General features: G+C 48.3%; 9 protein-coding genes across 9 annotated transcripts; 3 read left to right on the top strand and 6 right to left on the bottom strand.

Annotated features, from left to right (window-relative positions):
- Nucleotides 1-15,020: 15,020 nt before the first annotated feature.
- Nucleotides 15,021-16,546, bottom strand: UCRPA7_4301 (putative fad binding domain-containing protein; the record flags this gene model as incomplete). The annotated part of the gene is made up of 3 exons (XM_007916835.1): nt 15,021-15,027; nt 15,081-16,406; nt 16,479-16,546. The coding sequence occupies 3 exons, from the start codon at nt 16,544-16,546 to the stop codon at nt 15,021-15,023; spliced, it is 1,401 nt and encodes a 466-aa protein (XP_007915026.1).
- A 2,963-nt stretch (nt 16,547-19,509) lies between these two features.
- UCRPA7_4300 (putative polysaccharide deacetylase family protein) lies at nt 19,510-20,635 on the bottom strand (the record flags this gene model as incomplete). Its single annotated transcript, XM_007916836.1, has 4 exons — nt 19,510-19,672; nt 19,729-19,854; nt 19,908-20,543; nt 20,610-20,635. 4 exons carry the CDS (start codon nt 20,633-20,635, stop codon nt 19,510-19,512), a joined length of 951 nt encoding a protein of 316 aa, XP_007915027.1.
- Nucleotides 20,636-21,446: 811 nt separating this feature from the next.
- On the top strand, nt 21,447-22,598 carry UCRPA7_4299 (putative short-chain dehydrogenase reductase sdr protein; the record flags this gene model as incomplete). Its single annotated transcript, XM_007916859.1, has 2 exons — nt 21,447-21,494; nt 21,846-22,598. 2 exons carry the CDS (start codon nt 21,447-21,449, stop codon nt 22,596-22,598), a joined length of 801 nt encoding a protein of 266 aa, XP_007915050.1.
- A 2,459-nt stretch (nt 22,599-25,057) lies between these two features.
- Nucleotides 25,058-26,220, bottom strand: UCRPA7_4298 (putative 2og-fe oxygenase protein; the record flags this gene model as incomplete). The annotated part of the gene is made up of 3 exons (XM_007916852.1): nt 25,058-25,396; nt 25,446-26,113; nt 26,184-26,220. 3 exons carry the CDS (start codon nt 26,218-26,220, stop codon nt 25,058-25,060), a joined length of 1,044 nt encoding a protein of 347 aa, XP_007915043.1.
- A 10,133-nt stretch (nt 26,221-36,353) lies between these two features.
- Nucleotides 36,354-36,719, bottom strand: UCRPA7_4297 (putative thioredoxin-like protein; the record flags this gene model as incomplete). The annotated part of the gene is made up of 2 exons (XM_007916812.1): nt 36,354-36,660; nt 36,709-36,719. 2 exons carry the CDS (start codon nt 36,717-36,719, stop codon nt 36,354-36,356), a joined length of 318 nt encoding a protein of 105 aa, XP_007915003.1.
- Nucleotides 36,720-40,479: 3,760 nt separating this feature from the next.
- On the bottom strand, nt 40,480-41,136 carry UCRPA7_4296 (putative 4-hydroxythreonine-4-phosphate dehydrogenase protein; the record flags this gene model as incomplete). Its single annotated transcript, XM_007916822.1, has 1 exon — nt 40,480-41,136. The coding sequence occupies one exon, from the start codon at nt 41,134-41,136 to the stop codon at nt 40,480-40,482; it is 657 nt and encodes a 218-aa protein (XP_007915013.1).
- Nucleotides 41,137-41,965: 829 nt separating this feature from the next.
- On the top strand, nt 41,966-43,767 carry UCRPA7_4295 (putative nicotinamide mononucleotide permease protein; the record flags this gene model as incomplete). The annotated part of the gene is made up of 5 exons (XM_007916810.1): nt 41,966-42,231; nt 42,300-42,549; nt 42,609-42,794; nt 42,865-43,186; nt 43,247-43,767. 5 exons carry the CDS (start codon nt 41,966-41,968, stop codon nt 43,765-43,767), a joined length of 1,545 nt encoding a protein of 514 aa, XP_007915001.1.
- A 12,619-nt stretch (nt 43,768-56,386) lies between these two features.
- Nucleotides 56,387-56,993, bottom strand: UCRPA7_4294 (putative argininosuccinate lyase protein; the record flags this gene model as incomplete). Its single annotated transcript, XM_007916871.1, has 3 exons — nt 56,387-56,584; nt 56,653-56,870; nt 56,960-56,993. The coding sequence occupies 3 exons, from the start codon at nt 56,991-56,993 to the stop codon at nt 56,387-56,389; spliced, it is 450 nt and encodes a 149-aa protein (XP_007915062.1).
- Nucleotides 56,994-58,524: 1,531 nt separating this feature from the next.
- Nucleotides 58,525-60,075, top strand: UCRPA7_4293 (putative dienelactone hydrolase protein; the record flags this gene model as incomplete). Its single annotated transcript, XM_007916875.1, has 3 exons — nt 58,525-58,849; nt 58,974-59,414; nt 59,474-60,075. 3 exons carry the CDS (start codon nt 58,525-58,527, stop codon nt 60,073-60,075), a joined length of 1,368 nt encoding a protein of 455 aa, XP_007915066.1.
- Between the last annotated feature and the right edge of the window lie 7,816 nt (nt 60,076-67,891).

Genomic DNA, 67,891 nt, shown 5'->3' with positions numbered 1-67,891 from the left:
TGAAGCTCGCTACGACACATGTTGGAAATCCAGTAGAGATGCTAATACGGAGTCCAAAGACGTGTCCGCGATGTTTGCCCTCGACAATGTAGAGGCGGTTCGGACATTCTTTGGTCGGTTCTTGATACGGGCTCACGATCGGGCTCGGTAGAAGGTTTGACACAGACGTTATCATACCTGGGTAGTACACTAGATCATCTGCTCCATAGAAGTGTCTGTAGATATTGAAGAAGCGCTGTTGGTAGTTATGTCCTTGGAAGCAAAGTAAGGTAGAGTGAAAATGTAGCTAGACGTAATGCTTGAATTACCCCTGGACAGCCCCTGGCCTGCGTGCTGGTGGGTTGGCTGCGTAGGAGGTAGGCTGCTGTGGTGGATTTGGATGTTCAGGGGAACCCAATTGGAGGCGTCGGGTGTTAGCTTAGCGAGGCGAGCTCGGACCCCAGCCAGTTTAGTGATGCCGCGCCTGTTGCAGAAGCGCAAGGAGGCAGCAGCAGAAACCGGGAAACGCTTGGCCGATCCCCTCCAATCCGTAAACCACCAAGAATCCCATTGTTTCAACTACTCGACAGCCCGTCATACGCCCAATTCCACGACATTTGCGTGCTGTCTGCGGTGTCGCTCAACTCTAGCAAAGGTCTCAAGAACCTCATCTCTCCCAGACGGCCTCAATCTCGTGTTAGCGACTGTCCTCGACATCGGCATCTCGGCGCGGCTTCACGACGACGCGCGTGACGTGACTCGCTGCGCACGCATCCCATCCACCCCCCTGAGCGGCAGCATCGGAAGAGCTGTCCGTGCGACATGCGCTTCTTGTGCATGCTGCCACGTTTATGATCCGGCGCAGACCAAGGACACAAAGCCTCAACATGATCATTAGGAGGTAGAACTGTCAAGAATGGACGATCCTTGGGGCTCGCCATGGGCCACAACGGACGGCGACCATGACCACGACCCGAAAACACCCTCACCGAGCAAGCCACAGCTTGAGCTTCCACGACCGACCTTTGCCAAGCTGCCCTCCTTCTCGACCCACTCGCCCTGGGGAGACGAAGACGACGGCTTTGGCGACTGGGCTTCGGCCGACCAAGGTGCAACATCGGGTAACGGCTGGGGCGGATGGACTGGGGAGAACGGATCGAGTTCCAGCCAGCAGCTGACTCCCATGCCTAGAGACGATGCATTGGACAAGGCTAGTCCCATCGCATGGCCCGGATCAATCGCGACATCTCCCAACTTCAACCTCAAGCCAGTCTCTCGGAAAACATCCTCGGTGTTTCGGCACCCGTCGCCAGATCCTTGGGCTAGCGAATTCTCGTTGACTAACGCGGAGCCGACGATACAGAATGGATTCACAGATACCACGCATTCCGTGGAGAAAACTGTGCCGGTAGTAGATACAGAAGCCAATCCGGAGAACCCAATAAACGAGGAGAAGATTGGAAACAGCAATCGGGCTACGAGCACCATTCTAAAGAGTGTAGAGGCAGAGGAGGACGAGGGCGAGAAGGAGAACGAAGAGCTTAAAAAACATCGACAAAGCGTGGATGCTAGCGGCGATGCCGGTATTGGAGATACAGGTAATGGCGCAGGTGCTTTACCGAGAATATCAACTAGACATAGGCCCGAAACAAATCTTGCGGAGAGCTCAACCGTCCAGAGCATAACCTCACGACCGTCTTCTCCCGAAACGGACGATAGCCACCATGGTGAGGACCGGCAGGACTCGCCTATCACCTCTATCGACGAGGACTCTCGGTCCCGCCTTCAAATCCCACGAAAGTCGTCCTACAAAGTCCAAGAGCTTGTCGAGAGATTTGATGCCCTGGCTAAATCATCAGAAGACGTTGTCATTGTCAGACAAGAACGGTCTCGGTCAAGAACCCCAGGTCCCGATATCAAAGTTCAAGACACGGACTCAGTAAACAGTGATGAAGAGAATGATGCAGACTTCGGCGATTTTGAAGATGCAGTCACACGTCAATCCAGGCGACCTTCCGTGCAAGAAGTCGTCGTCGTGCCGCTACAGGAAACAGTCACCTCTCAACCGAAGACCGACAAGCCTCCGGCACAGCATGTACCATTACCTGACTCTCGGCCCGCAACAGCATCTGAGGAACGCCCTCAGAGTGGTGGGCTCGATATGCACCATCTTATTGACAAGTTTGGACCAATCAAATTCGAGACAAGTCTTCAGGATGTTAATAGATTGTTCGATGACGCAAAGCTAGCTGCTCTGCCGGTCTTGGAATCGGACAGTTTCGTGCCTGATTATGTCCTAAACGACAGCTTCACGAACATCTCTGAGCGCAAAACGTGGTACAGGGTGTCACGGCAGGGCACCATGCGGAAGCACAACCTGGGCAATGACGAAAATTATAAACGTGTGGGTTGGTCGAACTCGACCGCACGTATCGACACCATCAAGATTGTGCGCCGGTGGATGGAAGAGGACTCGATCTCAGGACGGCCGACGCTGGGCGGCTCATCAAGTAAAGGTCATGGCTTCGGTTGGGATTCCGGTGCTGAGCCAGTCACCCTTGATCAAGTTTTTGGCAAGAAGCGAAAAGCAGTACACGCAAAATCAGCATCTGCTCATCAATTGCGACCACCTGTTCCGCTTACAATTCCTTCGACTATGCAGCCCCTTCCGCCCAAAGGCCTGCAAGGGGCGCATCATTCAAGCGCCCACCAGGCATTGGAGACTGATTCTTCCATGGGGCAGTTTGGCTGGAGTGCCGCATCCATTGAAGAGGTTGGTTCCTCAAAATCACCTCCTACGTCAACCATAGCGCAACCACAAAAGCGCCTCGGTACACAGCCAGCAACTTCTTTTAATGGACCGCGTATTCCATCAAGTGAGCAGGTAGTTCGTCCCATCTCAATGCCACCACCGATAGGGGCACCGCTCTCGATTCCTAGTACAAAACCAGAACTCCAGGATGATGACGATGATGAATGGGGTGACATGGTCATGTCCCCTGCAGAGGACAAAGGCAGACCAACTGCTTCTTTTGAAGTCACTAGCCACGTAACTGACGTTCATAACTCAGCGAATGTGTGGCACTTGGAAAAGGCCTTCAGTCCTCAAGACCCTCAGGCCTCGCAACAAGTCGATGCTATCGCCACCGGCCCTACACAGTCGGCAGCTGTTCAGAATAATGGCTTGGTCGAACCTTCGTTTTCGTCAGATATAAGCAACGTTAATGGCAACAGCATCGGGGCTTCCACTGCTCGACCAATCAACCAAGTGCAGGATCCCTGGGGCTTCGCGGTTTTCTCGACATTCGACTCCACCATACCTTCAATAACAGAGCAAAATCCGGCCCCTACAAAGGCAGACGATTCATTGTCATCACATACCTCCCAAGACCCGAAGCAGACACTTTCGTGGGGCCAAACGTCTGTTACGCCTACTATCGCCGGGCTTCCAAGCCACACCATCGAGAATGAGAGTGAAGAGATACTGATCCGGGACATACTTGAGGCTCTCCCTAACCTTTCTTACATGTTGCGGTGATTATCAACACCCCGCAATGAACATGATACAAAAATGTACAGTTGGTTTGTACATAATGAGAGCTCAGGCGTCTGCAGCTCATGACGACACTTGGATATAACTTTCTGACGTTTATGTTTGGACGTCCTCTAAAATTCAAACACTGCAAGGTTGCATTGCTCTAGGCGTCCGGGGATTTTATCTGGTAGCATTCCAAATTTTGTATAGTATTACTTTTTGATAGTTTATAGGCAAACGAGACTTGCTGACCCGGGCAGTCCGTCTGGATAAATAATGATTCTAAACATAACACGATTGAAGACCTTTTTATAGTAAGACTGTATACGGCCATGTGATCTTTCGGGCCTTTAAATTCTTGTCTTTAATTTCGACGATGCTACCTGAACGACTTATTATAGAAACGTCAAGACAGTAAGCTTCGGAAGAACTGATGTCCGCACAACTCAGGCTCGACATCTTGTCCTCCTTTAAGCCGCTTACAGCCGGTACGTTACTAGGGTAGCATTACTTAAAATGGCCTAGAAATTCAAGCACGCAACATAATCGTTCACACAAGCCTCGGTGCTATGAAGCAAATAGAGACACAGCTACTCTAAGATCGTTCTAAAAACCTTTGGAAGAAATGCGTACGTAGAAAACAAACAATCATTACCTCAAAACTAGCCGCAGGCACGAGTCTCCTGGAGCCAAGTGTAAGCAGAGAACCTGCGCTTCGTGTATCCCTTACTGAACAAGTCTTACGTTACATCGAACAATCAACAAGTAGGGTAGCAAGCTGAAGCAGAATGCCAGGCGATCCCGCCTATCAGGGCTGCAGAGCGAACCCTAATCTAATTCAGCCTCCATTTAGGACACTGAGACTACTAGCTACTAATTGTGCAGTCATCGATAGTTTATCTCTAAGAATTTGTATATAAAGGCCTTCCAACTTCGTGTTGATGAGTCAAAGAGGCAAATATGTAGCGACTGGAAGTCTCTGATATAAATAGGATGGTTTCGAAATATCTCTTTAGCATCTTACTACATGGTAGTACGTTTCTGGTGTTTGCTACTTCGCCGTGCTCAACCAACAGCGGGCAGAATGGAATTTGCATTACCACATCGGAGTGTCGAGATGGTGACGGCATTCCTGAGGCAGGCCATTGCCCAGGCAGCGCGGATATCCAGGTATCACTCATCATGCCTTTCCTCGTGCCATGTCCTAATGACGCGCAGTGTTGTACTTACGGAACATGTTATTCGAATGGAGTGACAGGTCTTTGTCAACCCACCAGTACGTGTGAAGGAACAAAGACACCAGGGTTGTGCCTTGGTGATTCCAGTATTCAATGCTGCACGTACGGTAAATGCACAGCCAATGGTAACTCCGGAACATGTAAATTGAACAGTACTTGTTCCGGTGTCTCGACCCCGGGACTCTGCCCTGGGCCTGCGAATATCCAGTGTTGCACTAACAATCCAGGCGATGGAGGAGGTAGTGATTGTGGTCCGCCTCAGGTGAACCAAGCAACTCTAGATTTGATTGAAGATTTTGAAGGATGGTTTCCTCATGCTTGTGAGTTAATCGCAAAATCATTTCTAATTTGCTGCTCATCATATCACAGATGAGGATCCTGATGGTCATCCTACAATCGGTTTCGGACATCTTTGTTCAACACCTACATGCGAAGAGATTCCATATTCTATCCCGCTGTCAGAGTCAGATGGCGCGAAGCTTCTTCAAGACGATTTATCAGTACGTCAATGCGCACGGTATGAAGAGCTGCAGTAGTCACTAACGGATTTTAGATTGCCCGTGACTGCGTCACAGACGACATTGTCGACTCTGTGATATTAAATCCGAATCAGTATGGGGCTTTGATAAGCTGGGCATTCAATGTCGGATGTGGAAACGAAGCTTCGTCCACACTTGTAAGGCGCTTGAACAATGGTGAAGATCCAAACGTGGTAGCTAGTGAAGAGCTTCCGCGCTGGAACAGGGGTGACAATGGAGAGCTTCCGGGACTTACGAGGCGGAGGGCAGCTGAAGTGGAGTTGTTTACGACTGTTGTAGATGGCATTGCTCACCCACCGCCTTGCTAATAAAAAAAACAATAAAATAAAAACCCCCCTTATGTTTTACTGCTGGCATTTATTGGCAAGCCGTTGGGAAATTCACAGGTGGCTTGCAATAGGGCGAAGTTCGGTTTTCGGGATACAACACTTTTAAATCAAAGCCGATGCTCACTTGTTATTTGCGCCCATTCAGCATCGCCTCAAAATGTTGGCTGCGAGTTTGCGGCACGATTTTGATGTTTCCCGCACAAATGAGCTTCTATTGGTTCCCAAATGATAGGGTAATTGGTTGTACTTTGAATCCTTACCACCTCCGCCACATAAGGCACAATTTACTCCCTTTTGTTTTAGGCAGTCGTCATTAGTATAAGACTCCGGAGGCATCCGCCGGATGTATCCAAGGTAAAACAAGAAAAGCAAAAAGATTGTCCTTTCCTTCAATTCTATTTGATTTGCTTCATACGACGTGATTATGATGGCTGATCTTTTTTTCAAGGCCATATTATCGCTATACAGCTTCCTTGCTGTGACCGTCCTAAGCTTATGGAGTATTTTGATTTTGTCCTTGCTGGGCGCCAATGCTCTTCAAAATCCGACCGTTGACAAATACGTCGTCGTCACGTTGATTGCACTACCGTCGCTGTTGACTTTTCTCGTTTGCAAGACCGTCATGGTCGTGTACCCGGATCCACCTCGTGATGACCAGTCGACAGAGACGAAGAACAAGAAATTGCGCCGATTCCAGAAGCGCAACGCAGGAAGCCTAATAAGATGGACTGCAACAGCTGGCGATGATTCTCCCCAAGGATCTGTGGTGCTCCTGCTCCTATCCGGCACATGGTTATTTCACATGTTACGTGCCTTAACAACATTACTCCTGATTACGGCAGGTCTTGTAGGATGGGCTGTAGCCTCGTCTGTGGACGAGGCTGCAGAGGTTCTTGACTCTCAAACGCAAAATTCGACGGAAGTAAACCCGGAGCTCCTGGCAGCTAAGCAGAACTTAACCATGGCCCTCCACGATCTCAAGAATGACATCGGAATCGATTTTGAACACCTCTTGAAGAGAGTTTCCCCAGAAATAATAGCCATGTTAATGGTTTTCGTTTGGCTTCTGGCTTTTGGGCTTACAGGCTACATCATTGCACAAGCTGTTAGCGCCTTTAAGAAGATCTCAACATCGCCTAGGGAGGCATGGACGGGCGTAAAAGAAGAAGACGCTTTGATGAGAGATAGAAAACGAATTGAAGTAGCACCTGAGGTAATATAAAGTCTGAAGTCTGGGTTGGGCAATGCCCATACAGCACTGGTGTTGGTTGACTATGGCATGGGCATCTCTCCAATGCATTCTATCTCGTGGCTCATGGAGATCTAGTAGCAGTCAATCTAATTTCTATATTGGGAGTCGTGAGCGTAGAAGAAACGTATTGCTTAGGTCCGAAATGATCTCATTAATTCGAGACCTGTGAAAGTTTACAGGCTGGTCTCATTACTATAATATTGACTCTAGCAGTCCATGGAACCTAGCACATAGAGGGCAAGGACAGAAATGCGACTTTCCTCGGGAAACTCATCCTGGAGACTGTAGAGAGGTTTGAGTACCAGGCGCCATGGAGATCGAGTCTGACTTCAGAGTTTGATGGAGCTGTGCCAAAGCGATTATCGGCTCTGTGTCTGCCTAAACAAACTAATCTGACATTACCAAAACAACCAGAACGGCCAGGGATGATTTAGCATGCATACCCTTGATGGATGGCGGCAAGCTACATCAAGGGTCGCATATTCAGACCCCCACTTATGCCCAGGGGTGCCATTTTCACCACCACTCCCACTCTCCTATCCCCACCAGGGTGAAGCGGATGCTCGTCGATCGTCAGCACTCAGTTTTTCGGAAGGATGAACGTACCTGCATACAAATGAGATCGAATCTCACTTGGTAGATTACCATTGTATCGCAAAAACTATACGCTCGCCTCGCTCATAATTCCGTCTCATCATGCCGAAAGCCCTCACACCACCACCGGCATTTGTGCCTTTGAAAGACACCAAGCTCTTTACACCCTTGAAAATTGGACGTTGTTCGTTAGAGCATCGAATCATTCAGGTTGGATCTCCTAGTGAGAGAACGTCAAGCATTATGACTGGCTAACAGACTTGCAGGCACCCAATACACGTATGAGATGCGAGAAAGAATCTCGGGGTGTATTTGTTCCTGGTGACCGCACTATTGAATACTATCGACAGAGAGCGACAAGTGGTGGCCTTCAAATTACCGAGGCTACTGACATCTGTCTTGATGCGTCCGCGTACCCTGGAGTACCCGGAATCTTCACGCAGTCTCAAATTGCTGGATGGAAGCGTGTCACTGATGCCGTGCATGGTAAAGGTGGCTTCATGTTCTGCCAGCTATGGCAGACAGGTCGAGCTTCTGGCCCAAATATGCTAGGTGGTAAGCCGGCGATGAGCTCGACGAACACTCCTATGAGCGGGAAGTATCTGGATGGTCAAGATTGCGCAGAAAATCCACCACGCGCAATGACGGTGCAAGATATTCGCGAAGTGACGGCGGAATTTGCTGCAGCAGCCACGCGGGCAATGGAAGCTGGCTTTGATGGAGTTGAAATTCATAGTGCCAACGGATATCTTCTAGAACAATTCCTCCACGACAATATTAACAATCGGACGGACGAGTATGGTGGCTCTGTTGAGAATAGGTGTAGATTTACACTGGAGGTCATACAAGCGGTTGCCGGAGCCATTGGCGCAGATCGTACTGCTGTTCGTCTCTCTCCATTCAACTATTTCCAGGACACCAAAGATAGCAACCCGAATGCTCACTGGTCGTACTTGTGCCAACAAATTGCAAACATGCCGGAAAATCTAAGACCATGCTATGTACACATGTGAGAAACAGGACGAAAAAGTTTTGAATGAATGACTGCTGATTAGTTTAGGGTCGAGCCTCGATTTGACGAGGTTCTGGATGAACAGGAGAAGATGGCATCTCTTGCTCAATATACGCAATCAGAAAATGGTGTCGTAGAGAAAACCGCAAAGAAAGCTGCAAACTCTTTAACACCTTTCCGTCAGATTTTGCAGCCTTCTGGAATCAAATTTCTTACTTGTGGTATGTTCAACAGAGAAAATGCTGTCCCGAAATTGGATGCAGACCTTTCAGATGCCATTGTCTTTGGTCGCTGGTTCATTGCGAACCCCGATCTCGTTGAAAGATTCAAGAATGGCTGGCCCCTCAATGCATATGATCGGAGTACATTCTACGGCGCTACACCTCCTGAGAAAGGATATATCGACTATCCATACTACGATGAAATTCCGGAGACTTCTGTGGTAGCAAACGGAGAAACTTAAATTTTGAGATTGAGTTACAAAATTTCTCTAGATAGACCTTGTAAAGTCTCAAAACACATCTTTTTTTTTTTAATGACAGCAATATAGTAGTTGCCAAAATAAGTTTGATTATTTATGAGAACGGAAGTGACGCGTTGTATACCTGGCAGGGACATTTCTAGAGTCTACAGTTCTCAAGCCCCTGCTAGTACTTATGCTGAATGCAGAAGTAAGACATTAATATACCATGAACTCTTGGAGAATCCATTGCGGAAGTAACTGATGAATCACCTTAAGAGACACATCGTTGTGAAGATCTACATGCACTTTCTATCAAGTTTTCCGTGTAAGATATTTATCAAGTGTAAATATGTTATGTTAATAATACAAAGTAACCTCTATAAATTTGCCCTGATCTCGCTAGAACTTGTGTGTGCCTTGGACCACCTCGTTTCAATGTCCTTCTCCATCTCATATGTCAGTAGCCATCTGCCGACGCCGAACTCTCGCCATGGCAATGGATCGTCACCGGTCTCTGGACATGCGGCCAAACAAAAACCTGGGCGACTCAAGCGTTCGCGATCAAGTAATTCAAAATCCTTCAGCCGCTTGTCTCTCTGCTGCTGCTCGTCTCCGTCATGTAAATGATAGATCCATTGGTTGTATGACCCTCTTTGCACTACTCTTTCAGTCCTCTCCCGTCGACATTGCTCATACACGTCTAATGCCAATTTTTTCGATGCCGGTGATTTATCTTGTATCTTTGCTAGACACAATCCTAACACCCCGGCGTCCTCAAGAGCCATACCGGCGCCACTTGCGAGATACGGCAAAGTAGCGTGAACACAGTCTCCAAGCAGAGTCACGGCTCCAGAAGGGTGAGACCATGTTGGCTCAAGTCCTGGTCTTATGCACAGTCTCCATTTCTGGACCGACTCGCACAGCGTGAGGAGTTTTGGAATTCTGGGATCCCAATCTTTGTAAAGCGCTCGCATCTCTTCTACATTGCCGTCGAGGGTACGAGCATCCGCGGGCATATCGTCTGGAACCAAGAGAACCATGTTGAAGAGCTCACCACCACGCAATACATAGTTGACCGCATGAGCATCGGGCCCAAGCCAGTAGTTAACCTGGGGGTCCTCAACCATGGGGGCTAATTCGGGATCCTTTAGCATCTCCTTAGTATTTAAAAGCAGTCGGTAGGCAAGATCTCCGGTCAGTGTGGGCGGGTCGGGGCGGCCAACAAAAATTTCTCTCATCTTAGAGAAGATTCCATCAGCGCCCACAACGAGGTCTGCTGTCATGCTCCTCCCATCTAACAGGTAGACAGTGGCAGTTGCTTGATCCCCGGAAACCACAAAATTCTCAACCCTTGCCTTTGTCAGCAGCTTACCACCTAATTCAATGGTCCTATCTAGCAGACATTGATGAAGATTCGACCGGTGAAAATCCATAAAGGGCGCTCCTGTCGCCTTGGCGTACTGATGGTAGTTCATGTCGGAGAGTTTGTTGCCCTTCCACCCTATGAAATTACATTGTCTCGGGAACGTGGCATATCTTTCCAGCTGCTCCTTCAAACCCCAAGAAAAAAGAACCCTAGCTGAGTTTGGCAAGACCTGGATGCCAGCCCCTATCTCACCAATCTCAGAAGCTGATTCTAAAACCGTCACATTATGCCCAGCAAGAAGAATGGATATCGCTGCACCCAGGCCACCTAAACCAGCCCCAACAATGATGACCTTGATTGGTCTCTTAGATTAGAAGGTTTCGCATTGCAAGTTCGAGGCCAGGACTCACATCAAGCTTGCTTGAAGCATCTCTCTGAATCTGCTCCTGGATTTTGTAATCTACATCCATGGTGATGCTGATACACAGTGCGATGTGGAGAGAAACAAGGGACCGTCAAAGGCCGGAGGGAGCACAGCCACTTGAGAATCCCCTGGACGATACAGCAATGGGTTGGAAAAGTTCGGTATAAGATAAATAGACTTAGGTTGTAACCTTGAAGGGAAGCTATAGTTGATTCTTACGAGTCCCTTCAGTCCCAGCAAGCCAGTCAACTCTTGGTTCTACATCACTCGGCTCGCGAGAACGGTATGACTGGAGTGGGACAAGCTTCGAATGCAGCATGGTGATGCAAGTGGTGTTCCGAGAGGGGTTGGCTATCTGTCGGCTGCGTCCGAATGACACACTAGATTGGTAAGGTAAGACTTGGCTAAAGAAATAAATGCCCAAGCCAACAAGTGCCGCATGCAACTTGCGCCAGTCAGCGCCGGCCAATTTGTCCTCCCACTTTTGATAAGAAGCAATCACGATCCTGTATCAAAAGTGGAGTAACGATCGTCTCTTCGGCGTACGGCTATCATCGCAAGTTGCTAACCCCCTCCCACCTTTCACATGAGCCCATTTTTACGCATCAGTGAGCCTCATAATTGTCGTAAGTGGAGTTACGAAATACCCGTCCTGTCCCTCTTTCCTGAAGACAGCTTGTCAGAAGTGGATTGATCTTGTCCTCTGAGAATAACGATTCCGTTGATGAACGGTGGGGGACGGCGTTCGAAAGCTAAGGGAATTGCAAGATATTGATGAGCTGTAAAGATGGAGAAGCGTCAACGAAAGACGGGCAACAATGCCAGCTCAACGGCTCCGAAGAATTTTGTCTGCACGCACGAAGGCTGCAGTAAACGATTCACACGGGCCGAGCATTTGCAACGGCACGCACTGAATCACACCGCCGGAGACGCCACATGCCCCCGGTGTCGAGCACACTTCAAGCGTCCAGACCTACTTGGTACGATATTCGATCCTGGGCCTCTGGTCCATATGTGTCACATATAGTAGCGCTTACCATCTTTGCAGAAAGACACCTCAATAGACACCGCCAAAAGGATGCTGAAGCAGGCGCTGAAGGTAGTGGCGTATTAAACACCCGCAAACGCTCATGGAAGGCTTCTGATGGAAGTGTTGTTACAAAACGACCTTCTCCAGGCCCGGCACGTCACTTATCTCCACAGGATCAACCACAACAAGTCGGTCTATCACAACAATGCAGCCACCCAACCCAGGAAATTTCCCCTATCCAAGCCGACACTATCTATGCAGAAGTGCCCATCTCGCCGCCCACATCTACAGATCATTCTGACTTTAGTAACCACGAGATCGATGAGCAACCGCATGATGCTGTCTCTGGATCATTCGAAGGAAATTTCGGCCAAATACAAGGCCTCCAAAGCCTTGAAGATCAATACATGCCTCAGGGTCAAGACACCTTTTGGATAGCATCCAATTCCGTACCCAATAGCGGGCCTTCGGCAGCACCTCAATCCTCGGAGTTCTTGTATGATGAGGTGTTTCAGCCCGACACAGCAAGTTCATTCAACATGCCATATACGACTGCGGTCAATTACAACTGGCTTTTCAATATGAACGATATCCTTGACCCGAATCTGAACAGCCCTCCAATGTCATTTCCTGACTTGAATTATCCAGCAGCATCCCAAGGTCAACAGATAGCCAGCCATTCCTCACAATACCCACAAAGTCCTGGGTCTGTAACTGCGGTATCGAGTGGAAACGTGTCGATTATACACGATTATCAAGTGAGCTCTAATGCTAGCCCTGTTAATGACAAACATTCGTCGATGATGTCAATTCCCATCCAGTCACACGTCACACAACCGCCAATCCAGGTTGCTAGTCTCGATGTATCCCAATTCTCGGCTAGGAACAAAGCTCAAGAAATGACCAGCAATATTGACACTGAAAGACCAATGTCAATGTTGCAATCACCTAGCAACCTTCCTGTTCTTGATGACGAGACACGGGAACAGTTGCTCGAACTTATCGAATCATCTCAGCCGGCCACTCCAGATGGTAATTTTGATGCATGGGACCACCCCTTATTATCCCTTACTGCTCTTCAGGACTACTGCGATCTCTATTTTACAAGGTTTAATACTGCATATCCCCTGATACATCATGCAACCTTCGACCCGAGTCAGACACAGACGCTGCTCTTACTGTCTGTCCTATTACTTGGCGCTACGTACTCAAGCAAAGACGCCCACCAACTCGCCGTGTGCATTCACGACGTTATTCGACCAAGGATATTCGCTCATGCCGGCTTTAGTGCGAAGCCAGACCTGTGGGTTTTACAGACCATCCTTCTGGTCGAATGCTTTGGAAAATCAAGAGCTGGTCAGAAGCAGCATGATATGAGCCATCTCTTTCACGGTCTCTTGATTAATCTCATCCGTCGCTCTGACTGCCAATCGGTCAAGACTGTTAGACCTTACGACATTGATGACAATCCTTCTAATCTTGATTCACATTGGCGTCGATGGGCCGAGGCTGAGGAGAAGAAACGCCTCGCTCTGTTGTGTTTCATGTGGGATACCCAACATGCCGTGCTCTTTTGCCAGAGCCTTTGCATGTCAGCATTTGAGTTGCGTCTTACAATGCCCTGCAGCCAAGCCCTCTGGGAAGCCCCTGACGCGAGTGAGTGGAAGCGTATTGGGCAAACCCAGCAACATCAACGTGAGCCGTTATTCCTTACGGCGCTCAAGTCTTACCTGACGCCAACCGGTCCACGCACAACACCGTTGAATGCCCTCTCGCGTATTCTCTTGCTTCATGGCCTCATGTCCATCTCATGGGACATGGAACGACGGGATCAAACTTCTTTGGGTGTCGTCAATTTTGTCGGCGGCAGTAATTGGCGCAACCGACTCTGTGATGCTTATGATCTATGGAAAGCCGACTTCGACACATATTGCATGGAGGTTGCTGTGAAGCAGCGGGCCGAATTGAACAATGCAATTGGAACAGGGCTAGAGGCCCAAGATGCCGCACACCGCGAGTTCACCACATTCGCCACGGCGTACAACGCAGTCTATCATGCGGCGCACGTTCTACTGAATGCTGAGTTCCTTGACATACAAATCTACGCTGGAGCGCGGCATATACTAGGTCGACCAGTACAACGTGCGGACTATCTACGGTCTGAACGTGTTGTTAAACGTTGGGCGGTGGTTGATAACTCCGAGTCGCCCGGCTTCATGGATGACACTGGCGGACCGAAGGCAGCAGGATCCGCAAGAGGGAATATGGCGGCGGCAAAGGCTGCCTGGCATGCTGCTTGTTTGCTTCATGATGCCTCGACGAATCTAGACGACTTCGATGCAATGGGACTGTTTCATGTGCCGTGGTGTTTATATCTCGCTACACTGACATCATGGGCTTTTCATCATGCACGTCCTGGGAGGTGGAATCGGGATAGCGAGGATGGGGGTAGTGAGATGGTGTGGGATGCGAGGAAAGAAATGGACGATCTCATATCGAGCATGGCAGGAACGAAACCTTGGAACTTAGTGCTGATGCAAGGAAGACGGCGTACTGGTGGCTTAGTATGGATCATGGCAAATGCTCTGAGCAAAGTGCGCTGGGGAATTGTGCATTCTGGCGTGATGGTATTGAGAGGCTTGGTGCCAGGACGATTGATCAACCAATATGAGACATCATAGAGCGAAAATGGATCTCTATTGTAGCATGGTGGTGCTTGAAAATCTCTGTCAATATGAGATCTAAAGCAGGGCAAAGCTGGCAAGCTCTCCTTGTATCGTACAAATATGGATGATTTAGTCTAACCTTTTGATCCTAAGACGACCCTGGAACCTGCAAAAATCCTCCATAGTACTCATCTAACCATGCCGCAGCCTCTTGCCCTGCTGTCGCCGCTGTCGAATCCCACCGTCTAACAGAGCCAACATACCCCTCAGGGCGGACATTCACGATTGCTACTTCGCCTGGCTTGAGACCGCCTAGCCACTTGCCTGTGCAGGTACTACCCCGCGTATCTAGTTCTGGGCAGTCGTCTAGATATATGGTCCAGGGACTCCTTGCTAGCAGAGGCGGTAGCGCAGAGATTTCGAATTCGGACTTGTCCGTCACAGCTAGGAAACGTGAATATGATATCAAGTGACAGGTTAAGGGAGACTTACTAATCAACGAGAAAGTAAACAACTGGCTTACGGCTGTGTACCGCTCTGGTCTCCTGAAAAGGTCTTCGGGAGCGGGAAGTCTCGGTTTCCGGACATATGATTCATATGCTGCCCCAGACAAGCGGCTGATTAGGGATGTCTGAGACGCTACGGCTTCACACAGGGACAGGAGGAACTGAGATTCGGTGGCGCCCATGATGTCCTGAATGAAGATGTATATCCGGAACTGGCCAAGCACGGGTATGTCAAGCTGGAGGTCTACGGGGTTTGCGTCGATATATCTCGACACCTTTGCAGGCGGCGGGTTGCATCCTGGCTTTGCGGCTCCTAATGCAAACTCTTCACCCTGATTGATGACATTTGCTGAGTATTCGACACCAACGCCGGAGATAAATCGCACATTTTTCTTAAAGTTATCTGCAAGTGCTGCGGCGTCACCGGCGGAAAATTGATTTGCATGCTCGTAGTCGAAGTCAATCAAGTCCTTGGCAATCTTGCGCCTCTCCTGTTCGTAGGTATCAAGTAGCGCGGGCCTCGCTAGACCTCGTACAGCAAGGTTAAGCTTCCACGCCAAGTTCCAGCTGTCGTGAATGCTGGTGTTCATGCCCTGAGCGGCTTTGGGAGAGTGAGTGTGACTGGCATCGCCAGCGATGAAGACGCGGAGCTTTGGGTCTGTGAATTTGGCAGCGACACGCTGTGCCACTTGATACCGCCCAAACCATTCGACGGTGCGCCATGCTATCCGATACGGATACAGGATCTGTGCGGCTCGCTGCATCACAAATGATTGCCCGAGGTTTTTAGATGATACTGTGGACTTCATCTCGATGTAAAAACGTGTCATGTTGCGCTCCCGTGGGATGATCAAAACGCTGCCGAACTCCTCTGAAAAGACAACGGACTTGCTCCAAATATCTGGGAAGTCGCTTTCTACCTCGCCATCTAGTACACCCCATACACTCGTCGCGTCGCTACCGGCAGCGTAGCTGTCGGGGATGGTCTTGCGAACTTTGGAATGAGCACCATCGCAGCCAACGAGATAAGAGGTCTGGAGTAATCTGTCGTCCTGCGTCACATTGAACTTCAGATTTACCAGGAGAGGGCCATCAACACCATCGCCAGGGGGTGAATATGAGTCGAACCGAGTACTGCGGCGTACCTCAACGCCGCGCTTGCGCAGGTCGTCGATAAAAGTCTTCTCGACCATTCCTTGGTGGCCGATCAGGATGAATGGTTCAAGGAGGTCCACAATGAAGGCCGGGTAGTGTACCTCGCGACCGACTCGTCGTGGCTCCTGACCGGTTAAGCCTCGCCATAGACATATGTCGAATACTTTGGTGCCGACCCGCAGCAAGTCATCAGCGAGGCGCATCATGCGCAGTGTCTCAATGGTCTTTGGTTGCATGCCATCAGCGCGGCCTGTGCTGGTTTGATCATGCCGCTCATCTACAATGACAGGACGGATGCCAAAGCGGGCCAGGTTGACGCTAGAATGCGTGTTAGCAAGGGCGCATAAGAGACGTGAAGAGTGCATCATGTTGCCGATGTTGTGGACTTACGCCAACATGAGGCCGGCAGGTCCCGCCCCGACGATGCATACATCGGAGGACTCAGCAGGTTGCTCCATTGGGCGGAGTAGAGTCAGCGGCTCTCCAGAGCCGTTTGTTGCCGTTGCTTCGACGCTGACGCCGGACGGCGGACCGTCCATGTCGACATCATGGCCGGCGGCACTCGGAGCCATACTGAAGCAGCGCAGACCAGGGGGCTCGGCGGTGTGGTGTGATCTGATTATATCCCAATCTATGAATGGATGGAGGGAGACTAATGTCAAATCCTTGTTTTAGTGCTCAGTGACTATGAAGACGTGAGAGACAGTGTCTTTCCGGTCATAGACATGCTATTTCCCACCGTCTAGGGCCTCCTTTTTCACCACGACGGTAAGTGGAAGTTGTTGAAGCCCTTGATCACCAGAATGGCGCCACTCCGTCTCACGTTGCCCATTTTGTCGAACGGTCTCGGCCGCTTCTAGCCACCCCACCCTTGAATGTGCTGATTTCTGGGTCTATTCACCAGCCACAGCCCACCTACTTGGAGGCTAAAATCTCTGTGGCTGTGCAGCCAACCTCAATGGTGGGAGTGTGGCTGGTGAAAATCGAATGATCAGGTTTGCTTCCTAAAATTGATAACGATAAAGCCTACCAAACTATGAAAACTCCACTTCTCCTTATCAGCGCAGATAAATGGCAATGTGCTGTAGATACCAGTGTACTGTAGCTTGCTACCTTACCTCAGCTCGGTGCTCGGCATACCACTTAATGATCGGTAAGTTTGCCCGACACGCTGGTGGGGATTGCCCATCGATGGGGTCCGATTGCGCTGCACTGGACACGATAATTACAACATCGTAGTGATTCATTGTGAAGAGCCAACTTACTGTGTGTTACTCGACTGTTGTACAGCTCATTTAGCGAGGAGGGAAAGGACCTAGTAAACAAGTTTCTTCACACAATCATCCTTCGAACTCAAGCAAACGTACCAAGGTAGCAACTGAGAGGCTCCCAGTGGAAGAATGGCGTTGCTGTGGCAGGATGTCGTGGCTCAGAAGCGTGGCGCTCAAGCATCCGCTATAGAATCATTTGCACATCTGAAGATGGTATGATCACTAGATGCTAGGCTGGTAGCATGGGCCCCGGTCATTGATATTTCATCCCAGGATTCGGAAGATGCGGCTCTACTCGATATTGACGACGCCGAGACTTTGGCGCAGATCATAACCAAGGGCAGCGTCACTGCTAAGAAAGTCACACAAGCGTATATCGCAAGGTAGGCATTTCAGAAGTACCCTGCCTGAGTTCACGAGGTATAATATACCGTTGCATAGTGAGCTAATAGACGTTGATATCAGGGCAATTGAAGCACATCGTCAGGTACTGCAAGTTCAATATCAATTTTGCCGGTGAATTTGCACACTGACGTTCCAGACCAACTGGTTAGCATCTCGGACTGACAGGGCATTACTATTACTGAGTAGCTTGCAGTTTGACAGAAATTCTGTTTACGGATGCAGAGGAGCAGGCGCGTGATTTGGATAAGCTTGCTCAAAATAGCGGCTCTGAGGGACCCCTGTACGGCGTGCCCATGACCTTGAAGGATCAATTCAATGTTGCCGGCTACGATACAACCATCGGCTATGTTGGGCGTGCCTTGGCTCCTGCTACAGAGGATGCCACTCTCGTCAAAATGCTCAAGTCTCTTGGTGCAGTAATTTTGGCGAAGACGAACTTACCCCAGAGTATCATGGTGAGTTGGGTCTTCCGTCATCGAAACCAATCGCCGAAACCGTTGATGTTTATGGGGATATCGTCTAGTGGAGCGAGACCGAGAATCCTCTTTGGGGACTGACAACGAACCCCGTGAATGCTCGCTACACCCCTGGCGGATCAACCGGAGGCGAGTCGGCCTTGCTCGCGCTAAAGGGAAGCATGGTTGGCTGGGGTACGGATATAGGTGGTAGTATCCGAGCTCCAGCCCACATGATGGGTATCTATGGATTCAAGCCAAGCGTCCGTCATCTCCCCATGATACCCGAGTCTACGCCTTGGAACTAACATTTTCTTACAAGAGCGCTCGTCTTCCATACCATGGAGTTCCAGTCTCTACAGAGGGTCAGGAACATGTCCCCTCCTCGATCGGACCGCTTGCGCGCAGCCTTTCTTCCATACATGCTGTTACGAAGTCACTAGTCGATGCTGAACCGTGGACGCATGATGCTCGCTGTGCTCCGATACCATGGCGAGGGGATACGTACCAGACTTACCTATCTAAGGTCTTGACAATCGGTGTTCTTTTTGATGACGGCGTTGTGCGTCCGCACCCTCCGATTACCCGGGTTCTTCAGCAAACCATTTCTCTTCTCAAAGCAGCCGGGCACACTATCGTTCCGTGGGATCCATCCCTGCACGCTGAGTGTATCGCAGTCATGGATGCCTTTTACACGGCTGACGGTGGCGAGGACATTCGCCGCGCCGTCGCAGCAGGCGGCGAGCCCTTCATCCCGCATGTTGAAAAGTTGGTCAACCGTGGTGAACCAATCAGCGTCTTTGAGTATTGGCAACTCAACCGCCAGAAATGGGCTCTACAGCAGGCATATTTAGAAAAGTGGAAGAGTGTTCAGCCAGCAGTCGACGTCATTATCATGCCGCCAATGCCTCACACAAGTGTGCCTCATAATGGGTGCCGATGGGTTGGATATACGAAGGTTTGGAATTTACTAGACTACTCAGCACTCGTATTGCCGGCTGGAAGAGTGGATAGTAGGGATGCTGGCACAGAGTGGGATTTCAAGAGTAGGAACGAGATGGATGAATGGAATGCCAAACTATGGAACGAGAACAAAGAAGATATGATTCGTTTAGGCTTGCCGGTAGGAGTACAAATCATTGGACGGAAATTAGAGGAAGAGAAAGTTCTTGCAGTTGGCAAAGTGGTCGATGATTTAATCAAGAATAGTACCAGTAATTGAGATCACTTACCCAACAAGGTGGGCGGGGAAATGATGGTATCACAAATAAACATAAGTTATAAATTTATTCAAACTTTTGCCTTCGTCTCTTCTAACATCTTCATGACCTCTTCTGGAGTTGCAGGCATGATTGCTCCCTCGGGTGCTGGATTCTTGCTCTTGAAGTAATCGCACATCTCTCCCATTGTCATCCATTCAACACCTTCATGGCTATTTATGTATTCGATAAGACTGTCGACAGCAGTATAAACGAGTGCCCTAAAAGGAGAAAATCGATTGAGACTTACCGTTCGTGCATTAGGACAACATGTGGTCTGCCAGAAACATCTGGATGAATGGTCATCGGGAAGATGAACTCATCGTATTCGCGGTAGAAATAGTCGAAATGATCTCTCCAAATATCCTCGATATCCCTGGTCGCCGGGTTAGTGAAGAGAAACATCAAGTCTATAGACGTGCGACAAACCTAGGATTGACCCAGCCATGTGAGTTTGCTGAGTTCTTCATGAACATCATGGGCGGTAAGTCGTCGATGTACCAACTTCCAGGGATCTCTACCAAGCCTGTTTCCTTGCCCTTGACCAGAGGCTTCATCCAGGTCTCGGCCTTCTTGCTGTAGTCAATCTTGGTCCAAGTGTCACCAGTGCGCAGCCAGTACATCTCGCAGTCGTGATGTAGCATGCTATGATCGTACTCGATGCCGTACTTGAGCATCAGCTCGGTACCCTCCTCGCTGGTCTCCCACCACGGAGCGACGCTGCCGCGCGGAGGCTTCCCACAGAAATCGGTCAGCAACCGGAAGGTTTTGTCCAGCACATCATGCTGCTGCTCGATAGTCATATCAACGGGATTCTCGTGGCTATAACCGTGGAGCCCAATTTCATGGCCGGCATCCCGAACCATTGCGCACTCTTCTGGGAAGGTCTCCAGAGAATGACCGGGAATAAACCACGATGCCTTAATATTATATTTGTCAAAGAGCTTTAGCACACGTCGCGTTCCCAGAGTGCCGGCGAACAAGCCTCGACTGATGTCGCTACCGCTGTCCTCGCCTCCGTACGAGCCGAGCCAGCCCGCAACGGCGTCGATGTCGACTCCATATCTAAACCGTCATAATCAGTGATCGACACCCCAGACGACATTGTATAGCACGAAAACCCTTACATACCCGACGAGAACCTTCTTCTTGCCCATTCTGCAAGTAGCAAGGGAAGCGATGAGTTGATATCTTATCTGTCGGGAACACTAGATAAGCAGCTATCACAGTGGATGTGATCACACGGCGCTTGGGTCAATTGTTCACAGGCAAGTGAGTTAAGAAATAAAGAGAGCAAAATAGGTGCAAAAGCTTAGATAGACATGCAAAAAGGAGGGGCTCGTGAGAGCTTCAAGCTGCTATCTGAAGAAAAGGTCAATCTCCCCTAGTGAAGAGAAGATAATCAATCCATGGCTCTCCTGCACCCCACTAACAGAGACAGGGCCAGCTGCCGTACGTCATGGCACAACCCCTCACTCTTTCCCCCTAAACTCTCCAATTGAGGGCTGCCAGCTAATCATCTGGTGCGACTGCTCTCGTACTGCTGCGGCTTCCGATGGACGGATGGGAGAGCATTGGCGGCATGTCCCATCCCGAGAGCGCATTTCCAAGAGATAAGCTGGCCCCTCGGCGTCGGAACTCGCCATCTAGACTAAGATCTACACTTCGCTGGAGACTCAAGATTACACTAATCTATGTATGTAATGTATATGTACATGTACATGCGGGGCCTGGTAAGAACTCCCTATGTAGGTGCCCAGTAGTCTCCATGATTAGTAGCGGGACAACCTGGCCCCAAGGATAACAGCGCTGCAAGGCCTATTCTACCTAGTGAAGCTGGGTTGACTGGAGCATGTAGGTAGAGAATAGTTCATCAACGGAATCTTCAAGCCAACCGAGGAGACAGAAGGGGAAAGGTAGCCCATCCCACCTTTGCTGAGACGTCCTGACACCGTAGTGCTGTAACCAATGGTGGTTAACACGTTCTTAGCGTTCGTTATGGGTATTGACGCACTCGTGAGTGGGGAGGCCCCCGCCTGTGTAAGTGCAACTGACCGGACTGTCACCACCTCAGCTCCCACTCCGTGCTTTTGCCCAACCATTTGGCAAGCTGAGATTTGCCTGCTGCAACGAATGTGTATTATGTAAACTATTCTCATCGAGCTACACTGATGCCAACATCTTGACCTCCAAGTACCGTTTTGCCCTGTTTAATTTCTGCTATTCCTCTTATCGGCACCTGCACCACAACAGCAGGGCTCGGCGATTAAGCAACCAAAACACACATTGCACAGGCATGAGCAAGGTATGCCGGCCATATAGCCATAAAAGCTCAATACTTTGCTACATGGTTAACAATATAAACAGTTTTCGCTCAAGGGCCGGGTGGCCGTCATCACAGGAGGGGCACGTGGCTGTGGGCTTGCATTCGCTCAGGGGCTCGCAGAGGCTGGCGCGGATATCGCCATCTTCGATATGATCGAGCCAGCTTCGGGATTCCACACAATATCTAAGGACTTTGGTGTACAAACAAAGTCTTATCACGTCGATGTAACCTCCACGAGTAGCCTTGCCTCGGGGTTCGCGTCAGTCAAGGCAGACTTCGATGGCAAGTTGGACATCTTGGTAGCCTGCGCGGGTGTAAATAAGAATGTCGAGTTTCTTGACACCACCGAGGAAGACTATGACAAGCTGTTTGCAGTCAATGGCAGAGGCGTTTTCTTCGCGGCGCAGCTGGCTGCAAAGGCTATGATCGAGAACGGCACGAAGGTCGGCAGTATCATCCTCGTTGCGAGCATCGCAAGTCACATGGCAATCAGATCCCAAAGATCATCTGCTTATTGCGGCACCAAGGGTGCTGTCAGAGCAATGGTGGCACCGATCGCAGCTGAAATGAACAAGTACGGTATTAGGGTGAACTCGATTAGTCCGGGATATGTCCGCACAGAAATGACGGCCCCGTTCCCTCATCTCATGGAAGGATGGAAAGACGAGATAATGAACGGGAGGGTAGCTGAGCCAGACGATATCAAAGGCGCCTGTGTGTTCCTGGCTAGTGATGCTAGCAGCTACTGCACTGGGTCAGATATTCGTGTGGATGGTGGTGTAACTATGTGGTAGCATTCTAATACTAATTGACACCGATGTGAAACTAATGTAAGTCGCTCTTGACTTGAACACCTGATCTAACATGTCCTGCTCCCCCTGGCACCGTCTCCCGGATTGCAAAAAAGAGCAACACCTTCTGTGGCTATACAAAGTATCTCCACTTTGGGTCCTTGTCGCCGCCCTGCAACTGACTAGTATCAACATCCTCGGCCCTTAGTGAGACACCCTGCTCTTGGTTTTTGAGGCGGTTCTGTCGTCTCATCCACAGACCCATCCACAGTGTGAAGCAGATGCACGTGAAGTTGCAGCACGCCGTAGCAATTAGCGTCGGTGCATATCTAGGTGCATATTGCGTTCGGAATGTGGACGCGCTCAATATGCCACCAAGATTTCCGAGTCCGACCAAGAGTCCTGTGGTAGCAGCCCTCGAGTTCTCGCTGAGATTGTTGTTATTGTGCCAAGAATGAACCAAGCAACTCGGTATGTAAGCACCTCCTGCGAGGAGAAATGTTGCAAAATAAGCCACGCCCTTATTTGCTTGCGCGTCAATGCCGACGAGAATGAGCAAACCTGTCATCGACAACGTGAGGCTGCCAATAATGTGAAACGTGCGTTCTCGGTTTCGGTCTGAGCTGAAGGTAACGCACAATAGAATGAGGAATCCGACAACATTTGGAGGCACCGTCAGGAGGTTCGTAACAACTACGCTGTAGCCTAGTCTCTGCAAGACGAGCGGCAGAAAGTTGGCTGTCGTGGAGAATGCAACAGGATATGTGAACGAGATGATGCACCACAATATAAACTTCCAATCGTGCCATGTCCGGAAGCACTCCCGGAGGCTGAACTCTTCGCCAACTTTTCGAGAACCGTCACGCAACGCCCGATGCTTTGCGGCCTCTCGCTCAGCCTCAGTGAGAAACCAAGCAGTTTGAGGACTGGCTGGAAGCCACCAGAAGGCCGCTATTCCAAAGATGACAGTTAAGCCGCCTGGAACAATCGTATCTTAGCACCCTCTTGTATGATTGATAGCTGGATTCAAATGATTTACCTTCGATGATGAAGAGCCATTGCCATCCTTTGATGTGAGACTCAATCTGGAAGACACCGAATGAGATCAGCCCAGAGAAGGCTCCAGCGAGAAGAGCGCTGCCAAAGAAGAGCGCAATTCTAAAGCCAAGTTCTCCACGAGTGTAAAAGAGAGTGAGATAGAATACAGCACCAGCGAAAAAGCCGGCCTCAAGACCACTGGCGGAATTTAGTTACACGGATCCCACAAAAAGCTTCTCAGGACTTACCCTAGAATCAACCGAATTACAAGCATGCCTGCAAAGTTCTTACAGGCTGTCTGGATAAGAGCCATGGCACCCCATCCAACCATGAGTGTAGGAAGTACGACTCGACCCGAGAATTTCTTTGTGAGCATGTTCAAGGGGAGATCGCAAAGGCCGTTTGGGATATAGAATAACAATATCAATAATGAATACTGTTCACCGACGAAGTGCATGTCTTTGCCCATACCATCAGTTTGAGCATTACCCAAATTGCTCTAAAGTTCTGTTAACCAAGTGTATGACAGATCGGTTATAAGCGTTCACTAACTCGGTCGACAGCATTGAAAAAGTACATGACACTCAAGAACGGGAGTAGCCACACATCCATCTTCCTGACTTTTTGTTTTGTAAGCAGCTGAATATAATTGCTGAGAGAGAATTTCTTACCGTAAGCCTTTTCAACCGCCTTGTCGAACATGAGTTGAGACCCTTCCCCAGCCTCAGAAGCTGTAGAGCCAACTCGTTTGTTATCATCCTGAACTGCTTTCTCCATAATGTCCATGTCTACTTCTAGGTCTCGATATGCTGGATAAGGAATGACAGGTGAATGTAAGGGGTTTTTTTAAAAGAGAAAGCGGCTCTTTTTAGTATTTATGAACTCAAATCTTGGACGACAAACCAAAATGCATTGGTTGACCTTTGGCAACCCGGGATTGCGGCACTGTGATAAGACTTCCATTTACAACTGCAGGTGATTACCAAGAAACAAGCGCTATCTGCCCCGCAAACAAGTTGTATAGCGCTCCTGATTAATGATAGTGGCGTAATGAGGTTAAGCATACATACACTAACGAAACCCGCTAAATTGACACGATAAGAAGAGGAAGGGAGCGTGGGGATCCGTCGAGATATTCCTCGTGTCGGTCCAACATTGTCGAAAGTGGGGAAGACTTAGCCGGTGAATCTTTACGAAATGTTGAAACACCTTTTGACAAAGACATCGGCCAGCAAAGCATGAGACTCATGTTGTGTAATTAGGTAATGTCGCTATTTGCGGAGGAAGAGAATCGGCGTACGTGAATGTAGGAAAAGACCCAGGGCTGGTGCGTGGTTGGAGTATGTTGCAAAGCCACTTGTCATCAATTTCCTATGAGAACTATTTGCTACATGAGCACTGTTAATTGTGCTTTAAATACATGGTCAAGCAACTGAGACTTGAGGAGTTTGCATCGCGTGATCCAGTGCTTTCTCCAGACCTTGTTTGTATTTTTGTGCTCTACCGTAGGACTCCGCATATGAGGAAGACACTGCCTGTTCTACTGTGATTGGAGGGAACTTGCCTTCCTCATCAGCAGCCTTGCAGCTTGGAATGCATTCCACGAGGTAGTCCGGGTTGCCTGAGATGAAGACCGGAATAGAGTACCTCTCTTTGCCTGATTTGTTGATCACGCGATGTATATTACTCTTGTACTTTTCATTTGTCCACCGTGCCATAAGATTGCCAAGATTCACAACATAGGCACCTTTGGTCGGCTCAACCTGTTCCTTAGTTCAGAAGGAGCCCTGACTTAATGGTGGACTGACTTACATCGAACCAGGAATTAGTCTTCTTGTCCCACACCTGAAGCCCGTCGACGTTGTCTTGAAGCAACAACGTGATTGCTCCAAAATCTGTGTGGGCCCCGATGCCTCGTGTGAGCTTTTCGTCGCAATCGGCGGGTTGGCTAGGATAATGAAGAAGACGCATGGTTGCTACAGCTCCATCCATGAATTTTCCGAAGTACTCCTCTTCAAGATCGAGGGATAGAGCAATAGCCTTCAGAAGATCTGCCGCCAATTTTAGTGTGGCATTATAATACTCCATAGTGCCATCCTTGAAGTCTTGAAGCTCCGATGCCAGAGCCTCTGGCCACTGGTTTGGCCCACTGTTGAGTTTCTTATTCACAAAATAGGGGTGGCTTGTGGGAATATCTGCGCCAATGTAGAAACCTTCCTTCAACTCCGGCTGAGTGCCTTCTTCGAGAATTTGGGATCGTAACATCTCATAACCACGATTCCAAGTGTTATTATCCTTGGAACATTTCTGCTTTGCCTCTAAAGGAAGATTGAAGAACTTCTTAGTGCACGACATGACATTTTCCTGGAGAGTCAGGGGAACAGAGTGACCGGTGATCTGGAAGAATCCATTATAGAGGCATTGTTCGCGGACCTGATCCACTATCGCCTTCTTTTGGGCCGGATCACTCGAATAGAACCCTGAATCGATAGTCAGCAACACATACATCCATGTAATGTGTTTTATCTGATAAGTCGACTGATTGCTTACCCGAAAAGTCAATGATAGGTACAGCAGTCTCCGCCATGGTGATCTTCTCTCATCAGGGGCTCAGAATTGATAAGCACAAGTACAACAGTTATAGTTCTAGGGTATGGCTCAAACACGGTTTGCGGTTTAGTATTCAGGCTGGTCAACTGGCTGAGCCCAAGGCGAAAGCAGAAACACACGGTCAGGAGCCTAATATGGAATCATTCATAACACAAACAAAACACAGGTAGCGTAGAATGAGAGTGGGGAAGACATTTGGCCTTATCACTGTTTGCCCCCCTCCCCACCTACTCATTACTAGCAATGCTCATTAGGTGTCACTAGTGTGCGATTCCGAATGAAGTCCGGATAGATTAAACACCTTGGTGAGGCGCATAATGCCACCAATTAATGGAGCATATAATAATGCCTTGTATGAGAAAACTCCGCAGCTCATCGGCAAGAAGCATTGGATATCGTTAGATTTTTGAAATATCTGAAGACGCTGGCAAGGCTTCGGCTACCATGCCGCATGGCAGTTACCACGGGATGACACCGTATTCCCCGGAAACTTTTCCAACATCAGCATATCGATTACCTCAAATTATTGCTGCAATTCTCTCTCCTCCGACTCCTGGATCTACGGCACCTCGTTGTCGTAACATGTTCGGGTCTTCTGCAAAGCCTGTAGCAACGAGACCTGGATCAGCCCCAAAGACCAAGATACCATCATTTTGCAATTTGACCCAGTGGTGAATAACCAGCATGTTTCCAGCTGCATTGCCGGTCCTGTACTCAATTGATAGGGGAGCATAGTACTTGCTGCTTGGGTCAGAGGCATAGCTTAGGGAGCCGGTGCTTGAAGAGATAAAAACTAGTCGAGGTGTTTTGCCCGCTAGAATGGATGCACGAAGTAATGGCAAGCAAGCCTCTGTGACACTAATTGCTCCAATCACATTGGTGCTGAAGATCTCACGAGCGATGACTCGTGGTTCACCACGCCGGAAGATACCTGCGTTTTTTACGAGCACATCAACCCGTCCGTGAATCGATGTAATAGATGCGATAGCGGCATCGACGGATGCATCAGAGACAACATCTATCTCAACAGGCTCAACGGTTCCTCTAACTATTCACAACGAACGTAAAGTTCTCGCGGCTGTTTCACCAATATTTCTATCTCGACAACCGAGTGAAACATGATATCCAGGGGATTCGAGGAGGATCCTTGCTGTTTCGTAGCCAATTCCTCAGTTAGCACCTGATTATTAGCTGATTTAGCAATCCGGCAGGCGAGTTTACTCTTTTACACTTGATACCTGTGATAAGTCCTATAATCTTGGTAGTCATGTCTAATTTTTGTGGTAAGGCGGCTATATTCATAGCTCGCCAGCACAAGAACTGTCTGCTTTCTGAACTACCCACCACTTGTAGCCTATTTAACAACAGGCTCTAAGAACTATTTTCATGGAGTTAAGGGATTCAAGCGGAGTAAGTATTAATTATCCCGACCAAGAAAGCCATAATGATGTGGACTACTGGAACTCTGATGATTTCGTCGGCGCTCGGTGGTCTTTTAATCGCCCGGAGCCGAGATGGATTTCGGCCAACGGTCCCCACAGGCAAGAAAGTCCTGAATGAAACATCATTGACTAGCTGCATTGATACGGGCACCATTTTCTTGATAGACTGTCGCCTGATCGGGTACTTTTATAAGCAGCACTCCTATTACTGAATGACCGAATCAAGTCTTCTTATGCTTGACACTTCTCCACTCCACCCCAACACTCCCGATCAAGGTGATCGACGCCAGAGCGACTGCTAAATACCATGTCTGCATAAGACTCTTGTCGAAGCCTAACAGTACGCCACGCAGATTCTCAACCCCAACTTGGTCTTTGAGATCAGTCAAGCCCATAGCTTCGATATTCGTTGAGTTCAGACTAGGGGCCAGGTCATGCAGATTCTCTGAAAGACGATTGATGAAAATGCTCTGGGCAGCGGAGACGAAAACTGCGGGACCAAATTGCTGAGCGAATATAATGATTGCAAGCCCAACGGTTGCATCGTTGGCAGGTAGCACCGTCTGTACTGCGCTCTGGGACCCCTGAAATCCAATGCCGGTAGCAAATCCATAGAAGCCGGAATAACACAATATCCTAACCAAGTCTGTGTTGACAGTCAGTGTTGTCATGAGTCCAGAGAAGATGGGCATCAACAGAGACCCCGCAAGCATGAATGGGGTGTAGTATCCCGTTAACGACACTCCGGAGCCATGTGCCAGCATTCCTATCATATAACCAATAACGATAGGTAGCATCAAGTAGCCGCTCTTGGCAGGGGTGTACTCGCGGATGGATTGGAAGTAGGTCGGTAGGTAGTACTCGAAAATATTCACAGCCGAATTACAGCTCATGGAGAAGATGAATCCAGCCAGCACCGAACGGTTACGTAGAATGCGAGGCGGCAAAGTGGCGGCATCTCCTTTCCGATGCTGGTCCCATGCAAATACACCCACCAAAATGACAAAGGTGACAAAAAGGGCGATAATAGCTGGAGAATTCCAGGGATATTTGGCACCGCCCCAGCTGAGGGCCATGAAGAGACAAGTCAAAGCGGGTACGAAGACAGCATTGCCCAATAGGTCTAGATGAGAAAGCTTTTCACGCCAAGTATACTGTTCCTGCGGTCTGATGTCCGAGAGAAAGAAGAACAGCACAGCCAGAGTGACTCCGCCGAGTGGAATCGAGATCCAAAAACACCACCGCCAACCAAGGCCCTCAACAATCGCTCCGCCCAGGATAGGCGCGGCAATAACGGCAAGTCCTTCTACCGTTCCAAGAATTCCAGCGTATAGAGGTCGCTTTCTCAACGGAAGGATATAAACCAAGAGAGCAAAGCAACCTGCGATGATGCCTGCGCATGCGAATCCGCAGACTGCACGACCAAGTATGAAGACGGCGCTTGAAGGTGCTACAGCACACAGTGTAGACCCAATCATAGTGATGACGACGCTCACGAGAAAGACAGTCTTAATTGGGAAGATCTTATAGAGTTTTCCAAACATGAATTGAAAGCTGCACGCGCAGAGGCGAAACGCAGCGCTGTACCATCCAACATCCGCCACTGTGTGGAAATGGTCGGTTATGCTGGGTACAGCTACTCCGACGATGGACGTATCGATCCCAGAGAGGATCAGGACCAAAGCGGCAGAGAATATAATGAGGTAGAAACGAGCGCCTGTAGGGTAGCGGGACTCGTCTTCCACCGCATTATGCCGGGGCTCTTCGGTGTTGAAAGTCTCGGTAGGATGTCCTGGGACCGGCCCGCTGCTATCTCGACTGCCGTCGGTGGCCACGGGGCTCTCATCTGGTGCCATGGCGTTCGTATGCTCAACAACAATGTAACTGACTGAAAACGTGGCAGATGGGCGTGTGCTAAGAAGAATTCTGGCAGTAGAGAAGGCTTTTTGTTTTTGATATTCTACACTCAAGAGCATTTACCATGGTAGTGTTCAGTGGCAAGATCGTCATTGCGGCACAGGAGGTAAGTAGGCACCCGTAAAACATACTTGAGCTGCCCTATCCATCGTTAGCGCAGATTCAACGATGCACCCAGCGTCACAAGCATGCGTATTGGTAGCGACGCGCGGCTAAGTTATCCTATTTCTGACGCAATCCCAATCCCCGCGCTCATGCATTTACGATCTACCAAGTGTGATGAGAAAAGGCCTGGTTCATAGCAATGGGCCTTTCCTATTCTCATCCGAGATATAACGTTGAGGTGAAGGCGGGCGCACATATCGTTGTTTATCAGTTGACGGAATCTGGACTCATGGTTCTCTTCGCACAGCCATCGCCTGAAAATGCTCCACTCCATTCACCCCATTTTGTGATGATAATTGGGCGCGATAAACTTTCATCATCTAATTCCTATCATGGACACAGTGTGCGTCCAACACGTCACAGGCAAGGAATTTCCTTCTGTACATGTCTTTGACTATCGCGAAGGTGTTGACGATTGCGGAACTGGACGCTGGTAGAGAGGTTTCTGCACTTGTAAGATAGGCGCAGGGGTTTTTCGAGGGTTCAAGCTCTTGGCTCAGTACCCATCTATGACTCGTCAAGTGTTACTCCAGATCTCTACCGGACAGCAATACTGTTTCTGTCGAAGCTCAACTCGCCTAACTTCCTCGATCGGTATATTCCCTTGGAGCGGCAAGGGCGTTGACGAAAGAAAATGGTTTGTGCCCCGACCCGGCCCTTAAATTAGCTGAAGCAGCTTGTCTGATGTTCTTTCTTTTCATTATGCCAATGTAGACATTGTATACACTTCATCAGTGTGGGATTAGAATATTCGACAGATCTCAACCTAAGTTTTTTGCAGTGCTCGATCGCAATTTTTTTTCTTGGAAGAAACCTACGGCTTCCGGTAGTGTACTACCCTAACCACATGGCTGAAAGCCAGGTCATGGCGCCGCCACAACGGGTAGAGGAAGAATTCCCTAGAGCCGGGGCATTCCCTTCAGGCATCTTGCCGGCCGAACATTGGACGCAGCAGGTTCGCTACTCCTAACATAACAGCTCAGCCCTTCAAACATCTCTTCAATGACCTGTTACTAAACGCGACTTGACCGAATCAGGGCCTCCCCCACGAAAACGGCCAAGATAGTGCCCCTGGTGATGATTCCACTGCAAGATCTATTGCTTCGCTTTCCGAGAGCATTTTAGAGTATCGTACGATCAATGGAGGAACATACCAATAGCAACAAGACCGATGCTCAATATTGGTCGGTGATGCAAAAATCGGCCTCTACTCTATAACTTCACGCTGATCATCGATAGGGGCCCCAATGATGATGCACAAAAAAACACCTCTACGGATATCAACTGAGCGACTGGTCACACTTCAGTTTGAGAATCATCATAGATCGCAAAATCAGCATGCAGCGGAGACTTTAAAGGGAAACATGGGATCCATAGATGTTTTGTTGGAGAGAAGCTAGCTACCATTGCGGAATAATAAAGTACGCCAAAGAAACTTTTGATACCTTCTGCTTTATTTCTATGGCTAGATGGTTGATGTATCTTTCTGGGTCAGAACCTCTTGAGATGGGGCAACATATGTGATTACTACCTTGAGCTAGATTATATTTATAAAGGCTAAGAATAGTGCAGTAACGTTTAACAGGTTTACTTATTTGAGAGACGATGTAACCTAGGGGACCCGAAGATGAAAGTCTGACTTTAGTCTGATTAGTTGTTACTTTTATAATACTCTCCTTAAGTTATGATTTGGGCTAGTCTTAATTACCTTTATCTATATTGCATTGTACTGTATCTTGCATCAACTTTCCCTTTTTAGCTTCAGTTTCAGCATGCGCAGATGCAGGACATCGGCAAGCCCATTCTCACCCGTCTCAAATACCCAGTCGTCGATGCCCTGTTGGCCTTCTCTGTATCCTGCTATCGTCGCCCACATGAACAAACATGGATCTTCAAGTGTACCTGTTTGTGTCATAGGCTGGAACACAGCTCTGAAACCCAAGCGAGATTCGTAAGTACCTGATCCATCTGCAGTTTTCCGGACTGTTTTCAGAGTTGTCGGATATAATCGAGTGTGGTTACCAATGCCTAGCAATGCCGGTGCCGGGTGATCTGGTGCAACTCCAGGGCCAATGAACGGAATGCCATGGCTTACGAGCACTTGGACCCCGAGGCCAGGATGGCCATCTTCGCCGACAGTGATAATTGCGGAACTGTTCGTTTGAATATCAATGTACGTGCCGCCGAAATTCTCGCTAGCTTCAGCTTTTGCCTGGTCCTCCACTGCAGGCATGAATACACTTCTAAAGGCATCCATCAACTGCGTGCGGATTGTCGAAGCTGGGGAATCCAGAGTGCCAGCAACGAGTACAATCCAACCAACTTGGTGTTCAGGCGAGAGAACCATAGCAGTATGATATGTATTAACATCCCCCTGTTTGGTAAAGTACTGTACCATACGATTGTTCGGGGATTCAAGGTACTCGATTTCCCAAGGTGCTCCCACTGCGGCACCAGCGTACCCTGTTTGAATAACTGGCTTGAACCAACGACGTGTAAGCCCAGGTTCTAAGATAGTGGATTGGAGCATAGATTGTCCAGCCTTCACCATGTCTCCAGTAGACATATAGATAGAACCGGATGGATTATCTACTCCAAGATCCCAATTCCAGATGGCAGCAGCGTCGTCACCGGGGATAACTCCACCAGTAGCTGGTATATCTTTATAGCTACTATGAGTCATCCCGAGACGGTTGAAAATCTCGGTCATTGCTGTGTTCAAATCTTTGCCAGTGATTGTCTCAAGTGCGTATTCTAGTATTTGGAAAGCGATATTGCTATACACCGGAGAATGGGCTGTAGGGAAGACAGGATGCTGCTGGAAGAGATAATAAAAGAACTCTGTATAGGAGAAGAGTCAACACTTAGCACTTCCAAGATGAGATTTAGTTGAGATTCAATTGGAGGATGCCTACGTTCACGAGTGCATGCCGGTTGCGTCATATTCGCTCCACAGACCGGTGTATGACATTTGTCAGTAGTTGGGAAGCCATACTCAAGCAGCTGTTCTGATGTGAACATGGTGCTGAAATCGAACAGTGTGGCTGTCAGGTCAGATTAGTTCGCATTGGCAGTTGCATATGGTTGAAAGGTCCAACTTACTGTCCCGAGTAATTCCAGCTGAATGACTTGCCAGCTGACCCAGTGTCACGTCTTGCCATCTGACCGAGTCAATGTCATCATACACAATACTTTTATCTTGTCTCTTTGAAATCGACGCGAGCTCGGGAACGTATTTGGTGACCGGCTCGTTAAAGCTTACATCACCGGCTTCTGCCAAAAATGTCCACACAGTGAAGACCTTTGAAATACTTCCTATACGAAACATTGAGTCCCTATCAACCTCTTCAACGCCTATATCCATGGGTGGTGTGAAATAGTATTCGTATAGAGTCTCGTCTTCCTTAGCCGAAAACATGGCAACGCCATATGCAGTCTTGTTCGACCTCAACCCCAGAGTTTCGTTCGCTAGAAGTGCTTCGAACTCGATTGCCGCACTTGCAAGGTATTTGCTAGTCGAAAGGCGTGCAGGAGCGGGAAAGTCTGGTCCTGCTGGCACGCAATCGGAGCCAGCGCTGTTCTGCGGTAGCAAGGGCACATCCTCGGCCATGATCACAGAGGCAGCGAGCGCAAGCCCAATGCCGAAAAGCTTAGCGAACGACATCACTGCCACTCAACACTTTGTAGAAGTGGGAAACAAAGATTAACAAAGCCGCTGCTCTCATGGTCCCGTGTGACAAATAATCGCAGTGTTTATAATGCTATCGAATTCATGACCGTCGCAGTCAGGATTCACTCCAAGACGCCTTAAACTAGTCCACGGAGTCCAACTCCTGATCAAATGCATTGATAAATTAGTTATCTGTTTTAGTGGTGGTGCCTGGCGCCTTAGCCATTGAATCCTTCGGAATCTAATCAATTGGGGCTGGATCACCGACATCACCTGCCAGATTCGTTTAGTTCTGCTGTTGACAATGCCGACATCCTTGCGATATTACCCCAAAGTTGTCTTCAGCGCGGCTATGATCGGCAGACTCACCAAAAGTTCCCGACATGCTGCCATTATACGAAGTCTATCTATTTCTAATCTCAAATATTTGCAATAGCAAATGATGGAGAGATCAAACCTAGTGCGGAGAAGTTATTCAAGATTGACGCAAATCACTTGGCATCGAAAGAGCTGAATCTAATCGCTATTCAATTTTATATATCAAAGACCTCCAGTTTTCGGCCGGCCTGACTGAGGAAAAACGAGTCTGCCTCGTTGCCTAATTGGTTGATGGCTATTGGCTTTACTCCTGTGTAAATCTAACCAAGTCAATGACAGCTCGAGGAACCTTTTGCACGGTTTGTGTTGTCTTTGTGAAGTAAACCCTGAAAACCAACTCCGGATTGCAGCTTGCAGGAGCTATCCCTGTCACAGTAATCTTTCTCCAATAGTAACCAGGAGACCCTACTGCAGGGGTACAGTTACCCCCAGATCCCGAGGAGCAAGGGGGTGTCTTAGCAACAATAACATTCCCAGCCAGTTGGACCTCAACTTGAGAAGTGACCGAGCCGCCGTTGGGATTGAATATGCCGACATAGAACGACAAGGTGTAGCTAGCCGTCGGACACACTGCAAGGAATTGAGCAAGAATAACGCGAGGATATGAAGGTGAGGTGTCAGTCTCGGTGGCAATCATCAAATGATTGCCATTGACAGCACCACTCGAAACAATATCAGAAATGGAGGTATATTGCTGTGCGTATGTTGTCCAGACAAGCGGCGCGCCAGATGAGTCAACTTCTTCAAAACCTGCATTCTGTACAACCTGGTTGCCAGAAACACAAGCACCACATACGACAGTCTGTGTGGCTAGAGCGAGGGTAGTGAGCGTGCTGCTCGATAGCGTGCGAGTAAGTGTTACATCCGAGCTGGATTCGACAGTCTGAATGGCTCCGACCGTTACAACCAAGGTTGTCGTGGTAGTAACAGTCAAGTCAAGTTCCGTATTTATCGAAATGGTGGTGGTGAGGAGTCTAGTCGAACCTGTGGCCGTGGCAGTCACGGTCGAGGTGGCAACTCCTTCGAGACATGAGCAAGCACTGCTGACTCTCGATGCTGGATACTGAGAAACGTAGGTCGGGAGGGATTGAGAAGCGGCACCCCTCTTATTGAATGGAGACGCGGGATTTCCACCGAGTCCGTAGCTGTTGGAAATTGTGGTGGTGATCGTAAGAGTTGGAATAGTTGCAGTATAGTGCTGCACTTGAGTGACCGAAACGGAATCGGTCTCTGTCAGATATTTCGTCAAAGTGGAGGTCGAGGTCACCGTCGCCAAGCTCAAGTCTGTTTCGGTACTAGCAGTAACAGTTTGGGTGACGTAGACCAAGCTTGTGAGCTGAATTGAGGGAGTGGCGGTGACGGTGGACGTCTGCTGGATGAAAGTGGCACAGAAAGGCACTGCCTCCGTAGAGTAGCGACGCAGAGCTCGAAGTACATTGTCGGCGTTGCAACCAGTTGCATATGCTTGAGGTGTGATTGCCAAAATAGCGGCTACAGCAGAAAGAGATAGACGGGCCATATCGAATGTACGATAATGTCTGATGAATTACTCTGGGGAAAAAAAAATCTGACGGCTAACGATCGATGTCAATCACCAGCTTTATACTCCGAAATGCTCTGGAGATTGTGTCCAGCGCACCTTGACTCCGAATATCCCAGCCAGCCACGCCGTCTTGGTAGTAAGGGCAACAGCTACTTCAGGAATAGCTAGGCAGGTTGGTCTCACGCCTCAGGCTACTCATAGTAGGGAGCGCAGAAGTCTTGTGCCTTTTGGAGAATCGTTGATGGAATGGACCCTGTCTACGCCCCATCGAAGCTTGTTCATCCTGCCCGCTTCCTGGGGTGACGACAAATGCTAAAATCCAGCCCCAATTGGAAGTTCGATAGACTAAATTGGCCGCCGCCTGTCAATAGTTCCGGCTGAGGGAATGTGGGAGGCATGTTGGCTCTTCGGCAGTCTTACGTGCACGTGAAAATTGACCAATCACTTGGAGATGTCACAATTTGGTGATGAGGCAAACATTTAGCCCTTACCGATATACCGGAAACTCGTTTCGTGGCAGGCGCCGCCAGAAGGCATTATAACTTTGAATCTGCGTTCGCGAGGCTTTCGGCTATTGAAGAGTCTAGATCACGAGCTAGTGGCCCTAAGTCAGCCCTTGGAATGAGACACCAAGAATCTACTAGGCGAGGCAATACCATTTCACCAAAATTTTCATTGGTGTCTGGGCATGGTCTAGTTATCTTAAGCTATAGCCAAAATATGTACACGGATAACTCCCTTACCTACTTAGGGCGACACGGCAGCTCCGATTCAAACGAGGAGTGGCCGTCCCATCACATCTGCCGATGTCTAGACACGCATGATGAGGTGAGATCCAGGGCTGTTTAGGGGACCAGAAACGCATTGGTGATGCAATCGACGCATTTGACATTTTCTTCACTGGACTGGAGTTCGTGAGGTGAGCGTCTATAGCAGAGAAAATACACTGAAAGACCTGAAGCTCATGTTGCGAACCCCAAAAATCGACATCTTTGCTAATCCACAATTTGCGGGAAGGTCCGTCGACCCTGCATGACATTCTTCCACTCAGGCCCATTCTTCGCGGACTCTGCGTAGAGCTTCAGGCCCGGAGGTACGACTTGCCCTCGGCCAAGGTCCTGGAGTCGCGCGATGAATGCAACCAGGTGGGCGTCAAGGGCTGTAGGTTCTGTTAAGCCCCAGAGCCAAGGACCTTGCTCCTCCTTCAACAGGCCAGCTAGGATTTCTAAGAGCTCTTGCGACTGCTTCTGCATTTTCTCGGGAACATTGTTCTCAAGCAGAGGTAGTTTCTCTCTCTCGACACTGGTACCGTTAATTTCTAGGAACATCGTAAATAGGATCAAAGCCTACTTGAATGACATGATGAAAGCTTACAGGTCTAGCTTGTGTTTGAGTGCTTCACGGTATTTCTCTGAATACTGCGTATCCGCGATCATCTTTTTAATCCTGTCTGCCATAGCCCGGGGAACTAAATAGAGGTTTGTCAGCAAGAATCATGGATACGTTAGGTTCCTAAAAACACAGAGGAAGGGTTCACCCACCTCGCTCCTTTCCAGAAAATGTCAACGAAAAGTAGCTGATACGATGCAGTTCATCGAGATAGTACAAAATTTCCTCTTTATGCCCCTCAAGGACGAGCTGAGGATATCTACTACAGATGAGCTGTGTGATATTTACGCATTCGGTAATAGGTTCCTCGAGAACCGATGAGGTGAGAACCGGGACCTGGAGATTTCAAATGAGTCTCAATACCACCGACTTGAGCGGAAAGCTCCGCGTAGACTCGATGAAGAAAGACTATGGCTCGTACCTGCCCCTTCGGATTCACGTTGCACAAAAACCATTCTTCTAGCTGCTCATCGTTGAAGATATCCACTATATGTTCAGTCACTGACATAGTGGAAGCATCATTGATTGGTGGTCCACTTAGAGCCAATGTGTATCTCACCATAGTAGAATTAATTGAGAATGGGTGACAGTAGAGAATGAATGACATGACGTTCTTTAGTGACTTGTGCAATTGCTGCTGTTTTCTCTCTAGAAATATGGTGCTGAAATTATATAGCGCAAACATATTTACGTCGCTGGCATATCTTTAACACAAGACGCTCGAAACAGATGACGTACATTATAGCCAAAAGTAACGGTCAAACTCGCTTCGTCGTGCCGACCAGGTTCTACTATGGAGGCGACGATCCGGTCTGAGTTCATCACAGTGCGCTGATGATAGTCATGACTTCGGGATGTAGGCTGGTAAGAACATGATGAATAGAACAACAGAGTCAGTCTCGCTTCTCAATTATGAGTTTTTTATTACATATCAGGCAACTCTCGAAAGGATATGTGTCGCTCCTCTTTATTCAGAGTTAATTCAGTTTGGCCGCTATCCCCGAGCTCCTCTACGTTTCCGTAATCAGCCCTCTTTTGATGAGTTATTGGATCGAAGTGTAAATGTAAACAAGGGCCTGTTAATTTTCGCTGAAGGAAAACGACTTTAGCACATCTATGTCTCGGGTCATTTTCTTCTTGTTCCCAAGGCAAGGCGAGCCCTGAGCAACCGACATGGTAGTCAGCCGCAGCTCAAGGGAGTAACGGCCAATGAACAATGCGCAATGAAAACTTGTCAGGTAAGAAGCACCTTTCCCATGCTGAATACACTTACTTCGATCCTTCGGTGCTTCATTTTCGGCTTACAAGTACAGATGTATGCTCGCTTAGATCTTAGTCTTATCAGTTTGACCTTAGTGGAACAATTTCTCGATGTCAGCAGGCTCACACCCCCTCTATTACGCTCATCAAGAGTCGGCAGAATTATATAAGTTGTTCCTTCTTTGGGTAAGCTATTTCAGAGGTATGACGTCTGATGTCAGAACCATCTAGCAGGATTTAGGCTCAGTCCGGAAAACACGTACGTCGGATCCTTGATGCTTATGCAGGAAAAAGAAGCGAGTTACCCAATGGTATTAGATTATTTCAATCACTTAATCAATATGAGCCAAAAGTTTGCTCTTGACAAAATTGGATTTTACAAAGTTATATTCAAAGTCTAAGGCATTCGGCTATTGTCAAGATTCGCGGATGCTTCGGAATTCCTATCAAAAAAAATTAGTTCTAGATATTTTTCACTGACTGCATAGTTATCATTGCATCATGGAGCAAGAAAGGTTTCATGATTTACTAAACAAAGTCGCTGCGACTCGACAAGACGATGATCTCTGGTATTGCGAATTGGTACGAAATCCTCAGCCAATCCTTCTTCCTCACGTGGGCGCTTAGGGCAACCTTGTAGTAGGCTTGTGCTCACCCGTGTTGCTAGATCATTGGCCTTGCTGCTTGTAACCGCGGTGAGCTCACTCCTTTGGTATATGAGAAAGCACTTTCGTTTGCTCAAGATCAGAGAGCACGACAAAAGGTATGGGGCCGTGTGCGTGAAACACTATTGAAAGCCGTGTTTCCTCTGGGCCAAGCAAGAGTGCTCGCCTCGGAAATGGCTCTGTTCAGTATCGTCAAGCCGGAAGATATTGACAATGGAGGCCCAGCAAGGGACTGGATGAATGACGAGCAGGGGAAATCCAAGGCGTTGCAATGGCTCTCAATGATCAAACCAGAGTTTATCGATCAATTCATTCTCCCAATACAAGCAAAATCCCCAGATCTGTGTAAGCTATATTGTTTTACATACCCCAAGACAGCCTCCACAAGAAAGATTATCTCACAAGTAGGCGAGCAGTTCATTATGCTGTTACACTTTCATCTGGTCATATTATGGCAGAAGATCGAATTCTCAGTATGGTCGAGACTGAGAGGCTAGTACTGATAGCCCTGACCGCCCAAGGCGTCCATTGGTGGGCACAGTCGCATTATTGTGCTCTCTTTCGACTGGGAGGAACAAAAGAGATGGCCCACGCCGCTAATGACCTGGCACTAGAACTTGGAGAGGCACTTGACCTGAAGCTCGAAGGTACTACTAATATTGATGAGCTCTACCAGTCTGTGGTGTGATGTGGTAGACTTCACTGTGCATCGGACGGCAGCTGATTTCGACTCTGGAACTGAATGAAGTTCAACCTTCTACGACGCTTACTATCACGTTGTCTAGAGTCTAGGGAATGAGGTTAGGAACATTGATTTCGTATGCAGACTAGTAATTGTTTCCCTTGAGAAGGCTAATCGCTCCTATCTAAGGACTATTGCTGTTGGCCATCAAATGTGGAATGGAGAATTTTACCGATTTATCAACATCAATACCGTAGTAATTGCTATTTTAAGCCACAAATAACACTCCGGGGTCGACACATCAGAAGAAATAGCTGGAGGCTTGGTCATCTATATTTTTTGAAGTAAATCCGACCCAATATGTAGAATGAGAGGTCATTCGGGGGAACACGTCTAGCAGATTGGGACCTCGTAATATGGCAATGTCACGATGGGCACAATAGAATAGACAACCTGGTTTAACTAATGCCAGACAAGGCAAAGGGTAAGGCATCTCAAATTCTTTGCTATAATCTCTTCTATAAAAACAATGAGTCTAAACTAGTGTATTCACCCTTTATAACAGCGTCCATCTATCGTATGATATAGTGTTCAACAACATGCAGTGCTTAGCTCGATCGTGGACTTGGGAAGAGGACCTGTCTTGACTGGCACCTGTGTGGCGAGGCAGCCATTCTCATGAGACTCCTTCAAGATTCTTCTTTCTGCCATGGTAACAGCGACGTCAAATGCATTTTGTGTGCTGCTTACAGAAGCGAGATTCTTCCCTGCAATATCAAATGCTGTCCCATGAGCTGGTGTGGCTATTGGGATTGGCAAGCCGCCCTGGACCGTAACACCGCCGTCAAAAGACAGCAGCTTCATTGCAATTTGCCCCTGGTCATGATACATAGTCACAATGCCGTCAAAATGCTCTCTCTTAAGGAAGATGGTATCACATGGAAAAGGCCCAATAACGTCGATGCCCTTTTCTCGAGCTGCCTGAACGGCAGGTCGTATGTGGTCGATCTCCTGACGCCCAAATGATCCATTCTCACCATTGTGCGGATTCAAAGCGCAAACTCCAAGACGAGGTGAATCGATGCCAGACTCCCATCTGATATCGGTATGCTATGTTAGCAAGCTTCATGACTCTTGATAGTGGATTAACGTAATCAGTAGATAGCATTCATACCTCAGTCTTTGCAATAACTCGATAGCCTTAAGTGTCGACTCCTTGGTGATGCGCTCAGCAACCTCCTCTAGTCCGATATGACTCGTCACTCTGCCGGTCCAAAGCGGACCTGCAATGTTGATCTCACTAGTGGTCCCTTTGAAATCCAGTTGTTTCGCAAACCAGCGGAGTTCGTCCTCCTCGGTCATGCCGGCAAGCTTAAGCGAGCTCTTGTTGAGTGGTGCAAAGACAATGCCGTCAATCTCGCCGGCCTGAACCAGCTTCAGAGCCCTCTTCAGCTGATGGATACAGCGAGCGCCGCTGGCCTTCGAGACTTCGCCCCTGGTTGAAGGGTACTGAGAGACACTGCTGTCATCCAACACTTGAATTCCCTGAGGACCAGCTCGGCCGCTAGACACTGCAATTTGGACATTGCCCGCATCCTGAATGGCAGACTGTAACTCAGTATTGTCTGCCAGAAGGACGATATCGGCTCTCTGGAGGTTTGCAGGATTGCTCAGTAGCTTGGCAGCCAGCTCCGGGCCAATACCAGATGGATCACCCAGAGTCACGGCAATACGTGGCCGCCGAGGTGCTGCGTGCTGACAAGCTCCGACTGCTGCAGGCATATTGATGGACACTGAGGTATTCAATGGGTATCAAAAGTAGACTGGTAACAAATGAGGACGAATATCAAAGATAGCGTTGCAGAAGTTAGCTGCAAAGACTTCTTATAATTCAGTGATCTTGCTTCCTCTGGGCCATTCAACATGAAGTAGACTGATGTGTATCAGATACTCACAAACAAACTCGCCAGAACTATTACGGATCAATGGATTGCGCACGAGTTGGCCCCTACCTTACATCTAGATCATGAAAGAGGCGAGGACTGTCGGTACTTTCGCCGCTCTGATCGGACAAGCACTGTTCATCGGTGGCTCATATGACCTGATGCGGCTATTCTATGTAAGTCTAATTTCCTAGCTCCTGGGCATTTATTCTGGATGGTCCCTTTCGATCGCTGTTATCCTCTGACGGTAATAGCGCCGCGCACAGGGACCCTTGCACTAGGACAAGAACACGGCACTTTTGCCGAGACCGTAAATTACCTGGTCTCGTTGCCACCACCGTGATTAGTGATTTAGGTCAGCACAGTACTCGAGCACATCTTAGAAATGCCAAGCACGGTGGTCCCTCCGATGTGGCCCACACTATTCAACCCTCCTCCGCTTGCGCTCTGCCTCCCCATGGGGCATCTCGTTCGGCTCCACAAATCCATGTTCTCTCCAAGTTCGCGGACAAGCACCGCGATCCCATAATCGATATCCTTGAGGATATAAGGATGGATGCCAGGCGGGATCCAGTAGTCTGGTCGTACAACGCTCTCGTTCCTAATAGCTTCTGCTACATCTTCCTTCCGCCCCAAGTTGATCTTTGGTGTTGATTCGACCACACAATATGTCTGAACCTGGAGAAAAGCACGTCGACGCAGTCCAGCGTGTGGAGCATACGTCCACTGCTGCATTGTCTGTCAAGTCCAACGACAGCCATGTCAATGACAAGAGTGCTGATGCTGCTGATGCTGCCCAGGCGCAGCAGATCGCCGCTCAATGGGTCGATGGCACGCCAGAAGAGAAGAGACTCAAGCGTAAACTTGATTGGCGCATTCTTCCATGTACCTGGGTGCTCTATCTTCTCGGCTATCTTGACAGAGCCAATATTGGGTGTGTAAAAGCCCATTGCAACTTTGATGTTGACCCCAAATCGCAACAATGCTAATTTTCATCCCCAGCAATGCTAAAACAGGAGGTCTACAAAGCGACTTTGGATTGACATCTTCGCAATACTCTATCATTGTTTTGGCATTCTTCATCTCCTATCTTGTATTCGAAGTCCCAGCGAACATGATTCTCACTCGAGTCCGGCCGAGTGTCTTCCTCCCCGGGCTGGGTCTTGTCTGGGGCACTTTCGCTGCGCTTATGGGAGCGACGCAGAATTGGAGCCAAGTTGCTGGCCTGAGATTCCTCCTTGGGTTTGCCGAGGTAAGCTAATAACATGCCTTAATTACCACTCAGACTTTGATTGATAACATTATGTCAAGGCCGGATTTGCTCCAGGATGTGCCTTTTTCCTCTCTTCCTGGTATCGGAAATATGAGCTCGCAACACGATACGCATTCCTCTACACATCTGTTCCAATTGCAGGAGCTATCTCTGGTCTTCTTGCAGGAGTCATCACCGATCACATGGATGGAGCAGGTGGCCTGTCTGGATGGAGATGGCTTTTTGTGAGTAGCCCATTTCACGAGATCAAGAGTGGCTGATGAACCCGAAATACTGAGACGTGTTGTTCATTAGATTCTCGAGGGCCTCGCATCTGTGGTCGCATCTGTGATCATCTTCTTCCTCATGCCTGACTACCCATCAAACAGCAAACGCTTTCTCAACGAGGAGGAGAGCATCTTGGCCTGCAACAGACTGGCAGCGGACGGCATTGGTCTTACGCAAGGTCGGGGCGTTGAACACATCCCTCACTGGACAGCCTTCAAGATGACATGCGTTGACTGGAGAGTGTGGGCCCAGTGCCTCCTTTTCGTGCTTGTCACCGGCTCCCAGACTATGCAGTACTTCATCCCGACCCTGGTGAAAAGCTTTGGATGGACAGGTCCTGTTGGCCAATGTAAGTTGACATCCATTACCGGTTTGGCACACTTACGCCCCTGCTAATAAGTTGATGAAGATCATACCATTCCCGCCTACATGGCTGCGCTAGTTTATGTTGTTGCGTGCTGTTGGCTGGCAGACAAGTACAAGGCGAAATGGCAGTTCATATGCGGTCTTTCCGCCGTTGGATGCGTCCTTTTCATTGCCGTGACCGCACTACAGGACAAGATGGCACAGTACGTTCTTACCATCTTTGCCTTCGGCACAATCTACGGCTGCTCTCCTTTGGTCAAGACATGGGTATCCGATGTCATCCCTCAGCCAGCGGCCAAGAGAGCCATTGCTATTGCCCTCATCAACGCCATTGGCAATGCTTCGTCCATCTACTCTTCATGGCTATGGCCAGATAAGGACGCGCCGCGCTACATTCCTGGTTTTGCAACCACCACTACTTGGCTTGGAGTCCTTTGCATCTGCACCGCCATTTTTGCTTACTTCTTCAAGAAATATCCCATTGAGAGGAAGGACCATGCCGAGGTCATTGCTGCAGAGCTGCGAGCTCGCAGAGAAGGACGACAGCCGGACGAGAATATCTAAGTCAAAGGCGAGAGAAACTGTTGAATTACATATGCTGGGTTGTAAAGCCAGAGGTTTTCGTCAAGACGACTTCTACTACTCAAAGAGTAAGGTTATGTGTGCGTAAAGATTAATAGGAAATGATATGGCTTGTTTGGATCAGCTAAGCCCTAACTTTGGCATATTTCAAACTCTCGAATCACAATACTCTCTGATAGCCTTGTAATTGCGTATACATCGTGTAAGGTAGCCACCGAGAAGTTGAAACATCTAGCTTAAAGAATGTCCAGTAAAGACCCAGTGACCCAATTCCGGTCTTCCGAATGTTAAAAGTACAAATTCTCGGCTAGCTAAGGAAATGGTGCTTGAAAATCAACGTTGATAGCATCAATCCCCCATAAGAAGCCATCGTCAAAGCGCCAGTCCAAGTCCCCTGTGAGGTCGAAGGGGTCTTGCTGGTTCTGTTCATGACCCTCGATTGCCAGTCCGTGATTGGCATGGCTTTCTGATACATCGAACTGTGGATAATTCAATCCAACCATATCCCGACGGGCGACGATTTCGCTCTCATTGCACCCGGGAAGAGTGTTCTTAGCACCAAGTATAGACGAATGCGACGAGTCCTTGGTCCGTGAGCCTGAATAGATGAATGTGTTTGGTTCCCGTCCAGATGAGAATCGCTGCAGCAATTCTCGTAGGCCGGTAACGACCTGTCTTGCGACATGACCACGACTTGCTTTATCCGCAACTTGACCTAGAACGCGGACCAAGCTTTCCACGTTTGTAAGTGCTGTTTTGGTATGAAAGTTCAGGCCATACTCAGCCAAGTCTCTAGGAAGATGTAATGTGCCATCAAGATGTGAGTCGGGTTCGCCGAAAACAACAGCCATTTTGAGTAGAAATGACGCACAGACTGCTATCATGGCATGGGCAAATATAGGCAAGCCTATCATAGCCCTTTGAAGAGCAGCATCGTCAACAATGAGCTTTGCTGTACTAGCTGCAGCCATTATAGCGTTGTTAGCGGCTTCTTGTCGGTCCGAATTCATGTCGATGCCTGGATGGTCTTGAGATGTTTCCCTCGCCGAAATTCCTCGAAGGGAGACCGAGTTTAATTGGAAACGGGCAAGATGGTAGTACAGAGTGTTTGCCTTTGGCGGAAGGACGCTCTCTTTGGCGAACTCAACTTGCATTGTTGACTGATGCTCGAGGCGCCATTGATCAACAGAGATGTTAAATGACTGGACTTTCTCGAAGTCTTCGCCGTTCAATTCTAGATCCGGGTCACATCCATACATGAAATAGCTGCTAGCAAGAATTCGAAATAGCTTTACTTGGGCTACAAGACCTCGGTCGCCTCGCGAGGAGAGACCGCTTGTCAGAAGCTTTTCAGCGTTGCGAATAGCCGCATCCTCGTGCATAAGAGGCGGACGTCCATATGCTAGAGCGAACTGGTGATCACAAACGTATAGGACGTACCAAAGTCGAACTCTTTCATATGACTCAAGAGATCCTCGGGCAAATTGTAGCGACGACTTGTGTAGATTCATCTCTGTTGCTACTCGCACCGCTCGACTACAGAGCGCCCAGCTCAAGCTTGTAAGATAGAAAGCGCCGATACAGAGCGCTCGAATGATGTCGAGATTCTGGCAGCGTAGAAGACAAGAGCCCCTCATGAGCGAGACGAATGCGCCATACGTGGCGTGTAAAGACTGTTCTCGGTCCGGAATGTGCAAAGCCGCTACCGTGAGAACGACAGCGACCAAGAGAGATGACGACTGCCTCGCCTCATGAAGGGATTTGTGGGAGCAAAGCATTCCGTCCCATAGCAGCGGATTGATGTGATCTCGGTAATGGTCGAAAAGAAATTCTGCTTCGGAGAGTGTCACAATGCCCTGGCTGATCAGGTCTGGGCCATTGACATCGGATGGATCTACACGAATAAGGCTAGAGTTGGTAGGGTCTGTAAGATTGTAAAGGTTGTTCATCGGTAGAGGCACCAAATCGGAATCGTCTTGATGTCCGCGGAGTCCGGCCGATGGGCCTTCGGCTGTGAAGTTGCCATGAGACAGGCCTCCCGATGATGAATGATCCGTGGTCACGGGCGATAGGGTCTGCACGGCGGCAGTTTCATGCTCGGACAAGGCGCGTAGCATGCGCATCGATCCATCGTAGCTTGCGAGATTAGGTAAGTTGCTGTGATGTAAGAGGTGCTCAACAGCATCTTTAAGGCGGTCGATGGTAGATGCGGCTTGGGCTTTCCATCTACATCTTGGGTCAGACAAGGGTGTACAATGACTCCTGACACGGGAACATACACTGCGTCTTCGTCAATGAACTTTTGCGCAAAGTTGTGGGGAACGCAATGAATGCCGCTCTTGAGGCACTTGTTGCAAGCTGTCTGGCCTGGCTGCACGAAACACTTGATCTTGAGCTTCTTGCACTCAGCGCCTGCAATAAAACACAATATCATGAGCTTCACTGATTCTGAAGAGAGGAGCAAAGTAACCCCCTGCGACAACTCTTTACATACAGGCTCTTGTCATGTGCGGCTTAGAGGCATTTGTGTTGGTGCTTGTTCGGAGGCGATTAGAGACATTGCCGTCGGAACTGTGTCTTGCCCTCTTGTTGCTGTGCATGTTCATCAATTACTGTGCAGATGCCATACGGTTGCTGCAATCTTCTGCATTACTCGTTGGGGTTTGTGTGTCGGCAAAAACGCCGGGGGATCGCGTGGGGAGGGAGCGGAGGAAATGCGGTGGAGGGACAGGCCGCCCTTTATGAACCAACTGCTGCACTGCACTAACATCGAGCCACTGATCCTTTAGGGTGAGGGGAAGACGCTAGCGACCTCGAGTTTGCGGGGAGTGGATTCTTGGCGTTTATGGCCACCGGATCTCGAGCAAGAGGAAGACATTTGCCAAGATCACTGGCTTGGGAATCAGATAATAAGTCGGCTTCTATCTAATGAGCCCAGGTCATAGACTTCATAGAAAATGCGCTGCGACTGCTTGGGCCACTAATAGCAACCGGGGAGGCGTTGCTAATCAAAGCCGAGAGCAAGATCTGATGTATATAAGTCTGTACAGTACATTTCTGGGCTCGGCTACTAGATTGATAGTATTAAGGGAGCAAGACAAGACTGAGAGCCGATCTAATCGCCGTTGCTACTCCGATTCCGAGTCCCCTTTTCGAAACATACACTCGAAAACACTCGAAAACTGTCAATTTGGTATGAGTTCCTCCATGACAAAGGGGTTTAGTAAGCTTTCAAATTCAAGGTCGCTGCCAGCCTGGTGTTCACGGTGGCCAAACTCGGTGAAATCTGCTTCATTCCCATAGAGGCTCATCCCTCCCTCAAGCCCTGCCGACGAACCCCACGCATCCAGTTCGTCCAGCTCTTCGATATGCTCGACGCCCACAAGAGAAACGGCTTTCTTATACAAGTCTTTGATAACGCGATTGATTGCCTCGTAAGCTACCGTCTGTGCAAGATCCAGTAGCTTGTCGAATGTCTGCATTGATTTGGTTGCGGTCTGTAAATCGACCCGAGCAAGCTGGTGGCCTGGGTGCATGAGGATGTTGGCGAGAAGCAGAATGAGAGCGGACCATTGGGCGCAGCTGCATTGCCTGTGTCAAATGTTAAGCATTGAGTGGACCCCATTGGGCGATACCAACTTACCAGACAAGAGCTTGAGTCGGCATCGTGGCTTGAAATAGCTTCATAGACTCTCGACTGACATCTACACAGTGAGCCCAGCCATTGCCCAAGGGTGGAGTGTGCCTCTGTAAGCATGCGGTAATTCTAGGACCTTGGATTGCTACCGCAAAGTCTCGGATTGCGGCCCTACTCAGCGAGCCAACCTTTTGCATCCACTCGGCTTGAACACTATATACCCCATGCATTGTGATAATACACAATAAATAGGTGTAGTACAGTTTTGTCATATGATTTAGGTCTTCCTCACTCACTGCTGCAGAAACTCTTTCCATTCGAAAAGCTGGTGGAATCTGCTCGTACCATTGATCCAATGATAGTTGCAGGACTCCGACATGTTGTCGTCGCTCCGAGTCTTGAAGCTTAGTTGAACGATTGGAGTAAAGTAGGTCGTATATTCTACCCTCGATCGACGCTAGATCAACATGTAGACGGAAGAGATTGACTTCGCCAAGTCCATCCCTTGTGCGAATGATACCAATACCATCCGGCGATAGCGTTGGAGGAAGAGGCGTGTCAATGTCAGCTTCGGATAATATTGGAGGCGTCTTTGTCCGAATAGCGATATCCTACTCTCCTAGTTTAGCTCTCGTGATGTTGATATGATCTAGTTTGCTCATACCTTGTCAAGCATATAAATGATCCAGCAAACTCGTAATCCTTGCCTACTATCTTCTGCCCCAAGGTATAATGCCAGGTCACTTGAATGCAACTGCATTCGATGTGCTAGTTTGACCACCATTCCCAAGAGGGTACTCGCCGGTCGGAGGTCGCTACTATTCCGGAACAATATCGCTAGTGAAAGAACAACTTGAATTCCTAAAAGGTCTTCATCCCGTGCTATTAGCTCTGGGATAACAGACTGTGCGTTGCGCATGCAGTAGTCTAGCAATTCTGAATCTTGAGCGGAGATTGAACTGATAGTATCTCCGGGGACCTGGGACTGTACACCCAGAGCTATGACAGCCAAAATGGCTGCCCACTTAGCCTTGTCATGCTCAGGCTTTTTACTATACCACCCAGTAATCAACCGCATGAAGCAAGCTTGGTTAAAGATTGGCACAGCTCGGTTAGAGATATCAAAATAATGATCCACTATTGGCATGATAGTCTGACATGTCAATCAGTCCAACAGCCGTGCAAACTTGGTGGTGATCCTCAACTCACTTCAAGTGGCGGTAAATACATACTCTCATCGGACGGACCATAGTACAAGCTCGGTGCTAAAGGGTCAAACCTCCATATTGACTTTCGGCTAGGCTCAAACCCATCATTGTCACTGCCCATGTCTTCAGCAGGCGTGCTAGCTTGAACTGTTCGCGCGTGAGCTCTTCTAGTATTCTCGATGATTTCTTGAAGTCTTGTATCCATGGGTCCTTTGTGGGCGGCGGCTGTCTGGGCGTTTCTACATGTAATCAGTCAAATCTTCGAACAAGTAGATAGAATTTGAACCGACCCTTCAGATTGGACCATACTATGCCTCGCAGGCTTAGGTCTAGGTGGCGGCTTCGCTTTACTGCGGACTATGCTGGTCCGACACTCTACATGGTAGAGCAGGCAATTCGAACATACCGGCTCAAGCGTGTCGCATTTGATCTTTTTGGTGAAACACAGGTCACACGCTGTTTATATGTTCAGCCGCACCATTCTAAATGCACATGGAGGGATCTATGTACCCTTTCGACGCTTGTGTCCCGGGTCTCCATTGGCTGTGGCCATTTTGCGAGCTTCTTATCTTAAAGACCGGTGCGTATCTTTGGTGATGGCTTCAGGTGGTGTTTTGCTGAAGCTGGTAGTTTAGACGCGAGGATGACAAATCGGCGGACAAGAATTCCCACTAGACCCAATTTGTGAAGGAGCGAAACGATTGTTACCAATTGCTGGGATCTAGCGTATCTACATTGTTGGCACAACGAGTCGTGTACTTCACTAATTGTTAGCTAAAGAACTCGTGCGGCACGTATATACGGAAAAGAAGGCGATATTTCATGAAAGACAAAGATCCACAAAAATATGTATACATAGAGAGCTATCATTTGCTTGGCCGGCATTTACCCCTACACGAGGCACCTTCAGCCTTGACCGGCGCTTCACGTGTGTCTGTCTCATTTATCAGTCGTGGCCTTAGCTTAGATCTGGTATTATTAGTCAGTAGTCTACATAAATGGCACAGGCACTGGTGGCCAAATAGATACCAGCGGTAAGATTGAATTGATGAAAGCGAGAGACTTGTCCAATGAAGATAATATCAAGGAATGACTGCTCTATGTGTATGTCATACATATCGCAAACCGACACCTTCCAAAGATTGAGCATTGAAGAAGAGAGTTTAGAGAAGATAATGTTCTCCATCTTTTCACATTTCCCCCTCTATCCCCCGGAGTCATTGTTCTCTGAGTTTAACACAACGAAGGTCGTCAGAGAGGGGACAGGATAAAGTGTTTTCATTGCAAGAGAGGACATCGCAAATACACGTCTCCTGCAACCTCGTGAGAAGTGACCTCCCATTGTACTTAAGGGCAAGTAACCTAGATCCACACGCACCCGGTACCCTCCTGCCCACAGACCATCTGTATGTTACAAGTATTTATTAGCAGCCTGTCTTCCACGTTCCTCTGGAATGGAGGCGAGGTAAAAAATATCATAAATTTCCTTTGAGAGTCCGAAGGCTGGATAACGAAGGTAAAGATTAAATGCTTACGACATTGGGGGCTCCTCCGGGGCAAGTCCAGAGATCGCAAGTTTCCTTCTGGCCCGGGCAGCGACAGTTAGTCTGGCCGGCGATATTGCCACCGTTGCATGCCGGTACAATTCTGCTACAATCGGCTCGTGCTCCGAGAGCATGAGCCTCCTGCCCTTTGGGCATACCAAGGACGCCGGTGGCGAGAACGGCAAGGACAGAGATATTCAAGTACTGCATTCTGAAAGATTGCTGATATTCGAAAGATCTTAGAGTCCAATTGTCTAGGTCTGGAATTTTGGTATAAATGTCGTAAGTCAACAATGTAGGTTGAAGGTAGAGATGTTTTGTATCGGACTCCGAATGAGTTTTCCATCAGAGGGGTTATCTGCTCTTTATACTATTCTTCTCACTTAATGTTACACTCGCGGCAGGCCGAAATCCTACGCTACTCTTCCATCCATTGAGTTCCCTGCTCCCTCCTTCTATTTACTTCATACCGTCTTTTCTAACTGCTCGATTCCCGAGCCCAGTCCTTCCTCTGGGATTCCTGTTGGCAGAAGTGAGTTAAACTCACTAGACTCTAGGTGTTGGGCGCTGCCTCGAACAAAGAATATGTGCTACCCTCGCAAGATCTCGGACTTCGCAGGGCGTCCGGAACAATGGTGTACAGGAAACCAACTTGTGTTACGGCATAATAACTTGTTTCAAGTCCATTGGTTCTTTCTTGTGTGAATTGCTTCGTTCACTGGGAACCTCATGGTCACGTATTCCTAGACTGTGAAGACCGGTAGAGGAAATATACATCAATGAAGATCTTTTGTGCCATGTTAGGAGCATTTGAACAAATAAGAATATAGGAATAACTCGACGTATAAGGAGGAATTTATCTCGATATGATGTTGGTTTGGCTGTGACGGGAAGGAACAGATCCGTTTACTCACAGATATCATTTAGCGTTATTTACCACCTTAGATTTGTTAAGCGTCGATTAGACCCCTTAAGTGGCACAAGTTCAACATTCAAGGTCTCGCAAATAAAGCCAAGGGAATAGGAACATATTTGTGCTCCTGAACTAAATAGATGCTCCAGTGTTTGGCAAGCCTATAAACGCAAATCGCTCAACTGCTGCCTGGAACCATGCATATGAGCTGACCGAAGGATGGTGGTCATTTCGCTGTACAACATAATACTCCGTAACATCTTAATAGGCATTGCCGATCCATTTCTGACGTTATCGTGATACGCGCACCCTTTGCATATACTTTTTGAGACGGCTAAACGTTACACTTAATAGAATCCCCTGTTTACACATCCACCCCCCATTCATTAATGCCATGACAGAACTGGACACGCTCGCGAAGAAGGATGATTTTTGGTTTGGGAGTTCGACTCTCTGTTGAACTGGCATGATACACATTTCTTCATCTCGACATGCATGAATTGATTCTCACTATCTTACTTTTCTTACTCCATAATGTGTCAATCTGATTTATGAAGGCATGCTTAGATGATGACCTGGGAGACAGGGGTCTGTCCTATATAAGGCTTGGAGGGGCTCCTAGATAGAAAAGAACTTAGATCTGTAAGATTATGGAATGGACACTTGACTCCTTTTTCAATGGCCTTATCTTAGAAACGCTCCTCATTTACCAAGACATATCGATAGCGCGGGTTTCCCTTCTCAAAATCGACAATTGCCTTATTTGCGTCGCTCATTGGCCGTATTTCTATCCAAGGTCTGATCTGTTTTCTCACAGCAAGATCAAGCATGCTTCTCATTTCAGCTGGTGATCCATTGACAGCGCCAGCTATGCTGAGTCCCTTGAAGAGAACAGTCAATGCACTGATCGGAGGAAAACTCCCACCATCATGAGCACTATTACGATCATATTAGCCCTTTCGATCAGGTCAGAATGTTTTGATGCTGCAAACACAAACCCAAGCTGGACTAGAGTGCCTCCGACCTTGAGAAGCTTCAGGTACTGGTTGAATGGCATATCATCGCTAGATGCTGTGCAAAGAATGAGATCCAGTGATCGATTGTGCTTCACAGCCCATTCTGGGTCTTCATCCGTTGCTATATAATCATGAGCACCAAATGCGAGGGCATCAGCTCGTTTTGATGCCCTTCTTGAGATACCCATAACCTTATCAGCGTCCAGGGCACGCGCAAACAGGACACCAAAGTGCCCAAGACCTCCAAGGCCAATAATTCCGACAGTCTTTCCAGGCCCACATCCATGTTTCTTCAAGGGCGCATACATGGTAATGCCAGCACAGAGCATTGGTGCTGCAACCTCGGATGCTAAACCATCAGGGATTCTGAAGACGAAAGTACCAGGTGTGCGATTGTAGTTCGAGTATCCACCATAGGATATCCCTTCGCCGTTTGGATACACGGCTCCGTAAGTGCCGATTGCCTCGGAGCAATAGTTTTCCTGGCCGTTAGAGCATTCAGGGCAGTCTGGTCGACAACAGCTTCGAGCTTGCGGGCCTACTCCTACACGATCTCCGACCTTTATATGGGTCACATTGCTACCTACGCGAACGGCTTTGCCTACGATCTCATGGCCCACACAGCAGGCTAAAAAATGCATTGTTAGTGGACTCTTATTTGTTGAGAATAGACTATCGAATTGCACCTACGGTACTGTGTCTGGCTCCAAGCAGATCGAAGGACATGAAGGTCAGTTCCACAAACGCCACAATGAGTGACATGAATGTCAACATCGTCTTCGCACCAGATCTTTGGTTGAAACGAGCCCCAAATCATTTTTCCGTTTGCAGCTTCTGCATTGTAGCCAAGCCAGCCCTCAAAATCGTTGTCATTCGTCATTGCATTAAATCTCCCGATGAACCAGAGGTTACTGGGACCCGAAATCTAATGAATTGCAAATCCAAGGTTAAATGAGCCTTTTGAACGGTTTAGTGCGAAGATACCGAACAGTTCATTGCTTATTTTCTTAGTCCATTTTGACGAAAGGTTCTACTCTGGTTATATAGTCACAAATCGGTGGATTCGAGTTAGATTTGGTTCCGCGGATTATGTGACGGCGTCCGTGGACAGTTTGCAGCGATATGTATCTCAGTTGTCGTGTCGTTCCGTAAATCAAACTGCTCTCATACAGAATAGCTTGGCATAAACTCCCTAGTAGCCTCTTACCGAAAGGTTTACTTCAATGTTCGACGTCAGTAGGAACAAAAGCTTGGGGTAGCTACGCATGTAGCTCTTCTTGTTTCTTCCACTTTTGAATTCTGTCTTTGGACTAAAACTAACCTAGTTCTGATTGCTCTCTGTTCTTGATAGTCTTGGCCTCAAAGAGTATATACTAGTTTTGTGCCACTAACTTTGTAGGCTCGAAGTTCATCTAAGCCCTTCATCACTCCCTCCAGACCGACTCCACCTTTGTTCACCGTAGGGCTGATTGGCTTTACCACTCCCTTATCTAAGAGGCTATAGGTCAAGTCGTAGAACATCATTGCGAATTCCATTTCTTCCAACTTTGGTTGCACGTAACCACCCAACATCTCGTACTCAAACGGTTCGGCAAAACAAGCATAGCCCAGTGTATACAATGGCCCTTTCACCTTTGGATTCGTGGCTAATAGTTCCACCTTAGTTGTGGAATTGATGGCGCCATAGAGTCCAGGTTCAGCATCACTGAGTGCCTCAGCGCTCAGCGTTTCGCCGCCCCCAGCGCAATCCCATGCGTATGTAAGCTTGTTTTCAGTAAGTTTACGGATTTTGGCGCCAGTCGTGGGCGATCTGTAGTCGAAGACTGCATCAGCACCAACCGATTTGACTAGTTCAAAATTGGATGGCGAAGCAGTAGCAATGACGGTGAGACCGGATGCTTTAGCAAATTGGATAGCCCATAATCCTGTTGCTGTACTTCCTCCGTTGATTAGAATTGGGTACGGTTTGGTAGCGGGGGAACCTGGTAGGGGAAGCTTGAGAGATTTGTAAAGTCCTTGCCCCTAATAAAGTCAACTCAGGAAATAACGCAACATAACCCCTCAGAAACGTACACAAGTTATGACTGAGACACCCATAGTAGCTGCCTGTTCAAAACTAAGGTGATCTGGAATATTCATCTGAACGGCTGCTTTCGCTATTACATATCCAGCAAAAGCGCCGGTTTCGTGGTCGAGCCGGTTCCTGTTAATGACGTGTCAGTCCTATTCCGAGGCCTCATAGTATTCGTTACAACACGCACCCGCCGTGCACGTAACCCGCAATTCTATCTCCCTTCTTGAATTTTGTGACCTTGCTTCCGACCTCTTCAACAATACCTGAGTAGTCGCAACCGATTCTCGAGCCTGCGTCTGCGTAGCCCCAATCGATATGTCTCCAGTCAGTGGGATTTAGGCCCACTGCCTTGACCTTGACAAGTACCCATTCATCGCGAATCTTTGGGACAGCCACATCGGATATGGCAGCGGTCTTCTCTTGGGGAAGAACTACTATGGCTTTCGTAGACGCCATATTTGTTGTAATTCTTAATATTTTCCCAGCAACACGTTAGAGGTGTACTAAATGAACCATCCGATAACCAAGATAACAGAAGACTAAACAACAATCATTACATTTTGAGTTCTGAAAAAGAATATGTTGGGCTTTATATTCGTTACAATGCCTTTGAATTTTTCAATAGAAGTTTCCGTGGCAAGACCAAGGCGACACAGACGAGTATCTAGCGAGGGCATGCATCTTGTCTCAGAGAACCCAACACTCCGTACGATAGCCTGATGACATATCATAAGTACATTGACTGCACTGACACAGCATTACGAGTGAATTGCCCCTACAAAAAGTCTCAAACTTGCTGTTCCGTGGAAAATTGTCCGTGGAAAATTGTCCGTGGACAAAATGGCATTACATTATGACATACTTACAGAGCGAGCTCGCTTACTACTCAACCAAGTACGCTGCTGTATTTAGGACAGGCTACTTTGGGTGACCCGGGCGATATTAGCTTAGCCATCAAAATCTTAGTAGTAAGTAAAGGCTAGCATCTATATGATATATCTTAGATCTGTGACACTAATATAGTATAAGCAAAGTTTTTTTCTAATTTACTAGTTACTTATAATGATGTAATAGCATCTATAATATTATCAAACTACTAATTCAGTATTGCCCTAAGGACCTGGATCTGCTCTAGAATACTTGATCGACTAGTACCACCTTTAGCTGATCTCGACTCAACGCTTGTCTCATAGTCGAGAATATGTGTGATGTCATCCGTGAATCGATCATCAATAGCCTTGAGTTGTTCAAGTGATAGTTTATCTATCGGGATACCCAGCTCCTCACTCTTTGCAACCACTCGTCCTGAAATATGATGTGTCTCGCGAAAAGGCACACCTTTCCTGACAAGGAAGTCAGCAACGTCTGTAGCGAGAAGAGTCGGATCTAGTGCAGCTAGCATCCGTTCTGGTCGAAGAACAAGTGTGGAGAGAATGCCATTTGCGATCAGTACACTATCAGAGATAGTCTTAACATGGTCTAGCATAGGTTCCCAGCTCTCTTGGAGATCTTTGTTATACGTAGACGTTAAAGCCTTGCTTGTCATCATGAAACCAGCAAGTTGACCAAAACAGCGCCCCGATTTGCCACGGAGTAATTCGAGCCCATCTGGGTTTTTTTCTTTAGCAACAGTGTTAGCTCCCTTGCGCTTCAGTTCTAGTGAATAACGAGGCTTAAAAAGAAGGGGCATATACTTTGAGGCATCAAACTACTACCCGTACTGTAGGCGTCAGCAATACTGACGAAGCCAAACTCAGCCGAGGAGTATAAAATCAAGTCCTGGCTCCAGTTCGAGATATGCCCCATGAACATAGCGCCCCATTGAAGGAACTCAGTGACAAAATCCCTACTGGATACAGCTCCCATGGAGTTCCAGAGGATACCATCGAAACCGAGCTCCTTAGCCATCATATCGCGATCAATATTAAAGGCATTACCGGCAAGAGCGCCACAACCAAGTGGACTAATGTTTCCATGTTAGTAAGACCAGAGCGTACATACTGCCATGCACAGAGGTACCTACCTCTTGTTGACACGTTTCAAGGTCTCCCGCAGACGCTCTAAGTCACTTGCAAAGGCAAAGCCAAATGACAAGAGCCAGGCGCTGAACCTTACAGCCATCGCGCGCTGGAGATGAGTATATCCTGGCATAATATGGTCGCTTTCAAGGTTAGGGAGGTGATTCCCGATTAGGTAGATGATGCTAGACTTACATATCAGACTCCGCACGTGCGATAATGACCCGAAGGAAGGCAACCAGTTGTTTGTCGATCTCATATATCCGCTCGCGCAGCCACATACGCATATCACAGACAACTTGCTCATTTCGGCTACGACCAGTATGTAGCTTGCCTGCAATAGCCTTGCCAATGATTTCTCCCAGCCGACGCTCATTAGCAGTATGAATCTGGACTCTCATTACATTAGCCGTCTTGAATAAATTGAGTAGATCAAGAGGTTTGGGTAGCGCCTCACATCCTCATCATTAGGCCTTATGGTGAAGGTATCTGTATCCCACTCCTTCAGGACCTCCCAGAGACCTCGCTCGATCTCGATAAATTCGTCGTCGGAAATGATACCAGACTTTGCATTTGCGCGGGCAAAGGCAATACTACCAAGTATATCTTCCTTATATAGGAGCTTGTCATACGAAATACTTGCGTTATACTTATGCATGAGGGGATCTATACCGCCTGTTATCCGCGAGGTGAGTCAGAATACAGCGCCCGAAGCTTGGTCGCGGAGAGCTGCCAACCTGTAAAGCGCCCACCCCAGAGCATACCCTCTGCGGGAGCATTCGCGTTACTAGTGGCCATCAGGTGCTGAGGGCGAGTATCGAGTATAGCGATGGAAGAATTCGCCGCCTTTCAAAGAATTAATGGTATCTGAGACGGAGGAGCTGACGAAAATTTGCTGCTTGGCTTAGCTTGGGTCGGAAAAACTTAGTGAGCCGACCACACGCTCCCGACTCACGTGATACTGCTGTCGCCTGACATGGAAGGTTGGTAACTTCTTCCATTGCAAAAATTCCATCTGCAAAAAAGACCACTCTCGTCTCTTCTTCTGCTCTTCCATTTCTTAAAAAATTCCTCCTCGTCATCCCCATATACTTCATTTCCTTTCCATTCTTGTCCGAACTTCACGCGCTTGGATTTTTTAACCATGGGAACAGCCAAACCGCCTAAGAAAGCACTGCGACGTCCCATCCATGGGCCGAGCGCCAAGAACGCCGAGGCCGCGCTTGAGCCCAACCATGCGACCCCCTCAAGCACTGGCTAAGGCTACGGCTGGGACACACCGGAGAATCCTTTCCATTAACCCTTGCCAGAGCTTATGGTATTGTGTTCCCTGAGGATCGGAAGCTGACCCTTGGAGCCCATGATGCTGGGGTCGATGTTATCATGGCATATCGACTCGCCTTAGCATACCTTCTACAGGCTTTAGATATGCCTCTACCTGGGAAGATTGACTCCTTCTTCACCTCTACAGCAGACAGTAGTCTAAGTGATTGGAAGATTGACGATGAGAAGGCTAACGCCCTTCTCAAACGTCTTCAGAAAGCTGGTTCTAGCATGAACATGAGCCAGGTCGCTAGCGATGATGCGGAAGTCATGAGCGATAATGAGGAGGAAGAAGAGCAAATGAGCGACACCAATGATATCAGGAGCAATGATGAGGAAGATGAGGAAGCCCAAGTAATGGGGTGATATCTAAAGTAAACACTAGCTCAGCAACAGCGATGAGACAGAGACATGCAGGCTGTGTGATGATCACCTGTAGACGATGGGCTTGTCCTCTGTTAAAAATCTACTTAATCACAATTATCGTGAGCAGTTTCGAGACCTCAGTCAACCCAAGAGCCTAAAGTGATCCTATAGCAACGAGGCTCACCCAAGACGCCTCATTGGTTCAAAAACAGTGAGCCGAAGTATCTCCGTCTGCAAGTCTGTCATATTGGCGCCAACGATTGCACTAACATGGTCGCCCCACATTCGTGTGTTGGATGCTGTTCAAAAGTAAAGCGCCCACAGTGCGACGACTCAGTAAATAATGATCTGCCGCGGCCAGGGTGCACCTTTAGCTTTGCATAGCAAGTAGCACGCACAATGAATGCCATGAGAATCAGACCTAGAGAATCAGCTCGGCTAGCGCGGTGCTGCTACGGATATCGTTGCCAATTATCCTTCGAAGTCACTGGTGGTCTTAGTTGACGTATAATAATTTGGCCCGCGAAGTATTAGTCATGGTGGTTGTGACATCATATTTGCCAACATTTGTATCTAAGCCCGTCACTGGAATCGGCATTGCCTCGACCAAGCAATCTCTAAAAGGCAACACAAAAACAAAATGAACATCAATGTTCCAAAAATCGTGAACGCCGCACTTGGAGATGATGCGAAGAATCGCAATGTTCGAGTCATCTCCGACAACATGAACAGGGGCATTCAAAATGACCCTGGCTTTCTCTCCAAAGACTTCCCGAGAGCGTCCCCTAAACTCTACTTCACTGCAGAGAGCGATGATTTTGACGAAATCACACTTGCGGAATGGAGAGACGAAGGCTTCGATGTTGGATATGTTCCTATGGGAAATGATATGGACGACTACAGACGCCGCCTTGAGACTCTCAGCAGGAAACGTCTGGGGCCTTGCGAAACATTTGGAATCGTTGGTAGGTGACGCTGTTCTCTATTCTAGGATGGCCAATTCATTTGCATTCCACATATCGGTGCTCAAGTGCTTGCGATTTATTCAAACGCCTATCGGATGGGAACTTGCTGATAGATTCGCTCTAGCTTATGGAGACGCGGCGGCATTCTGTTTGGAGCATTACCACATCATGGACAACAACCCAGAGTTTAAACTTGGTCTTCTAGTTGCGTACTATCCAACATCAATCCCCGATCCGAAAGGTCGCTTTCCTTCAAGCATTCATGCCCTCGTTCATTTGACGGGGGATGACATTGGCGTAATTCATCAGAGTCAGATGGTCGGCATCCAGGGCAAGAGGCGACTGATTAGAAGGAAGCTAGACCGAGGCTTGGGCACAGGTCGCACACTTCAACTTGCCTATCCCAGCTACAAGTATAACGCTGATCCAGGGTTCGCCGAGCATGATCTTGAAGAGTACGAACGGATTAGCGCTGAGTTGGCCTGGTCTCGGAGTCTAGCAGCCGCGCGAGACGCTTTTAAAATGTATGTGAACTTAGAGTTGGTTCTCGAACAAAATGTCCAAGGTAAGCTCCATTCTTTCTCCTGGACAAAGACCTTTTCCACGTCTGACCATGGCTTCTAGGCAAATTCTTCACCCGCAATCTCCGGGACACATTGTCTACTTATACAACCCATAAAGAACCTCATGTAACTCACATACCGACTTTGACCGGTGGTATTGGAATCAATGAGCTGGAAAAGTTTTATGCCCAATTCTTCATTGCTAATTACCCCCCATCAATGCTCTTAACTCTGTTGTCCCGAACTATCGGCACGGACCGTGTTGTCGACGAGATTCACGTTCGGTTCAAGCACACTCATGAAATGCCTTGGATTCTCCCAGGAGTTCCAGCCACCAATAAGAAGGTTGAGATCATAGTGGTTAGCATTGTCACTTTGAGAGGAGGCAAGCTCTACCATGAACACCTATATTGGGATCAGGCCAGCGTTTTGTTCCAGGCTGGCCTTTTAGACCCCAAGCTTATGCCAGAATCAGCCCAAAAGCTTGGTGTCGAGAAGTTGCCGGTTGTAGGGAGAGCGGCAGCGAGAAGGCTGCTAAATGGCCTGGACGCCGATGATGAGGGTGAGGCTGATAATGCCTTGATTCCTGATTGGGACGGAGATATTAGCAGCGGGCAAAGCGGGGATAAGGACCAGGGGACACAGAATGTTAACGCAGAGTAAGCAACGGTAGTATGCACTGGAGAGCACTCGGCAGGTTTGATGTGTAAAATGGTCGCTGGGAGCACAAATATTAGCATATGCCAGGCCGTTCCGCAATCAACCGTGAGGTTAAATCTTATTTGTGTATCTCAACTATCTACTGATAAGTTCTTTTTGGACCGATGGCGGGCATGTCGATATCCTCTGGTCCTAGTTCCCAGCCCTGACCACGGTAACGATGTGGCCATATGCCATTTCGCCCAGGTGATAGGATGCCATTTGGATCCAGAGCGTCTTTGATAGTTTCGTTGAACCGCAATAATGCTTGGTTATTCCAGCTATATGTCCTCGCTATCTGGTCAGCAAAAAGGAGATGAGTTCGGTACTCTCCAAATCCCCTTTCGGCACATTCCGATATCATTTCCCTCATTAGTTGGATAGCACGTAACTTCATGTTATTGTCCGTTCTATCATAGATGATATTTGCGATATAATGCATCTCTCGACCCGCCACGCAGAGCGTAGTGAACAGGTCAAATCCATGCCTGGCATATGCTTTGCGTATTATTTCGTGCACTGTCCTGGCATCGGTTCCCCTTGTCGGCACAATAGGCGAGAAGTCAAGATGTGCCCCGTTGGGCATCCAGTTGAGCCAATTTAGCTCCGTGAGGACGGGCACACCGCTGCATACAAGGGCTCGGGAGTGAAGAGCGTGATGAGAAGGAACGTCATTGGGTAAGAAGAAACGCATTCCTTGAATTCGAGAGAAAGACTGTTTGATGACTTCTAACTGCTGGGAAATTGACTCCGTGGTGCCGTATTGCGTTCCGTAAAAGACCCAAGAGCATTCTCCCAGTGGAAGTTTCTTAGCAGCAGCTCTGATTTCCTGGGGCGTCATTGGATCAGGAGAGTTGTGGAATGAGGATTTGCGGCGACCTGTGATGTTTAGTTCTTGAATGCAGTGGCGCAATTGCGGAATGTTTCCTAAGATTCGTTGTTGAGCCAAAGGACGGATGATATCAACAATCTGCTCAAAATCGTCCTCATTAGCAAATGTTAGGCAGTAGGACTGATGTTTCGTTTCCGGCATTAGGTGAAAGCCCATTTTCGTCACTATTCCAAAGTTGCTCTGGGAGAAGATCCCATCAACTGAAGGACCATAGGCATTTTGGAAAGACTGCCAGGTTGGGTTGTCGGAACCGTCTGGTCCCGGCATCGCGCCCATTCCAGTCCGAAGGAGCTCTCCATTTGGCAAGACGATTTCCATACCACATCGCATGGCAAAATGGTCTCCGTATGGTGTATATCCGACACCTCGATCGATTGCATTCCCCAACAAACTCCCTCCACCGAGATCTGGACAGTCAATCCATAGCGGAAGCCTCCTAGTCTGGATTTCTTCATAGAGTCTGAAGTAAGTGACTCCAGGCTCTACAAGACAGCTTGCGTTTTCTACATCGATGTTGAGAATCTTATGCATTCGTTTGCCAAGGTCTAATACTACTGATCCTGGCACCCGTGGCGCCGCTCCTCCGTATCCGAGGTTGCGCCCTAATGAGATGGGATATATTGGGATAAGGTGCTTATTGGCCCATTTGACAATGATTTGAACCTCTTCCGTGGAGCCTGGGCAAACCACTGCACTGCTCACCATCTCTTCTTGATCCACGACATGCATAGCATCATGTGTCTTAGGATGTTCTAAATACCACCCGTCGATGAGGGCTCCATCAGTGATAGAAACATTTTGTAGACCAAGGGCATCCGACAATTCGCAGATGGCGGCTTCGAATGCGTCTAGGGAAATATTTGGGGGCAAACGAATTCCTCTCTTACGAGAAGAGCTCTCTGGCTCTGTCTTGTTCTTATATAGGCTTGCCTTCACTGCAGCCGCTTGCGCAGCCAGACGCGTCGGTCCGCCGCTGTAAACGGCATCGAGACTCGGAGGTGGCCCCGGAGAAGACGGCGCTGCCATAGTAAATGCTGAGATATTTCGCTCCCTGAAATTCAAAAAAGATACATAATAAATCTTTGGGTTGAAAAGAATATAGAGGAGACATGTTACATATTAGCGAACTTTCCGAGTGAGTCCTTACGCAAACACCGGGACTTATAGAATGGCCGGCACTAGAATGCTTCAAACCGGCGTACCCCCAACTCGCTCCTAGAGATTTGCGCGGGGTAATCGTGCATCTAGTTCCGGCAATTGCAAACTTACGTCAAGGGCAGTGCCATGAATATCGCTGGCGCCGACCCCGCTTGAAGTTCGGCGCGGCGTTCGGAAGACCGGGGGGGAACATCGGGGCTATATCTGTTCCCGGCTGCCGTCCAGATTTAATCGTGGGCCGTACTGGTTCCTCGACGGCCGTTGCCTTAGACTGATGAAATATCATATCAGGGAAATTAAGAGACATTTTTCCATGCTTGGTGGCTTGTGCTGGTATCGCATAGTATATGATTGATGCTTGAACAATGCCCAAAGGTATTCAAGGTAGTACAGTCCTAGCTACCAGCTGACATTGTTCTAACCCGTGCTAGTTATTGTTATTGGCGCAGGACTCGGCGGTTGCGCGTGTGCTCTAGCTCTAAAGCATCATGGCCATTCCGTGGTTATCCATGAGAAATTAAAGACCTTTCGTCGTTTAGGCGACTCGCTTGGATTCGGCGAGAATGCGCTCAAATTGTTAGCTAGATGGGGTGGCCAGGAGTTGTACCAGGGACTGACAAGTATTGGTAACCAGGCTGCTGATATGCAAATACGAAGGTGGGAGGATGGAAAGATCTTGGCACAACAACCATTGATGGACATGGCTGGGTATATTGGCCACCGGGGAGATTACCACAAGGTGCTTCTAAAAGCAGTGCGTGATGCTGGAATTGAGATCCATATGGCTTCTGAAGTTATTGCTTTCGACGAAACTAAACCAAGCGTATTCCTCGCAGATGGCCGCGAAGTGTCGGCCGATATCATCGTTGGGGCTGACGGAATCAAGTCAAGAACCCGTGAGCTTGTTCTTGGATTCACGGATAGCCCCAAGAGCAGCGGGTATTCTTGTTATCGAGCATATTTCCCGGGTGAGCACCTGAGAGAAGACCCTCGTTGCCGGGAGTTTGTCGACCATGATTGCGTGAACATATGGTACGATGTCACGATCGCGATATCCTAGCACATAACTCTTTTATTAACTTGAAAATAAGGATAGGAGTAGATACCCATTTAGTCCAGAACACTCTCCGTGGTGGTAAAGAGTTTAACTGGATAATCACACGAAAGCTTTCTCACGAAGCTGACATGGAAATTAAGGAATCATGGTTCCAAGAGGGTGATATGGATGATGTTCGAAAGCTTATAACGACTTTAGATCCCAGAATTGCAGCGGCAGTTGAGAAAACGACTTCTTGCTTGGACTGGAAAATTTGCTATCGCGATCCTCTCCCAACTTGGGTGTCAAAAAGCAACAAGATTGTTCTTCTTGGCGACAGCTGCCATCCTCATCTACCCACTAGTGCTCAAGGTGCGAGCCAGGCAACAGAAAGTGCAGCCATCTTAGCGGTATGTTTGAAACTAGCAGGCAGAGACAACGTTGCCCTCGCGGTATGCTTTCCTTCTCAAGTTGATCTATTCCAAATTCATTGAGATATTGATCTTGCCAGACTCGAACTTATGAGAAATTGCGATTTGCTCGTACTAGACAGAGCCAAAGAAACGGCGAGGATCTTAGGGATAGGTGGCACAATGCCCTCAAGGACGCTGATGTGGGCGTGACTATTGATCCAGAGTCTGTCAAGATGCGGAACAGGTGGCTATATGCGTATGACGCCGAGAAGGATGCATGGGATCGCTGGGGAGAAGTATCATCTACTGTCAGAGACCAGCTTGCCAAAGGGATAATAGCCCCCTTATGTGATCAAGAGGGGAACCCACTCTAAACATTTGGATGCTATAGATAGTGAGATTTTTCACTCTTTATCTTATCTGGAAATCAATCCAAGAATCTACATTGTGGACTCCAAATGGGAATGCGTGAGATCCTAGACTATCACATCTGGAGTGCCTCGAGCCAAGTTTTATGATGCACTGATTCTAGAGACCGTCGGACTTTCAAAAATCGCGCTCAAAGAGTTTCAGCTCGTAATAGTCTGTTAGTACAGAGCAACGCTTATTTAAGACCGCAGAATATTCGGCCAGCTTCGGAGTTCTGGCTTCGTGGAACGTGTCTTACCGACCCCTGTTTATGATACCTTGCCGGTGCCTGGTGGGGCGACTTCCGCTGTTCACTGCTGCCAAGAACAGCAGAGCAGAACGACACCTGACTATTTTACTTCAACTTGCTCGCCTGTTGGACAGAGTATCGGTCAATCAAATCGATTTGCTATCTTTTGGGGTGTGCACTCTGCCCGCTCAAAACACAGTCGCATCTTACTCAGGTGAACCCTCCGTGCTAAGCGGCCGCTCGGGCGGAATTCCTTGCGAAAGTGGATCTTCATTGCCGCTCTTAGGGAATTAGCCAGGCTCCTTCGTATGCACTGTACTTTATGTTGGCTTCTCACCAATCTCATTCTAGAATTTGGTCACAACCTGGCCCATTTCATAGACATCATCCAAGCGCGAGTTTTCGTTTTCGAATATTCTAATCATGGCTGATCTTCTCTTGGCGGCAGAAATGCGCCGCATCCGTGCTCCTTGCTAGTGTGAGGGTATAAATACATGTCGTCCACAAAAAATGAGCCTTGCTGTCCATTAGTCGCTTCATGGTTTTTGGTTTGGCCTGCTCTCAGTCCACATTATTTTACCCCTTCTTGCTTGGCGAGGCTTTTCAAAATGAATACTCGAGTGAGGCCATTGCACCTTCTTTATTTCTTCGCCCTCAATCTTACTCATGGAGCTTCTAACCGTCCAATCTGTGAGGAGATAACTTTCAATGTCGATGCAGCTGCCGAGCATATGGACTGGGATGCTACACCAGGACCTGATGACGAATTGGGTCATGTTCGATTCTTGGGCGACGCTCTAGGCCTCGGCACGTCTCCTGTCCAGATAGGAACTCGAAGCGTTGGTGGTCAATTTACAATCGCGGGAACGTTTTGCCGTCCTAGAGATGCTGGCAACAATTCGATTGAGATTACTGCGCAGGAACCTACATTGGGTAATATGCGAGAGAACAACACAGACACTTTACAAATACTTATATCCGGAAACACTTTCAACAAGGAGTCTTGGGATTGCTACGGCTATGACGAAACGTGCAGCTGGACGACATTTGCGACGAGTAGAGGATATCATACGTTAGCTATCGATCGGCTTGGAACTGGGAAGTCCGAGCGTCCAGAGGACACTATACACACGATGCAAACTGGCATACAGGTTGACATAACCCACCAAATTATTCAGGGCATTCGCTCCGGCAAATATACCTTAGGGGGAAGTAATTACAAGAGAATCGTCCTTGGGGGCTTCTCATACGGCTCACTGTTGACTTATGCGATCGGTCGATTATATCCGTCTGACATAGATGGTTTGATTCTCACTGGATTCTCTGGTCGGCTGTTTCTACCACCCTCGGTGCTCAAATTGCATTTCATCCCAGCCCGGCATGTCACGCAGAAGCCTCAATTCGTGAACCTTCCCGTTGGATATCTGACTGCTGCCACTGAAGGAACGAGCACTGGCTCGTTATACTATGGCTCGTGGGATGCAAACTTGGCTCGACTTGACTGGCATAACCGTGATGTGGTCACTGCTGGTGAATATGCGTCACTTGGAGCAGCGCTTGACGGATTGTCTGACTTCAATGGGCCGGTCTTGGTAGTAGCCGGAGACCACGATGATATTTTCTGCAATGAGTCTAATGGACCATGTGCTGAAAGCCTTGCAGCTACGAAGGACATGTTTCCAAAATTAGACCCGAAGATGTTCTCCTACTTTGTTGCTCCGGAGACAGGACACGGCTTGCTAACACATAAGTCGGCCCCTAACCTACACCGAGCAGTACATGACTGGCTTGATGGAGTATTATGAACTGCCTTGTCGAGGAGATTTTATGTACTTAATATGACATGATCCTTCCCACACCGGGGTTTGGCATCCACCTGGATCGATCGAAGATGTAGAGTGCCAAACATTCAAGACAAGCACCTGGACAGATGTATTCTATAACTGTAGTTGAGTTGGCGGCCGTTTAGCTGATGCCGGCGACAGACAAATTAGTCTTTTGTAAACTAAGGAACAATAACTAAGGAGATGCTCAACATACAAAAGGCATGATGTGTGTCATTAGACCGCAAAGTCGCTCTGAATGTCTTCATAATCTTTCGGACTCACCGTCAAATCGATTCAAGGTCAAGGCGTCTATGAAATTTTATATGTGTATTTAGACTTGAGCGATGTCTTCCTCACAAGCGATGCACTCAACGCAAAAGAACTCTTATATCGTCTGCCGAACTTCTAACCGCGGCGATCCCATCTCCCGGAGCCTGAGAAATCCAAACATGTAGTGATTTGCTACGGGTCATTTGCGCGGGTATATAATGAAATGGCTTGCTATTGGTTGCATAAATGAAATTTAGGCCCTTCTGTAGGTTTACTACAATTGCCGTGCGGAGGCGGAAAAACCAATACCAGCTTTGATTGATTGAGCCGCTGTAGGTGATGGATATATATACTCTAGCTCGGACATGATGGGTGTGAGTTCTGCTGAACTCATGCTTCCATGGACTCTTACCCTACGAGGATATCTATTCCATTGCGAAAATGAATTGGAAATCTCTACTACTTGCCTCCCTATTTGGCTGGGTTTCTGCAGTTCCAACGAAAAAAATCACTGGTAGAGATGTATGGCAAACACAAGCGTATGTCGATCTTCATTGCCAACGAGCCATCCCGGCTGTGCTAAAACATGCGTCTGGTCAGGATACGAAATCCTGTATACCCGCTCGATGTAGTCGATAAATTAGAAGAGGCGACCATGCCACTCGTCGATGCATGGATGGGGAAGAAAATTGCGGCAGGTATGAACAATAAATGCACCCTGGAAAAGGCTGCTATACGGCGAGAGTGGTTCGTATTTTGGATCTGATAAGAAGTACTTGTAATACTGATTTGGACATTAGGAGCGATCTTAGCGAGACTCAAAGGGAGGAGTATGTCTCGGCTGTTAAGTGCTTGATGAAATTACCCCCCAAGTCAGATAAAACAAGATTCCCCGGGGCGCTGAGTCGATACGATGATTTCGTTGCATACCATATGACACATGCTATGCAGCTTCACGATAATCTTCATCTATTTGGTGCACATAGATATTTTGTTTGGCTGTACGAAGAAGCCCTCAGAAATGAATGCAACTATACTGGCTATCAACCTGTTAGTCAACCAAAGGGATCATATCATTCAGGCTCTATGACTAAACCTGTGTATAGTATATGAATTACGACCGTTACGCACAAGATCCAATTAATTCTCCCCTGCTCAATGGAAACGCGTCCAGCCTGGGGGGTAATGGTGTACCTGACACTACTTACAAAGGTGTCAGGCAGCCTGGACGAAATCCGAATATCATCAAAACGGGAGGTGGTGGGGGCTGTGTTACTTCAGGTCCATTTTCGGAGTCAGTATTACAATATCACTAGCCATGTTGATACGGTTTTATTTGAATCTGAAGCGAGTTGATGACTGATGTAATACAGTATGGTTGTCAGTCTTGGGCCGACCTCAATGTCGACAGGGAGTCAAATTCCCAAGAACCCAAGATCCGACGGTACTGGTTCAAACCCACGATGCCTCCGCCGCGATGTGAATCGCAATGCAGCGATGGGTGCCACCGCCGATCGCGTTTTCAGC

The sequence above is a fragment of the Phaeoacremonium minimum genome (assembly GCF_000392275.1).
Source record: "Phaeoacremonium minimum UCRPA7 unplaced genomic scaffold PA7_03_scaffold_331, whole genome shotgun sequence".
NCBI classification, from domain to species: Eukaryota; Fungi; Ascomycota; class Sordariomycetes; order Togniniales; family Togniniaceae; genus Phaeoacremonium; species Phaeoacremonium minimum.
This window is presented reverse-complemented; position numbering and strand designations above follow the sequence as displayed.